This window comes from Bufo gargarizans, chromosome 6, assembly GCF_014858855.1.
Source record: "Bufo gargarizans isolate SCDJY-AF-19 chromosome 6, ASM1485885v1, whole genome shotgun sequence".
In the NCBI taxonomy this organism is placed as follows: domain Eukaryota; kingdom Metazoa; phylum Chordata; class Amphibia; order Anura; family Bufonidae; genus Bufo; species Bufo gargarizans.
In genome coordinates this window covers 140,811,056-140,883,144 of record NC_058085.1, presented here as the reverse complement: position 1 = coordinate 140,883,144, position 72,089 = coordinate 140,811,056, and the positions used below count along the sequence as shown (strand labels likewise).

The 72,089-nt window shown below is 45.8% G+C and overlaps 2 protein-coding genes across 2 annotated transcripts in view; both read right to left on the bottom strand.

Annotated features, from left to right (window-relative positions):
• Positions 1–14,087: 14,087 nt before the first annotated feature.
• RDM1 (RAD52 motif containing 1) lies at positions 14,088–47,784 on the bottom strand. Its single transcript, XM_044297573.1, has 7 exons — positions 47,644–47,784; positions 38,156–38,335; positions 20,284–20,406; positions 17,027–17,189; positions 15,795–15,893; positions 14,546–14,634; positions 14,088–14,410 (listed from the first exon to the last, which is right to left on the bottom strand). The coding sequence occupies exons 1-7, from the start codon at positions 47,740–47,742 to the stop codon at positions 14,312–14,314; spliced, it is 852 nt and encodes a 283-aa protein (XP_044153508.1). The 5' UTR covers positions 47,743–47,784; the 3' UTR covers positions 14,088–14,311.
• Positions 47,785–65,969: 18,185 nt separating this feature from the next.
• Positions 65,970–72,089, bottom strand: part of LOC122939909 (ADP-ribosylation factor 1-like) — a 25,283-nt gene continuing 19,163 nt past the window's right edge. Inside the window, exons 2-5 of the mRNA XM_044296118.1 lie at positions 71,160–71,336; positions 70,391–70,501; positions 69,387–69,511; positions 65,970–68,125 (exon numbers count right to left, since the gene is read on the bottom strand). Coding sequence (XP_044152053.1) covers positions 67,964–68,125; positions 69,387–69,511; positions 70,391–70,501; positions 71,160–71,307 — 546 coding nt within the window. The 5' untranslated portion in view covers positions 71,308–71,336 and the 3' untranslated portion in view covers positions 65,970–67,963. The remainder of the gene's footprint in view (positions 68,126–69,386; positions 69,512–70,390; positions 70,502–71,159; positions 71,337–72,089) is intronic.

Sequence of the window (72,089 nt, the reverse complement as noted above, 5' to 3'; positions counted from 1 at the left end):
TCATGACTAGATCCTATAGGCCGATATGTGTGCTTACAGTGCACTTGTTATTTTTCTTTTGTTTTAATAGCTGTATATATTCCTCCACCATACTATAGTGAGGTACTAAAGGAGGCAATGGCTTTTACAGAGGTGTACTCCCCATGTCCAATTCTTTAAACATGTGACTTTAACACATGCCCCTCATCGCGGTTGGATAGGTTGGGGTTGACAGACTGAACAGGGGCGAACAGTGACAGTATTTGCTAAGCTTTTAAGGGAATTGGATCTGTCTGATATCTAGCGGGTGAGAAACCCAGAGGCACATCAATTCTCCTGCTTCTCTAATTCATATCACTCTCTCTGCAGGATTGACTTGGCTATAGGGTCATCAAACCTTTTGTCCTTTGTGGTGGACGCTAATTATCTGCCCAGTAGCTTGTCCAATCATAACCCTATACAGGTGGTTCACAAATTGCGTGTCAGGAACCCCTTTGATGTCGGAACATGGAAGCTCAACCCCTTTTGGCTGCAGCTGGTGGACAGTGGGGAGGAAATCACTGTTGAATTACAGGAATTATTTGCTACCAATGTGGGATCGGCACCTAAGGAGGATGTATGGGATGCCTGTAAGGCATTCAAAAGGGGGCTGTATATCCAGCAAAGTCTAGAAATGCCTTAAAGCTGTTTCAAAAATCAGTTGTGGAGATGGAAATGCGGTTTGTTGAGTCCTCTACCCGTGAAAATGAGACTTTATGGTTGGCGGTGCCAGTAGCTTTAAAGGAACATTTTTACTGCATACTGCTGACAATAAATGCTTCTTTCTAAGAAAATAAGTACTTTGAGGCTCGGGAGGGTTCGGGTAGGTTGCTAGCTAGAATAGTACGGGCGCAAGATGGACCATCCAGAGTGTTGGCTATCCAGAATGCTTAAGGTTCACTGGTTACTGCTGATAATGATATACTGTCAGTATTTCACGCTTACTACAAACATCTATATAAGTCCAAATTGTCAAGGGGCCCAGAAGACGTAGTGCACTACCTTGCTGGCATTTCTATCCCCAAGCTCTCGAGGGAGAATGCAATCTGTATGGACCATCGTTTCCGAATGAAAAGGCCCCTGGTGTAGACTGCTTACTAGCGGAACTCTTTAAAAAAAATATAGCACTGTCCTACTACCTCAGCTTTTGGAAGTATTTATAGAGGCCTTTCAGAGGGGAGACTGCCTGATTCAATGAGGGAGGCAATAGTCGTGGTTCAGCCAAAACCAGGAAAAGACCTGTCTCGTCCTGATTCATACAGACCTATTTCCTTACTGACCTCTGACGTTAAAATTCTAGCAAAGGTCCTGGCGAACAGGTTGCAAACTGTAATTACTACTATTATTCATGAGGACCAAGGTGGTTTTATGCCGGATAAATCAACAACAATTAATCTTAGGTGGCTGTTTCTTAATATTCAGAGGGAGGTCGGAGGAGGTCGGGTGTTGGGCAATACTATCTCTAGACGCGGCTAAGGCCTTCGATAGCATTGAATGGCTATATCTATCGGGAGTGTTGATGGCTATGGGCTTTTATTTCTTGGGTCCAGTTGCTATATCAAAGCCCAGTGGCGCGCATTAGGGCCAATGGTACTACCTTGGAGCTCTTTGAATTGGAAAGGTTGTCCCCTCTCTCCCCTTCTCTTGGCTATAGCAATTGAACCGCTAGCATGTCTACTGAGGTCATCCAGACGGATTGTAGGATTTCCAGCGAGCATTAGTGAAGAACGTGTCTCACTATATTGTTGTGCCTTTTCATAGGTATATAACATTTATATCAAAATATCCTAATTATAGTGGATTTGATATATAATAGGCCATGTGTGTTATATTCACCATTATGTATGTATTTTAAAGTAGGCCGAAAGAGGTTCATGGAAAGGACACAGTTCATGTAGTTTTTTCTCTGTAGATGTACCAGTCTGAGAAGAGTCATTCTTACGCCTTGTGGATTTATGACTGAGATAAGGATATTTTCTAGACGCATCTGGTGCTAATTATCCCTATGGTTTACTGTCTGTTGATGAAGCAGAAAATCTGTGATTTATATGTATAATGAACATTAAGTTTTTAGTATAAGATAATCAATAGGACATATGTATCATTTATATTTTTGAATATTATGAAGGACGTCAATGCATCTATTAGCTTATATATTTCTCACTAGGAATGCATACACTCCTAAAGCATGATGAAAATAATTTAATGTGTAGACTGTGTTAATAAGTCCTCGGTCAGGGAAGATGGTGTTATTTTAATTAACAATCAATCAACCGTTGGAGTAACCGATGAGGCACACATGTCTGTGAGAGTACAAGGTCCAATATATTCTTATCGGTACATAAATTTGAGAGTATGGGAAAAGTCTAAATGGTTCCACAAAGTCTATGCCCTAATTGGTTTTCATGTCAAAATTATTCCCTTAGCTCTGATTTAGGATTACATATATTATGTGTATAGAATACAAAAGGTAAAAAGTTCTGTAGGCAGCGCTCACCTGGTCAGTCTTGCGATGGAAGCACGGACTGTGCTTGGAAAAGGCACCAGTTTAGAACTATATAAAGATAAGACGGGATGTCCAGCTTCCAAAAAAGACATACTTCTTTATTACAAAATAACACAAAATAAAAAAATCCAACACGGCAAGCAAGACTTGCTTGCAGTGTTGGATTTTTTTATTCTGTGTTATTTTGGAATAAAGAAAAACTTATTTTTTGGAAGCTGGACATCCCGTCTAAGGCCCCTTTCACACTTGCGTTGTCCGGATCCGGCATAGAGTTCCGTCGTCGGGGCTCTATGCCGGAAGAATCCTGATCAGGATTATCCTAATGCATTCTGAATGGAGAGAAATCCGTTCAGGATGCATCAGGATGTCTTCTGTTCCGGAAAATACCGCAGCATGCTGTACTATTTGCTCCGGCCAAAAACCCTGAACACTTGCCGCAAGGCCTGATCCGGAATTAATGCCCATTGAAAGGCATTGATCTGGATCCGGCCTTAAGCTAAACGTCGTTTCGGCGCATTGCCGGATACGACGTTTAGCTTTTTCTCAATGGTTACCATGGCTGCCGGGACGCTAAAGTCCTGGCAGCCATGGTAAAGTGTAGCGGGGAGCAGCATACTTACCGTCCGTGCGGCTCCCGGGGCGCTCTAGAGTGACGTCAGGGCGCCCCAGGCGAATGGATGACGTGATCGCATGTACACGTCATCCATGCGCCTGGGGCGCTCTGACGTCACTCTGGAGCGCCCCGGGAGCCGCACGGACTGTAAGTATGCCGCTCCCCCGCTCCTACTATGGCAACCAGGACTTTAATAGCGTCCTGGCTGCCATAGTAACACTGAAAGCATTTTGAAGACGGAACCTTCAAATGCTTTCCGTACACTTGCGTTTTTCCGGATCCGGCGTGTACCTCCGGCAAGTGGAGTACACGCCGGATCCGGACAACGCAAGTGTGAAAGGGCCCTTATCTTTATATGTGTATAGAATGTAAGAGAAATCAGACCTGGACAGTTAACCCTTAATGGTGATGATGCTAGTAGCCTATGCAATAGTGCCACCTAGGTATGAATGGGTAACATTGCACCAACAGCTGAAATACATTCTGGGTGATACAGTGACATCACAGTCATTATCATATGTACACGCCTAACCTACAATGATTGGAAAACTCCAAGTTAGGAAGGTGTGTCTAACTGATAAGTTTGTGATCATAAACCACACACACGAAGGAAAGAAGAACAGGGAGCAACAGAAGACACAAACACACAATCAGAACGGACCTTAGAGCTGACTTCCCTTAGACTCTGCATATCAACTGCATATCTATTGATTGAATTAATTGGCTTGATATTTAGGAAAATCTCTGCTTTATTGCAAATGTGTAATGTTAGATGTACTACATCAATATTATCACTATTCAGTAAAGATGCATATTACTGAATAAAAGATCAATAGTGATAATCGCAAAAACTCTCCGATTGACATATTCAATTCCATAGCCGATATCTGGCCTGATAATTTATAACTTATGTAGCAATACTACCTGATATCCGAGATTGGTCACAGTTTCAGCAGAGCAAGGGTTCATATCTGTCCTTATCATTATTGTGTATATCCCATAATTGTCGTTGAGACGCTTGCATTACATTTTTATGTTTGAGAGGTGATATGGAACGCTGGTAGTCGTGTTAGGTACTGCATATCACTGTGTGTTATTGCATATTACTAACTATTCTATTGATAAAGCCTTGATTGTATTCTGAGTTATTGTATAATTATTTAGATTTTTGCATAGATGCTTGTACCATGGTTTACTGATTTCACAATATAATTAAATTAACGACGATCTCTTTTTGAGGTGTTTTATATGTCCACCTCTAGGATCAATTCCCTTTGAATTTTTTTCATTGATCATTTCTCTTATAGAATTTGCTTTATATCCCCAACAATATGAGGACAATATGCTAATCTATGTTGGGGATTTAAAGGAATCGCTCGATCTCATAATGTTCCTTATACATGATTTCAGTGACAGATCGGGTCTCCGTATAGACTGGGATAAATCCATTCTGTTTCCATTGTACCCGATTCCCCCTGGTTTCTCCCTTCTGTCCACCCGGCTGCAAGTTACTAAGAGCTTTAAATATCTAGGTATTAAAGTCTCCTCTGATATCAGTCACTATGTAAAAGACAACATTGAACTGCTGCTAAAAAGTATGAAAGATAAAATTACTGCATGGTGTAAGCTGCCACTAACTATGACTGGTAGAAGTAATCTCCTTAAAATGATATTGGTGTCGAAGCTCATGTATTTTCTGCACAATTCCCCGGTATGGATCCTGCTAAGGATATTTTTAAAAATACAGGGAGTGACATTCTTATATCAGATGCAGAAAGATGGGGAATTCAAGTAATTTGATCAGTTTAGAGGAGTTTTCTCAGCCTCGTACTGCCTTCTATCAATTTCTGCAGCTGAGACACGCGTTCCAGTCGCAGGCTAAATTTATCCCAGTGACCTGTGTGTTGGTTCCACTCCTACAACAGATCCTTACTAGGTCCTCTACAAAGGGGCTGAACCTTTTTGTAAAGTCCATACGAGAGGGATGATTATTGATAAGCCCTACCACGTACATGGGAGGGATATGTCCGTTGGGCCGTATGATAAGGTGCGATATGGTTATTACAAACGTCTCTTCGCTAGGGGGTGGGGGGAATTGGAAGGCTTCTTTTTCTTTTTGTGTGGGTTTAAATAATGGCTTGAAGAGTGTCCAGGACTATCATCACACTGGCTGTTTGATGCTCTGGAGGCCAGTTTCACAAGGATGTCATCCAGGTATAGTTTTGCAATGATTCCTCTTACGTGAAGCAGAGCCATGAGTAAGACTTTGGTGTAAGTCCACAGTGCCACTGCTAAATCAAATGGCAGAGCCACATATCGGAGGTGGAGGGGACCCAGTGCACATCTTATGTACTGCTGGCGTGGGACACTGAAATGTGGGAGTAAGCGTTTTGGATGTCTATGGAAGCTTTTACCAAGCACAGAGATTCCATGTGACAATACTGTGCTTTGACAAACCTGTTCAGGAACTTGAGATCCAGTACTGTAAAAATAGAACCCTCTTTCTTGGGAACTATAAACAGGTTTGAATAAAAACCGATGGGGAACCGGTGTGATTACTCCCTGAACAAGTAGAAGAGACTGCTTGGAACAGCACCAGGGTGGATGTTCTGAAGAGGCAAGAGAGGTGCGGAAGAGAATTAGATCTTAATCAAATTTCTTTTTATTGTAAGAAAAGCACAAAGTCATGTGGAAAGTCATACATCGTATGTACCAGACGCAGCTGGAGACTTGCTTAATCAGCAGGCACGGCATATCAAAAAAGCTACACAACTTAAAGATAACAATCACAGTTGCATACAAATGAACAGGTAACGGGGGAACAAGACACGGGTGAGAGGAGGGGGGGGGGAACAAGATGTCAGACGCATAAGTTAAATACGGCTAGAATCCGCGATATATTGCTTCCAGGGGGACCATATCTTGACAAACAGCGCTCTGGAGTGCGTTTCCCAATGAGCAAGCTCTTCAAACCTATATAGTTGATCGGCTTTCTCGATCCACATCAATAAGGATGGGGGTGAATCATTCCTCCACAGTAGAGGTATCAGCAAACGGGCTGCCGTAATAAGCATGGTCGGAAGATTTGATTTTGAGGGAGCGAGCGTACCATTGGGGCATCAAAGTAGCAGAAGCTTTGCGTCTAGCGTAATACGGGTGTTACAGGCCTTGTTTATGGCTGCTACTACAGCTACCCAGAAAGGCTTAATTTTCTCACAACTCCACCAGATATGGGAGAGAGAGCCAGGACCTCCTCCGCACCTTCAGCAACTGTCTTGGATATCAGGGTTAAGCTTATGGAGGAATTCCGTTTTTTTGTACCATCTTGTAAGTAATTTGTATGAGTTAGCTTGTATCTTTATACACCGATTGAATCCGTGAGAATGGGCAAGGATAAAAGCCTTCTCGGGTTCGGACAAGGTAGTGGATAGCTCCTTTTCCCAGGCAGCTAGAAACCACAGGTCTGGAGGGGCGGAGGAGAGCAGCTCCTTATAGAAAGTGGAGAGAGGTTTTTGTGGGCGTTGAACACTGGAAATTTTTCCTTCTAACCAGGAGGGATCTTCTGAGGGTCTGGGAACATTACTGAGGAGCGCTAGATCTTTTTTAAAGGCCATAAGTGCCAGGAAGGAGGCCACCTGAACTCTCGGGAGTGCGAAAATTTTGCTCCAATCTAAGGCCCCTGAAACAGACACAATGTCCTGAAGCTTAAAGCTGGACAACATGGCCCAGATCCCTGTTGCCTCAGAAGTGTTAGGATGAATATAGGACTGGAGCAGGTGTAAAGGGAGTCTCTTGCTCGGGAACTGGAGGGTCGAGTCCCGGTATAATTTGGACCATTCCAATAGCAGGCCCTTCCATAGAGGTGAGGTGTACTTGTTATTAGCAGTGCATTTGCGCAAGCCCCAAAGAGCTAGCTGATCCTTATAAGGGAGCATATCACTCTCTAGTTGGGAGACAAGGTTGAGAGGGCGCCAGGAGAGGAGGCTCAAGGCTCTATTAAGCATAGATGCCTTATAATAAAGGTACATGTCAGGTAGGCCAAAGCCTCCCAATCTTCTCTCCCGAGTAAGGGTGGCATATGCTATTCTAGGGGACCCACCAGACCAAACAAAAGCTGAAAAGATCCTGCGGACCTCCAGAAAGAAGGAATGGGGTAGCCAAATGGGAAGTGTTTGGATGAGGTAAAGTAGTCTGGGGACAATAAAAGCTTTGATGTAATTCTTCCTTCCAATCCACGATATGAATGGGAGTTTTAGGGAGTGCAAATGTGATCTAATAGATCTAAGTAGGGGGCTATGGTTAAGCTCAAAGAGTTCTTCTGGCTTCGCAGAGATGTGAGTGCCCAGGAATCGGATTGATTTGGGGGCCCATGAAAAGGCGGTGGTGTTTTTGAGCATATCGATGGTAGAAGATGGACAAGAGATATTAAGGGCTTGTGACTTGGTGTAATTTATCTTAAAGTTAGATACCAGTCCATATTCTTCAAAAAAAGGGCTTGGAGTCTGGGAAATGAGGTCAGGGGGTTGGACGTGATGACCAGGAGGTCGTCTGCAAAAGCAGCTGTCAAATGAGTATGGGACCCTAGAGTAATCCCCCTAATGTCCGGATCTTGTCTAATTTTGGCCAGCAGGGTCTCCATGACAATAACAAAAAGGGCAGGTGATAAGGGAAAGGCTGGAGAAAGCATACCATTGATCCGGATCCTGGCAGAGGGGAGCGAATACAGTGAGAAGATGGATTGGATGAACTGGTCCGGAAGGCCAAATTTTGACAGAGCCCGAGACATAAATTGCCAGCTAATCCTGTCAAAGGCCTTCTCTGCATCTGTGCTGAGAAGGGCCAGTGGAATAGAATTCTGCCGGGCATGTGAGATTAGGTGTATGACACGGACCGTGTTTTCACTCCCCTGTCTGCCAGTGACGAACTCCACCTGCTCCTTATTGATAATGCCAGGGAGAACCGACTGGATCCGTTGAGCCAGGATCTTGGCCCACCACTTCACATCTGTGTTTAAATGCGAAATAGGGCGGTAGCTCCTGCAGTTTAGGGGATCCTTATTTTCTTTGTGAATTACCGTGATATGGGCCGAGAGCGATTGTGGAGGGAGAGAGCCCCCTTGGAGTAAGTAATTGCAGAGGACGTTAAATTGTGGGATCAGAATGTGCTTAAAGGTCTTGTAATAGGAGACAGTAAAGCCGTCAGGGCCAGGCTTTTCCCTGAGGGGATGGATGCGAGGACCTTACTAATTTCAGGGTCTGTAATAGGGGATAGGAGCTGAGCCGACTGCAATGGGGTGATGGTGGGTAACTGAAGGGAGGAAAGGAATTTCCCCTAATTGAGCAGGCGATAGTTGGTTAGGGGGTGCCAAGTTATATAGGTCCCTGTAAAATGCACAGAAGGAAGTCGCAATGTCTGAAGTGCATTTGTACAACGTGCCTTTGGCATATTTTACTGCTGCTATAAAGGAATCAGTTCTCTGCTTTTTGACTAGGGCAGCCATTAGCCTATTCCCCTTATCTCCATGGGCATAAGATCGGAATTTGGCTCGTAAAAGCAATTTAGCCGACGTGACATTCAGCAGGTTCTTAAGTTTTGTGCGAGCCTCAGAGTTCTGGGGCACATCCAAGGGCCTGTGAGTGTTTGTGCGTCGTTTCCAGTGCTTGTATCTGGGAGAGGAGTAATGCCACTGCCTGGTTCCTCTGTTTTTTAATATGAGCTCCTAAGGCTATCAGCTCACCTCTCAGTACTGCCTTGTGTGTCTCCCAAGTGATGGAAGGGGACGGTTCATCCGGGCCTAAGCTATTAAGCTTAAAAAATTCTGATATGATAGAGGACAACTTAGCAACATGGGAGGGATCGGAGATAATGGTCTCATTAATACGCCAAGTCTGTTCCCTCTTTGGGAGGTCCTGCAGGGAAACGCTCAGAAATACAGGGGCATGGTCTGAAAAGGTGATGTTCCCTATGAAGGATTTAGCGACCCTATTAACGTGGGTCTTAGACAAATGCGCCAAATATCTAGTAAACCCAGCCTATGTAAAGCGAGTTTGAGGTGTCGTAACTTCCTATGTGTGACCGCTGATTTACCACTAGAGGAATCTATGGAAGGTTCTAGTGTTACATTAAAGTCACCTCCCAAAATTACCATTCCCTCCTTAAAGGAGGACAACAAGCCAAGGGTCTGAACGAGCCAAGCAACCTTCCCTTTGTTGGGAGCGTAAATGTTCGCTAGGGTAACAGGTGTGTCAGCAATAGCGCCTTTAACAAACATATAACGACCCTCAGGGTCTGAGGAGACAGCAGAATGCTTGAAGGGCAATTGCTTGTGGACCGCTATGCTGACACCCCTGCTAGCCGAACTATAAGTGCTGTGGAACCATTGGGAAAACCGTTTGGGGGGTAGTTTGGGGATCTTACCCTCTCGGAAATGCGTCTCCTGAAAAAATGCTATAGACACTTTATCTCTCTGAAGGAGAGCAAGGACTTGGGACCGCTTGCATGGCTCGTTCATTCCCCGGGCATTCAAGGAGGATATCACAATAGATGACATACTGTAAATGAAAGAAGATAGTCAGCGACTAACTACATGCTATGCAACATCTGTTGGGAGAGGGGTGGATGAGACACAAGAGGGAAGGAGGGAAGACAAACAGGTGGGGAACATAACAGTGCAAAGAAGGCTTGCAATGAAAGCTCTACGGCATCACGGCTATCAGCCGGGGTCTGTCAGGTCGGGGGTCCCGCAGAGCTAGAGATGGCCAGTGGGCAGCCATCGAGAGGGGAAAAGGGTAACCTTCGGGTATAACCGGGTTAACCCCTGCAAAATAGGATGAAGGCAGGGAGTGGAAAAGGTCAATATCTCAGAGAGGCTCTTATAAGCCTGGAAACAAGAGGGGGACCAGACTAAACAGTAAACAACTACTGTAAGACTGACGGGAGGGAGCAGCCTAGAGTCAGACATAGAACCCGGGGGGTATACCAGGCTTCAGGCCTTCCCGCCAAAAGGGTACTCAGTCCCGCACAAACCGCTTAAAGCAGGAACATAATGTAGAAAACCTTACAAACGGTCTTATACTCAGGTTGAAGCAAATGTAGATTTTTCAGCCCTGGTTCTGGGCCCTTTTCGCACAGAAACGGAGCGCCAGTCGGCCGCTTGAGGAGGCGGTACAGGTGGATCTTCTAGATCCGCTGGCATCCATGAAGGGATCTCAATAGGGGACCTCCCCAATGGGACCCAACTTGCTTGAAGGTCTGCTAGCGAACGGATAGTGATCTGGCGACCATTCTTCAAGATCGCTATGCCAAACGGATAGAGCCAGCGGAATGGAGTGCCTGACTCTTTAAGGGCATCCAGGAGCGGCCGGAGAATGCGCCTTTTAGCCAAGGTGGACGGCGCCAGGTCCTGAAAGAACAGAACAGGCGCACCCTCATGCTGGAGATTTTCAGCTTCTCTACTTGCTCTCATAATCGCGGCCGTATCGACAAAGCTGAGAAGGCCGCAGACCACGTCACGAGGTGGGTCTGTGGCTTTAGGCTTTGGCCTTAGTGCGCGATGTATGCGCTCAATTACGATATGTTCCGATCTGTCAGGCCCAAGGAGACCCGCGAATATCTCATGCGCCACCTTATTAAGTGCTTCATTCGCAATCGATTCCGGCAGACCTCGAATTCTAAGGTTCTTCCTGCGGCTTCTGTTCTCTTGGTCTTCTATGCGAAGAAGCGCGTCATTCAATAAATCGCAATGGGAGCGAATCGCATTATACGACTTTTCTTCTCTTTTAATGGCCGCCTCATGCGAACTTTCTAGGTCCGACACCCGATGCCCGATACTGCGGAGGTCCTCCTTTATATCGGGGAGGTCCTTTTTTATAGGAGCAAGTGCTGAATTAAGCACTTCCAGGAGCGCAGCTTTAGTAAAGGTTCTCCCTTGATTGCGGGACTTACATGTCGAGGTGTCAGAAGCGCTGCCAGCATCCGAATCTTCCTCTGCATCAGATAGCTGAGCTGGAGCCGCCGCCATCTTAGGAGTTTCAGCGGCTCTAAGCTTCGTCTGCTTTCTGAGGTACTGGTCCATCTCAGGCTGTCTGGACCGAGCAGGAGTGTGGTCAGCTGGTTCCTTGGATCTTTCCTTTCCCACTTTGCCCATCTGTGCAACTTTTTAAGCTGATTTTAGGGGCTAAATCACCGGCAAGGCAGAGGAGCTCAGCAACACGCAGCCATTCAGCTACACAGCCAGGCTCCGCCCCCCGAGAATTAGATCTTGTACCCATACAATATGAGCTGTCATTCCCAGACATCCGAAACACGGGTAAGCCAGAATTCCCAAAAGAGATGTAGCCGTCCCCCCCACCCGAGCAGACTCGGATGGGGCCGTAATTCATGCAGATGTGGACTTGAACGTAAGGGGGTTGCCAAGAGGGCGCCATTAGGGGCAGGGTTTAAAGGATGGTTTTCTTTTGTGGTCTTAAGGCATCTTAGAGCCCGACACTTGCAGGCTCAGAAAGCACAGAAAGTAGTGAAAATAAGGCATGGTCTATTTGCAGCAATTAGCACAGGCTGCCCTTGCAGCAGGTGCGTACTTTTGCCCCCTGTGGTATCCAAGATAATATCATCCAGTTTCTTACCAAACAGACAGGATCCAGAAAAGGGGAGGGCAGTAAGTGCTTATTTGGAAGCATTATCTGTTGCCCAACAAGCAAGCCACCATGTCCTATGGACAGCTACCAGCAGAGCTGTGGAATGTGTCATCAGTCGGGCTGCATCAAGGGAGGCTTTGCAGATGTAGAAGCTTGCCTGGAAAATTTGAAGGGCAATATCCACCAGCTTGTCTCTCGAAAGGATACCTGTGCAGAGCTAGGAGGCCCATTCTGCCAAAGCTTTGCTGACCCACATGAAAAAAAAGACCAGGCAAAGAGCTGACCTGATGGCTTCAAAGGATGATTTGGAAAAGGACTCTAGCTTTCTATCCTTTCGTTGGAGAAGGAAGCTGCTTCCCACATGGGCAGGATGGTATGTTTAGCCAGTCAGGAAACCAGAGGGTCCACAAATAGGGAGTGAGGACCACTTTTTTAACAAGGTCTTCAGGAAACAGGTAGAGAAGGTTCAGGCATTTGGGCATAAAGTGCTGATCTGGAAAGTCCAACTCCTTGGCAAGAGAGGAATAGAAGTCTGTGTGATTCAGGATTCAGTGTACTGTCCCTTAGAGAAGGTAGTTACACTGGGGATCCGTTTAGGGATTCTAATGCATTCTGAATGGAAAAGCATCCGCTCAAAATGCGTCAGTTCAGTCTCCATTCTGCTTTGGAGACAGACACCAAAACGCAGCGTTTTGGTGTCCGTCTGATGAAACTGAGCCAAACGGATACGTCCTGGCACACAATGGGGACGGATCCGTTTTTACTGACACAACAGAAAAAGGATCCGTCATCCATTGACTTTCAATGGTGTTCAAGACAGATCCGTCTTGGCTATGTTAAAGATAATACAAACGGATCTGTTCTGAACGGATGCAGACGGTCGTATTATCTGAACGGATCCGCCGCTAATACAGTTGTAGAAATATTAATAGTTGTAATCTGCTCTCATCAGACTTTGTGTAAGGAAAGACAAGTCTCTCAACCGCAGTCAGCCAAAGGTGTTCTCATGTTAAGTTCTGCTGAGCATCTGCCCCGCCCTGCTCTGTTCTCTTTTATTTACTTACAAAAGGTGTAAAAGGGGCTGGCCCATAACAAACATACGGGAAGTGATGACATAGGAAGACAAGAATACCCTAGCCAACAAACATATGTATGCAATAATCTACCATTACCACTGGAGCTAATTTTATCCAGCCTTGCTCAGTGATCAATGCCAGATAAAGTTACTATGATCCTCATGCAGGTTTATTTACAGGACAACGTCATTATCTCCAGCGGCTGATCAGGCGCACTAGAGACAACAAACGCACGTTCCTTTCATATATTGTTCTCCTAAGAAATGCATCTACGCCAAGCCAATAAATCCGCGTCTTGCGCGGGGGGCCCTAGCCAGCGTCCATACATCAGCCAACAAAACACTGCTCTGTTGAACAAATCAGTCTCCCCCGGCCCACAGCCCAGTGCTTAGCACATGGACCATTCGCCGACGGAGACCTCTGCGCCCAGCAGCTGTGACAGGACATACACGGGAAGATATCCACTCCAATGGTTTACCCTGACACTGAGAGACATGATGACAATACACAATATATTAGAAACACGTCCTAATAAAATTTCCACAACAAAATGTTGCGGCCTGGTCAGTTACAGCAGTGCAGCATTATCTCTCTCCCTACAAGCAAGCTTAGCTCCTGAGCTGTCAGCAGAGGCTCCAGTATGCTTCCCTTACCGAGGAGTAGTCACAGTAAACATGTAAATTTGGGGTGCACTCGCTTTTCAAAAGAGTTTTCATAGGTTGTTTTTTTTTTTTTTGTTTGTTTTTTTTCAGCTTAAAACCAGATTTTTGTCCTTTCCAGCTCCAGTGGTTTTCTGATGATATGTAAATGTAAACCTAAGTGGTATCCATTACAAACATTTATTTTTAGGAGGTGTGGTGCATATAACTTTTTGTTTTGGTCACTTTTATGTATGAATATCAACTTTCATGCAATTTGTATGAAAATGTACACATACAAAATTACATGAAGGTGTCTGTGTGTATAAGGGTATGACCACACTGTGCGGTTGTGACAGGTGCAGCACAGCCATACAGGCCCTGAACCTAGACCGATGAGGACCAGACTGTTTAGTCAGTCTGCAGGCAGTATTGCAGGTGCCGCACAGCAATGCAGACTGCGGTACTGTAGTTTAATTAGGGCCTACTGTGGCCTGTATGGTTGCACAGTACCTGACAGCAGTGCCGCTGTGTTGCAACCGCAATACGTACTCTAAAGTGCCAAGTGGCATTTTAACAATGTAACAGGTGTGGGACTTCTTCAGAAAATATGGATTTTTTTTATTTTGTAATTTAGGTTTTATTTGCACAGGTCAAAATTGTACTGGCAGCCAGAAGTGTAAAATGTCCAAAAACCCCTGACAGTAAAAGGGTTTATGGAAAAGGCACAAAAAGAAACTCAAAATAATACATTTCACAATATAGCATTATACATTTAATGTCAACAAAGTACAAATATAAATTACAAGTATAAAAAGCTACTCTTATAAATCTACCAAAGTATTTTCATGGAATGAGAGTTCTGCCCAGTCCTCTTCATCTTCTCCTCCTGGATCCAGTGGAGTCCAAGTAAAGTCATTTACCTGCAACACAGAAAATACATCACAGAGAGACACCTGTGTTTTTACATGGGACTGCAGATAAAAACATTAGTTTTTATTGATAGCTGGAAAGCACTGAATGACTAATACAATACACAGTGGGGAGTTTGTTCACACCTGAATAAGCCCTTGCAGTTCTTCTTCTGTTAGGCAATCCAAGGTATCATCTTCACCAGGAACATATTCCACAGCAACTTTACCGCTGTCTGCATTGGTAGGAAGACACATAAAACTTGTGTACATAATTCTTACCAGGGTCAATATATTGACTGCACAGACCTAATTTCTGTACCTGATATTCACATAAAACTGTTGGCTAGTGGGGCCTTGCTGTAGTATATTATGCACACCAGTATAGGGCACCTCTCAAAGACTGTCCTAGCTACTTTGATATCCTAATAGGAAGGACTTCTGACTCATCAGAGGTGCCAAGAAAACTAGTTTGAGTCCCTTCCATATTATATGTGGCCTGGAAACACAGGAAAGTGGTGTGCCTTCTCGGTACTTCTAACTGACCAACATTCCCTGAGGGGCAACCCACATTGTTATAATACTGCCCACTCAAATGCACCATGGGGTACTTTGGAAGCTAAAGGGTTGTCCAGAATCAAGATATTGATGACCTATTCCTTGGATAGGTCATCAATAACAGATTGGTGGGGGTCCAACACCTGGCACCCCCACAATCAGCTGTTCTCAGAAGTCGCTAGAAATAACAAAGTGAATGGAACTAGGAGCAGACGGCTCAGTGCTGGATTACTGCAGCTCAGTCGCAATCACTCCATTCAAAGTGTTGCACTTAATGGTATACTGTATTTTTCGCTTTACAAGATGCTCTTTTTCCCCAAAAGTGTGGGGAAAATGGCAGTGTGTATTATAAAGTGAATACTAATGAGCGCTTCCATTATGGAAGGGAGAAGGAGACAAGGGAAGGATGAGTTGGTATTACTCACCGCTCCCTGGTCTTCTCCATGCGCAGCACTGTGCTGTGTCCTGAGGGTGTACAGCACCAGGACATAGTGCGTACTATGACCTGTCACTGTGCAACGTCAGGCCACAGTACAGTGCAGCCAAAAGAGCATGCTGAATTTCCAGAGTGGAGGTGCCGTCAGGAGCAGGAGAGGTAAGTAACTTTATTTTTTGTCTGATCTGAGGTCTGAAGAATATTGGAGGTCTGATAAGGACAGGGGTCTGATCTGAGGTCTGATGAAATGTTTTTTTAATTTTCTTCCTCTAAAATCTTGGTGCGTCCTATAGAGCGAAAAATATAGTAATTTATTGATATGCCCTCTAGTCCGACAACCCTTTTAATATTACATATTAATGCACACAAAAAACACCTAAATCACAATGCAATGACTATTACCGAAAACCACCAACAGGATCTTCTGGAAAGCGTTAGATAAAGCCCTTTGCTCAGAATACTTTTGTACCTTCCCAGACTTTGATATAAATTCCACTGGATCTGGGAAAAACACACAACAAATTTTTATTTTTTTTATATACAATACAAACACATATACTGGAATATCATCCACAAAGTCAACTCGCCAAATCTATAGCTCATTTTGCTTACACTAGCAGGAACATTTATCAACCGCTGTACACCAGAAGACAAGCATCAAAAAGTCAAAAAAGTGTTTTGCAACTTTATGGGTTTTGTGCCTTTTTTGAATAGTGGTGAGCAGTGCTGGGAGTGGGGGCTGCCAGGCATAGCCAGCCTGGCACATTTATTATAATCTATGCCAGGAAACTGTCCTAGATTATACCTGAAACCTATATTTGCTCTACTGTTGGCATAGATTTCAGTTTTGGTGCACAGAACTGCACTTAATAATTGTGGAGCAACTGACTCCAGCGGGGGAGAGATGAAGACCAGAATGTAAAATGCCAGTCTTAATAAATCTCCCATATACATATAACTAGGACTGACATAATGGTCAACAGTAGAACTGAGCAAACCTGAAAATTTGGATTTCCAACAAATTAATTTCTTTGGTATTGAACAAAAGATAATCAGGGATAACCAAGATTTTTCACTCAAAGGGATAACCTGAAACGAGACCTGTCGGGAGAGTTTGAGTTCTGCTCTTGAGAAACACAAGTTTATATCATGGCACCACCCCTTTAACGTGTATGGTATGTAACTACTGCTGAAACGGTCAGGTCGTAGTTTGCAGCCGTTACAGCGTGTAATGTGACTGAGCCTTAGAGCCCACTTAAACAGTTTTTGGCCACGATTTTGTCATTTTTTCCATCCAGAATCAGCACCAAAAGCGCCTCCAAACAGCTTTCCATTTATTTCAAGCAGTGTAGCCTATCTTGGGAAGGAATCTACGCTGAATCTCCCATTGATGTGAATGGGAAGTGGAGAAAAACGCGTAGTAGGCTCCATACATATCTGCACTTTTTTTTTTTTTTTTTAACCTTTTTTGTTTCGGACCCATGGTATTAAAAAAAAAAACATCACTCTCCAAAAAATGTGCCTTCAAAAAAAAATGTTTAAACCCGCATGGATTCCATTTGGATTTTAAAAGTGTGCTTAAAGGTATGAAAAAAATAGATCAGCAATCCACAATTCCCAAAATGAATTCTCACCATTCTGCTTTGTAATACTGTCTTCTGCCACTCCGACTCCTCTGCTACGAACGCCATAGTGAGGAAGGGTCACTTCCACCACACACAGATATCTTAGTTTTGACTGTTCTTGCGGTTCCGATTCCTCCTCCTCGTCATCATCCAAACCAGAAATATTCTGTAGCTGGAGGGTATATCAGATACAAATATATTATGTCTATTCTGACTTTCTGCATTCACTCGTCATGGGGTATTCAAACCAGATGCAACGGATAAGTGACACTGTTAGATTGATGGGGAAGGGTCATGGAGCGGCAGCCGATCACTAGTTACCACACATCTCTGAGCAGCTACTAACACATGTACAGGAACACTAAATGCCAACTAATACAGTCAACATTTCATCTCCCACAGGGGTGTTATCCAGCTCTCCCAGACCCCTTAAAGGGAACCTGTCACCTCCAAAAACCATCCCAAGCTGCCAGCAGTACCTGACAATAGCCGGCAGTGTGTTTCCGACGATAATTTTCTTCCTTCTTGAAGGCCGATGTGGCTAAAGCTCAGAAAAAGTTCCTTTATCCCCTGCCGGCGCGCTTCTCTAGTCAGGCTTGAAGTCAAGGGGGCAGCAGCCTCCTTGCTTCAAGTCAAGAAAACCACGCCCCCTTCCCTGTGACTGACAGCGGGCAGTTCAGCTGGTATTGCCGAAACTCTCTGCATAAGCGCTGTCAGTCACAGCGAAGGGGGCATGGTTACTGTGACTTGAAGCAAGGAGGCCGCTGCCTCCGTGACTTGAAGCATGACTAGAGAAGCGCGCCGGCAGGGAATAAAGGAACGTTTTCTGAGCTTTAGCCGCATCGGCCTTCAAGAAGAAAATTATTCGTCGGAAACACGCTGCTGGCTACTGTCAGGTACTGCTGGCGGCTTGAGATAGTTTTTGGAGGCGACAGGTTTCCTTTAAAAGCAAATCTTTATAGTTGTGTTGTAGTACAGTTTTGGAAGGTGATTACTGCATTAAAGGGGCTCTCCGGGCTTAACCTTTTTTTGGCTATTACAAGCTAACCTGTGGAGGAAAGATTATTGCTCACATACTTACCTTCCAGAGTGCAGCCGTTCTTGAGATCTGCCTCCCGGTCACGTGTTCCCTCCAGATGGCTTTTTAGTGCTTCCGACCGAAGTCAGTCTTCTTCTCTTCCCGTCTTCTCTTCCTTTCTCCAGCAGGAGACGGATCGTCATGAGTGACGTCACTGCCTCCTGCTGGAGAAAGCGCCGGCTTGCAGTCTTCACAGCGCACTAGGCTAAATAGTTGTGCGCATGTGCAGGACCGCCAGTCGCTCTCTGTATCATACAGGCTTCTATGTGAAGCCTGCACTGACCCCTGCACAGCGCGATGCAAGCGCTGTGCAGGAGTGACAGCATAGCAATCAGCCACAGAGGCTGATCGCTATGCTGTGCATGTCACAGGGGGCACTGGATGGCACAATGAGGGAAATGGATGGCACAAGGGGGTAAATGTATTGCACATGGGGGCAATTGATGGCACAATAGGGGAACTGGATGGATCAAGGGGGTCAATTGATGGCACAAGTGGGGCACTGTATGGCACACTAGGGGAACTGGATGGCTCAAGGGGGTCAATTGATGGCACAAGTGGGGCGCTGGATGGCATGAGGAGGCAATGGATGGCACAATAGGGGAACTAGATGGAAAACAGGAGACACTGGATGGCCCAAGGGGGTAATGAATAGCACAAGGGGACAATGGTTGACACAATAGGGGGTCAATTGATGGCCCAAGGGGGCACTGGACGTCACTGCTAAAGACAGAAGATGTCCCATTCTGGTCTTCAAAATAAGGACCTTAAATCCATAGAACTCAATGGGACTGCAAAAAATGTGGATCGCAAAATGGATACGGTCGTGTGCATAAGGGTTTAGTTACACAGCTCAGCAGGCAGGATCATACAAGATAGGATTAGATACACCACTCAGCAGGCTGTATCATAGAAGATAGGATTAGATATACACTTCAGCAGACATCAGGCACACATACAGGATAGGATTAGATACAGATGTGATTGGATACGCTTGCTGATTCCAGCCTTTTATCACACTCTGGAAATAGTAAGGGAAGAACCTGTGGACAGCCAGTGAGGGGATTAGATACACAGCTCAGCAGGCTGTATCACACAGGACAGGATATAGATACTGAGTGAGAAGTAGATTCCTGTCTGGGTGTAGCCTGTGACTCATCTCTGTGCAGTGCAGCCAGGATTGTGTATCAATAAAGCTGTGAAGGTTCTCATTTATCAAGGTCATGGTACATCTGTAAAGAATAAATCAAGGCAACTGGACGTACTGTAGATTTCTTGAAAACGTTTCACTTGTTCTTCCAACAAGCTTTCTCAATTCTGAGTGACTGTACAAAAATTCTGGGAATAAATATGTAACTGAATCCACATCTGGTAATTATACCCAGCATGGGGTCAAAGGTGTTGATTCCATTATCCTAATTGGAGTCAGTAGGTGATAAAGACTTCCCAGAAAAAGGTGTCAAGACAGCATTGTATGTGGCAGACAATAGATGTCTAACCCCCCCACCTCTATTCAAGCTTGGCTTCTCCATTTTTACTTAGATGGCCTCCTTCACGCCTCGTTTGTACCAATCGGCCTCCTTATCCAAAATACGTACTTGACCGTCTTCAAAGGTGTGACCTGTTCGTGTTTGGAAAGGTGTTACCTGTTCCTGTTAGTACAGTCACTCAGAATTGAGAAGGCTCGTTGGAAGAACGAGTGAAACGTTTTCAAGAAATCTACAGTACGTCCAGTTGCCTTGATTTATTCTTTACAGATGTGTATCAATAAAGTTATGTATTCAACAAAACAAGAAGGAAAGAAAGTAAACAGATCTGCCAGGATAATGTGATGTCTTCTGGGGGGGAGCTCAGACATGAAAAACAGGTATTGGGGGCATATGTATGCATGGTGAGGGGTGTTAGGAGCACATACACATTTTTTGATTTTGGGACCGGACAACCTCTTTAACAGCTTCAGGAGCCTGGGAAAGCTGGGCGACAACCCCTGTGGAAGCAGCACTACTAGTGGCCATATTCAATGCATCTCTGTATGGATGGGATCCTCATCAGTGGCTCAATGGACACATGCCACTTAGCCATCCAGAGAAATAACTTGTAAAGACTCCCCAAATATAAATTTGCTTTCATGCCCCTGAATATAGTAGCAAGCTGTAAATAGGATGAAGTAAAGATAGCAAATACTTACAGCAACTATCCTTTTTGACCAGCCATTAAACCCCAGGTAGTAGTTAGCCAGCTCATGACATTTGTGGCTGTACAGCTCCAGAGACTTGTAGGGAAACCCCTTCTGCTTGACACATATTTGCACCTAGGTATATGAAAATCAGACTATCAGACAAAGAGACATTAACGAGGACCTGTCTCCTGACATGCCCGTTTTAATAGATTCATGCATTCCCCATGTAATAACAATTCTGGAGCATCTATTCTTATGTCTGTATGTTGTGCCATTCCTTTATTATTCCTACTAGAAGTTATGAATTAATTCCTGTCAGTCTGCAGTAAGGGTACACATGGGTGGTAACCAGTTCGGGGTGTGTCTCTGCACAGACTATCCAATCAGTGCTACCATTTTCAGACTGTGCAGGTACACATCCCAACTGGTTACCACCCCTCTGTACCCTTACTGCAGACTGCTAGCAATTCATTCAAAACTTCTAATAGGAATAATAAAGGGATGGCACAACAGAGTCATAGGAATAATTGTTCCAGAATTGTTATTACATGGGGAATGCATGTAGCTATTAAAATAGGCATGTCAGAAATGATGATCGGTCCTTTTTATAAACAGCTTGACCCTCATGCCCCTCTTGCTTCAATACGTTCCTGTAAGTAACATGTTCACCATTCTACCGATTACATAAGGATTTCTTCTACATAAGCATTTGAGTCACCTTAATGCTACATTCACACGTCAGTATTTTTCTATAATCCGAATTTCGGTCCGTTTTTTGCGGACCCGTTGTTCCTGAAAATGTTTCCGTATGTCATCCGTTTTTTGCGGATCCGCAAAAAACGGAAACATGTATACATTTCAATAATCAAATAAAGTTGTTTGGATTTCTTTGAAAAAAAAATAAAAAATAAAAATAAAAAAAATTTGCCATGTGTTTCCAGGAACGGATTCCGCAAAAAACGGAAGACATACGGAATGACATCCGAATGTCTTCAGTTTTTTGCGGAACCATTGACTTTGCATTGTACCAGGATCCGATTTTTCAGGAACATAATAGGACATGTTTTATATTTAAACGGACATGCGGAACGGAACAACGGAAACGGACAGCACACATTGTGCTGTCCGATTTTTTCCAGGACCCATTGAAAATGAATGGGTCCTGATCTGGTTCTGATCTGTTCCGCAAAAAACGGAACAGATCAGGAAAGAAAAAACGGACGTGTGAATGGACCCTAAAGGGGTTGTTCAGTTTCCAATACTGATGACCCATCCTCGGGATAGATATAGAGAAAAAATGGCACCGGCAGCATCTCACATCCTCCAAACTTTATTGCAACCCCCAGACAAGTAAAAGCAGCTTTTACTTGTCTGGGGGTTGCAATAAAGTTTGGAGGATGTGAGATGCTGCCGGTGCCATTTTTTCTCTATATGTATCTTATGGCCTGTTGGATCAAGGGCCAATGGTGAGGCTGCTGCATCCCGCTACACATCGATACAGGACCGTATAGTGCTGCTTCTAATTTACTATTGATCCATCCTCGGGATAGGTCATCCATAGGGATGAACGAATCGACTTTGGATGAAACATTTGAAGTCGATTTGCATAAAACTTTGTTCTAATACTGTATGGAGCAGAAGCTCCGTACAGCATTAGAATGTACTGGCGCCAATGAGCCGAAGTTATTACTTCGCAAAGTCTCGCGAGACTTCGTATAATAACTTTATAAATCAATTTGTACTGTAAAAAAACATTTACCGAACAAGTGGTACCTTGGAACCGAACCCGAGTAATAACTTCGGCTCATTGGCGCCAGTACATTCTAAAACTGTACGGAGCTTCTGCTCCATACAGTATTAGAACAAAGTTTTATGCGAATTGACTTCGGATGTTTCATCCGAAGTCGATTCGCTCATCCCTAGTCATCACTATCAGATTGGTAGGGGGATTTTTGTATTCTATTTTCCTGAACATGATTATGGGGGCGGCCATCTTGCCTGAGCCGTTCTTAACAGCATTTAGAAAGCATTAAGAAAATTGCTTTACAGCAGCCACATGGTCCATAGGCACAATGATCAGGAGGGGACCCTATTGACTTCTAAGGTAGAGTTTTCTAGGCATGCTCTGTGACCTGTGCAGAGGTCAATGTGCAAGGAAGGAATAGATAAGATTTGACAAGCACTTATTGTGAATGGTGGATCCTGGCTCATCTATGCACAGAGGTGATATCATTATAGGCAGGATTTAAATGACAGATAAGCAGATAACTGCAGTAAAGTGATCTGTACAGACCAAGAAGTGACTACTATTAGGCCTAGTGGCCAGTGCGAAAACTTCAAGATTTTATGTTTTTTGTTTAATATAGATATTGACATGTAAAATTAAAAATAACCATCAAAAATTCTGTGAAAATATGTTAAATATAAAAATGTGATTTAAATAATAGGTCGTTTTCTGATGACACATTCCCTTTAAGTCAATATCTGGTCACAGACAGCCTGTCTCTTAGGTAGGAGATAAAAAGTGGGTTAATGAGCTCAATCTATTCTTCACTAGGTTTGATCACACACCTGCTCTTTCTACCCCAGCATGCCATTCTATCCCGCTCCCACACTAACGGTGACCTCGCCTCCTGCTGTTAGCTCTCTAGGAACTTGGGAGGATCAAGGCAGGGAAGGCTGCAGGGCCACATGGCATCAGTGCCAGGCTATTTAAGACTGGTGATCAGCTGTGTGGTAATATTACATATATGTTTAATATAAGCCTGTAGTTGGGATAGGTACCACAACTCTGGAAATCATCTTGTGTGGTACCAGTTCCAAAGACACTTCATCCAATGGACCTCAATAGCTACAGACCGGTGGCATTAACATCCCACGTGATGAAGGTCTTGGAGAGGTTAGTTCTCACACATCTCCGCCCTCTAGTGTGCTCATCTATGGACCCCCTCCAGTTTGCTTATCGGCCTGGCATTGAGTTGGGTGATGCCATCATCCACCTTCTACACTGAGCTCTTTCTCACCTGTAGAAAACAGGGAACACTGTAAGAAGAGTGCTCTTTGATTTCTCCAGTGCTTTCAACACCATATAGCCAGGTCTACTAAAAGACAAGCTGGATCTTGTGGGAGTGGACCACCAACTCTCCAACTGGATCCTAGACTACCTGACAAACCGACCACAGTATGTGAGAGCCCTGGAGGTACAGGAGCACCTCAGGGTACAGTTCTTGCTCCTATCCTCTTGACACTGTACATCTCAGGTACAACTCATCGAGCTGCTACTTACAGAAGTTCTCTGATGACTCGGCAATAGCAGGCCTCATCACAGAGGATGACATGGAGTACAGAGATTTGACCTGGTGCCAGCTGAACCACCTTAGGATCAATACTTGGAAGACAAAGGAGAACCAGTGGACATCCAGGAGATGGACATTGAGATAGTCAAAACTTATAAGTACCTGGGTGTGCTCCTCAATAATAAGTTGAACCGGGCAGAGAACATGGACACGCTATACAGAAAGGGTCACAGCAGGCTCTACCTCCATAGGAGGCTGAGAGGTTTTGGAGTGCAGAGAGCACTTCTTAGGGCCTTTTTCAACTCTGCAATGGCATCAGCCATCTTCTTTGGAGTGGTCTGCTAGGGTAGCAGCATCACAACCAGGGAGAGAAAGACTTGGCAAACTGATAAGAAGAGCCAGCTCCTTCCTGGGGAGCCCCTAGACCCAGTGCAGTTGGTACGTGAGAGAAGGATAATATCCAAGTTGATTTCCATGATGAAGAATAACTATCATCCCCTGCATGAGACTGTGATAGCACTGGGCAATATGTAACTCCCGGAAAACCCCTTTAACCCTTTGGCTACTAGTGCTGTACATGTATGGCGCTTGAGTGATAGGCAAACATGGCACCCGCTCGCACAGGCAGCCGGTGTCATGGCCGGTAGGTCTCCGCTGTTTCAAACAGCAGAGACCTGCGGCTAATTACCGCAACCAGCAATAATGCAGATCGTGGTAATTAAAGCCTTTAGATGCCGTGATCAAGTGAGATAACGGCATCAAAAGGGTAAAAAATCCGGAAGCTTGCGCTTCTGTGCTTGGTAGTTGGTTTCAAGGCTCTTACCCTCGCTGAAGAGGCTTAGAGCATTAAAGCTGCAATTCTTATTTTGGCCATCAGGTGGCAGGCCAACATCAAAAATGAGCAATAGTCAGTAATAAATGTATTTTTAAAAATCCATGATTGTTCAAAATAAAAAAAATAAAAAATTATTTGTACGCTTATATACGAGCCTCAAAATCATTACAAAAAAGTATTTTTAACATATATATATATATATACACACATACACACACACACACACACACACACACACACACACATACATACAGTACAGACCAAAAGTTTGGACACACCTTCTCATTCAAAGAGTTTTCTTTATTTTCATGACTATGAAAATTGTAGATTCACACTTAAGGCATCAAAACTATGAATTAACACATGTGGAATTATATACATAACAAAAAAGTGTGAAACAACTGAAAATATGTCAAATTCTAGGTTCTTCAAAGTAGCCACCTTTTGTTTTGATTACTGCTTTGCACACTCTTGTCATTCTCTTGATGAGCTTCAAGAGGTAGTCACCTGAAATGGTCTTCCAACAGTCTTGAAGGAGTTCCCAGAGATGCTTAGCACTTGTTGGCCCTTTTGCCTTCACTCTGCAGTCCAGCTCACCCCAAACCATTTTAATTGGGTTCAGGTCCGGTGACTGTGGAGGCCAGGTCATCTGGCGCAGCACCCCATCACTCTCCTTCATGGTCAAATAGCCCTTACACAGCCTGGAGGTATGTTTGGGGTCATTGTCCTGTTGAAAAATAAATTATGGTCCAACTAAACGCAAACCGGATGGAATAGCATGCCGCTGCAAGATGCTGTGGTAGCCATGCTGGTTCAGTATGCCTTCAATTTTGAATAAATCCCCAACAGTGTCACCAGCAAAGCACCCCCACACCATCACACCTCCTCCTCCATGCTTCACGGTGGGAACCAGGCATGTAGAGTCCATCCGTTCACCTTTTCTGCGTCGCACAAAGACACAGTGGTTGGAATCAAAGATCTCAAATTTGGACTCATCAGATCAAAGCACAGATTTCCACTGGTCTAATGTCCATTCCTTGTGTTCTTTAGCCCAAACAAGTCTCTTCTGCTTGTTGCCTGTCCTTAGCAGTGGTTTCCTAGCAGATATTCTACCTGATTCACACAGTCTCCTCTTAACAGTTGTTCTAGAGATGTGTCTGCTGCTAGAACTCTGTGTGGCATTGACCTGGTCTCTAATCTGAGCTGCTGTTAACCTGCGATTTCTGAGGCTGGTGACTCGGATGAACTTATCCTCCGCAGCAGAGGTGACTCTTGGTCTTCCTTTCCTGGGGCGGTCCGCACGTGAGCCAGTTTCTTTGTAGCGCTTGATGGTTTTTGTGACTGCACTTGGGGACACTTTCAAAGTTTTCCCAATTTTCGGACTGACTGACCTTCATTTCTTAAAGTAATGATGGCCACTAGTTTTTCTTTACTTAGCTGCTTTTTTCTTGCCATAATACAAATTCTAACAGTCAATTCAGTAGGAATATCAGCTGTGTATCCACCTGACGTCTCCACAACGCAACTGATGGTCCCAACCCCATTTATAAGGCAAGAAATCCCACTTATTAAACCTGACAGGGCACACCTGTGAAGTGAAAACCATTTCAGGTGACTACCTCTTGAAGCTCATCAAGAGAATGCCAAGAGTGTGCAAAGCAGCAATCAAAGCAAAAGGTGGCTACTTTGAAGAACCTAGAATATGACATATTTTCAGTTGTTTCACACTTTTTTGTTATGTATATAATTCCACATGTGTTAATTCATAGTTTTGATGCCTTCAGTGTGAATCTACAATTTTCATAGTCATGAAAATAAAGAAAACTCTTTGAATGAGAAAATGTGTCCAAACTTTTGGTCTGTACTGTATGTGTTTAAATCACCCCATGGGTATCACCGCGACCAAAAACCCCCATACTATTAAAATCTAAAAATATTTTTCCAATACGGCGAATGGTGTAGTGGAAAAAAGGGTCAAAATGGCCAATTTGCCATTTTTTCATTGCTTCTCTTACCCAAAAATAATAAAATGTGATAAAAAAAAGTTACACACACTCCAAAAAGGTATCACTACAGATTTTCCCGCAAAAAATGAGTCCCCACACAGTTTAGTAGATAACTATAAAAAAAGTTATGTGGGTCAGAATATGGTGATGTAAAAAATAAATAAAAAAAGTTTAAAAGGATAACTGTCATGTTTTCATAAAAAAATAAAATAATGTAGCATATGTTACTGCTGCAGCAGCATTATGTATAAAGCAAAGTTTAATTTCTTCACATGTTTTCCTTGAGTTTTCCCCTTAGTTACGGCTGTTTTGAATCCTACAATATGAGGATATTCTCAAGATGGCTCCTCTGCCAGTTTTCTGAGGCCAAAACTGCCTTCCCTTACTTCCCATACACACTGGCTGTAGCCAGCAGCTTCCTGCCAGCCAATCAAATTGGATTACTGAGAGACACGCCTCCTCACTCTGACGACTAATGCAGCCATGCAGTGTGGAGGACCGCCCCTCTGTCTTCTGTTTATGATTAGAAGGAGACAGATGAGCCCTAGCAACGGTCTTTTAAGAGACCAGTGGAAAGGGACAGGAAACATTAATGAAAGCTGTTATTATAAGGTACCGTATTTTTCACCCTATAAGACACACCTATGTTATAGAGGAGGACAATAATAAAAAATACTGGTTTAGTTTACAGGTAAATCCTTTTCCAGGAGTCCGACATGACAGCACCCATGGAGGTTGTCCTATTGGTCTCTGTAGGGACAGGAAGCGAGAGAGATTAAAAGGCCCCCTCCCCTCCCACTCTCCAGTGTTTTTCCAAATTACTACACCAGATAGGATCCAACACCTTTATTAATACAATGTTATATTCACACTGCTTACAAGGCTGGAACCAACATAACAGGGAGGGTAGTACAGGGTGCTGTCATGTCGGACTCCTGGAAAAGGATTTACCGGTAAACTAAACCAGTATTTCCAGGACGTCCCTCCATGACAGCACCCATGGAGAACTAACAACTGAATCTCCTAGGGGGGGGGACTACTGCCTGAAGGACTTTCCGCCCAAAGGCCAAGTCCTGTCCGGCCAATACATCAAGCCTGTAATGCTTAGCAAAAGTCAGGAAGTTAGACCAGGTTGCAGCCTTGCAAATCTGGTCAATTGTAGCGTCGGCCCTTTCGGCCCAGGAAGTTGCCATCGCTCTCGTGGAATGTGCCTTCAGATTTAAGGGGCAGGTCATTTCCTGCAGTCTGTATGCTTCTCTGATGGTGTCCTTAATCCACCGTGCCAGCGTCTGTTTTGATGCTTTCAAGCCTCTATTCTTCCCACCGAACTGGATGAACAGATTACTTGATCTCCTCCAGGAACTGGTTCTGTCCAGATAGGCTAGGATTGTTCTTCTAACGTCCAGCCTCTGGAATCTTTCCTCCTGTATATTTTTGGGGAAGGAACAAAATGAAGGGAGTGTTAGCTCCTGTTCTCTATGGAAAGTAGAGACCACCTTGGGAAGAAAAGCTGGATCGGGCCTCAAGATTATGCGGTCATCCAGGATCCTTAGATAAGGTTGTTTAATTGATAAGGCCTGGATTTCCCCTATCCTGCGGGCCGTGGTTATAGCCAGAAGAAACACTGCTTTTAGAGACAGAAATTTTTCAGATATCTGCCCAATCGGCTCAAAAGGAGGATCGCATAACCCTTCTAAAACTATGTTTAGACTCCAGGGGGGGACCGACTGTCTCAAGGTGGGTCTCAACCTAGAAGCTGCTCTTAGAAAGCTTTTAATCCACCTATGATCTGAAAGGGGAGTATCGAGACAACAGCTGAGAGCCGAAATCTGTACTCTGAGTGTGCTGGGTTTCAGACCTGCATCGAACCCCTCCTGAAGGAACTCTAAAATACAACCCACCGTGGGGGATCTGGAATCTGTATGGTTCTGTGACAACCAGGATGAGAACTTCTTCCAAATTTTGTTGTATATTGCTCTTGTGACAGGTTTGCGGCAGCTCTGTAAAGTTGAAATTACCTTGTCCGAGAGCCCCTTATTTCTTAAGGTCTGCCTCTCAGGATCCAAGCTGTAAGGTTCAGTTTGTCCAGGTTGGGGTGAAATAGAGGACCTTGCGATAGAAGATCCTGTCTTTTTGGAAGGGAAATTGGATCCCTGACGGACATGGTCTTTAGAACAGAGAACCAGGCTCTCTTGGGCCAGGCTGGGGCTATCAAAATCAGCGTGGATGGGCACCCTCTCAGTTTCTTCAGGATCTGCGGTATGAGGAGAAGTGGGGGAAAGGCGTAGGCTAGGCTCATGTCCCAAGGTTGGGAAAGAGCATCCACCGCCAGTGGACCTCCTCTTGGGTCTAGAGAGAAGAAATAGTCCAGCTGAGTATTTCTGCTGGACGCGAATAAATCCACTTGAGGTCTCCCCCACTGCTGGCAAATCAACTGGAAAACCTCCTGGTTCAATTTCCATTCCCCTGGCCTGACTAACTGTCGGCTGAGAAAGTCCGCTGTGTGATTGAGAGATCCCTTCAGGTGTGTGGCCGAAATGGATAAGATCTTTTCCTCTGACCAGCTGAAGATGAGATCCGCTAGCTGCTGGAGATGAGGATTCTTCGTCCCACCTTGTCTCTTTATGTAGCAAACAGTTGTTACGTTGTCTGATAGTACTCGGACATGATGACCTATGAGGAGATGTTCTGCCGCCCTCAGGGACTCCCAGACCGCTTTCAACTCCCGGTAGTTTGAGGAGCGTAGGGCGTCTGTATTGGACCAACTGCCCTGAAAGAACTGATCCTCTACGTGAGCCCCCCAACCCTGGCTGCTTGCGTCCGTGGTTAACGTTCTGAGCGGTAACGTGTTCCAGGAAATCCCCCGGGACAGGTTTTCTGCTAACAACCACCAGGAGAGGGAGTTTACTGCCCTGTCTGAAAGAGATATCCTGGCGTTCAGAGCTCTGTGGTCCTTGTCCCAAGAAGTGAGGACCTCCGCCTGGAGAGTTCTTGAATGGAACTGGGCCCAAGGAACTGTTGTGATGCATGAGGTCATCAGACCTAGTACCTGCATGGCTTCCCGTAGAGTCCGTTTTTTCTTTAGTTTGAAGGCTCTTATTCTTTCCCTTATACTGACCTGCTTGTCCTGGGGAAGAAGGGAATATTGGGTCACGGAGTTTAGGAGGGTTCCTAGGAACTTCTTTTGTGTTGCTGGATGTAGGTCTGATTTTTCCAGGTTTATTTTCCATCCTAGACGTGTGAGTAAAGATAGAGTCCTTCCTTTGTGAAGCTCTAACTCCTCCTCTGAGTCTGCCACAAGCAGAAAATCGTCTAGGTAGGGAATTATAGTTACCTGTCTCTGTCTTAGATAGGCAACTATTTCCGCCACTACCTTTGTAAAGATGCGTGGGGCTGATGAGATCCCAAACGGGAGACATTGGAACTGGAAATGCATAATCCTGCCGTCTTTCTTGATTGCGAACCTCAAGTATTGCTGGTATTGAGGGTGAATGGGGACGTGGTAATAAGCGTCCTTTAGATCCAGGGTGCATAGGAACGCCCCTGGGCTTATCAACGGAATTGCGGATTTTATTGATTCCATCTTGAAGTGGTGATGTGTTATCCATTTGTTTAGGAATTTCAGGTTGATGATGGTTCTCTTGGAGCCATCCGGTTTGGTTATGAGGAAGAGTTTTGAATAGTGACCCTTGAATTCTTCTGAAGGAGGGACTTGTACTATTGCGCCCAAACTCAGAAGTTTTTGGATATCCGCCAGAAGTTGATTCTGCAGGGAGGTCGACTGAAAAATTGTGGCCTGAAAAAAGATGAGGAGGGGGAAGGCGAAACTCTATCTTGAACCCTTTCTGGATGGATTCCAGGATGTATTGGTTCTTGGTTATCCGGGTCCATTCTTCCCAAAAAAACTGGAGTCTGCCCCCTACTGGTCTGGCGTCATTGTTTCTCAGGCTTGGAGTTGGGATTAAAGAGGAAACCCCGACCTTTTCCCCCTTTGGGGTAGCTCCCCCTTCCCGTCTTCCCTTTACCTCTGTGAGTGCCCTGGAAGCTGCTGGTCGTCTTACGAAAGGGCAAAGGTTTCTTGCCTTTTTCCTCCGGAAAACCCTTCTTTCTGTCCGCTGTTTTCTCCAGGATCTCGTCCAGTACCGGACCAAAGAGGTGAGAACCTTTAAGGGGTAAGGCGCATAATTTATTCTTAGAGGCTATATCCCCTGACCAGGATTTTAGCCACAGGGCTCTCCTCGCCGTATTGGTTAGGGAGTCTGTTTTTGCTGCAAACCTTATGGACTCTGCCGAGGCGTCTGCTACAAAGGATGCGGCCATCTTAAAGAGAGGCAGTGATGCCAGAATTTCTTCCTTAGGGGTGTCCCGCTTAAGATGTTCCTCCAGCTGGTTCACCCATAAACACAGGGATCTGGCCACGGAGGTAGCAGCAATATTGGTGTTTATGCTGTTGGCCGAAACTTCCCATGCTCTTTTGAGCAAACCGTCGATCTTCCGATCCATTGGTTCCTTTAGCTGGGCTGAGTCTTCAAAGGGGAGAGTGGTTCTTTTTACCACCTTTGCCACTTGAATATCAACTTTAGGAACTATATCCCACAGTTTTGTGTCCTCTGAGTTGAACAATAGTCTGTTCTTAAACTCCCGTGGAATGTACAATTTTCTATCGGCATCTGCCCACTCGTCTATGACTAGGTCCTTTAAGGTCTCGTTTACCGGGAACAACTTTTTCTTCTTAGCTTTTAAGCCGCCGAACATCTCGTCCTGTATCGAGCGAGTCTGTTCTTCCTCCTCTATATCCATTGTCTGCCTTATGGCCGACAGGAGGGGATCTAGATCTTCTTGCGAGAAGAGATATCTTCTCTGGTCGTCGGCCATATAAGACGAACCCTGATCGTCATCCCCCTTTGAGGTTTCCCCTTCTGACAGATATAAGCCTTCTTCCTCAGAATCTGACTCCCTAAGAACACGGGGTCTCTTGGGGGGAGGGGAGACGGCACAGGGTTTCTGTGCTATACTAGAGCTGGCCGCTTGGATCTCCTCTTTCACAATCACTCTCAGATCAGCCAAAAGGGAGGATTGTTCGTCTCTGAGAATCTTTTCCAGGCAGTCACTACACAGGGCTTTTATATGTGCGTCCCCCAGTCTCTTTGAGCATAGAGCACATCTTCTGGGTTTCTTTCTAGGTTCTCCCAGCGATTTAACCGTGGCGTCTTTCTCTCCCTGGTATGGAAGAGAGAGAGACCATTAGTCCAGTGCAAAGAAGAGAGAGAGGGACCGGAATACAAGCCTCACTTACTTACATGACTCGGGGTAGGGATGTCTGCGCTAGTGTCCTGCATAGCTGACATCTGGACCTCCATACCACGCTTGGACAACAAACTGACACACAATTTATGTCCTACCTGGTCCACCCGTTTCCGCGCGGCTCCGCCTCCTTAAATCCAGGTGGGGGGGGGACTCATTCAAACGAAGAGTCGACCCCCCCCCTTGCGTGCATTCCGCCGGGCTCAGCGTTCCCTGGGCGCCGCCATCTTTCTTCCGCCCATGTGACCCGCACTTCCGGTCACATGGGCCGCACGTCAAACGGGAGGAGCGCCGAGCGCAGGAGCCGCAGCCGATCCCAGAGCTCCCGTACCCGGAAGAAGCGGCTTCGGCTCCCTGATACCGCGGCCACCCACAGAGCTTGATGCGGGAAAGAAACAGGTATCGGGGGAAGCTAGGGGACCCCTACCCAGAGAGGTGCTAGCCCTAGGGCCCTCCAGAGCCTGAAGAGGAGAGGGAGACCCCCCCGACCAGGCTCGGCCCAGAAATAGATTCCCAGGGTAGGGAAAGATTCTCTCTGCTCCGATCCCTGTAGGGACAGGAAGAACACTGGAGAGTGGGAGGGGAGGGGGCCTTTTAATCTCTCTCGCTTCCTGTCCCTACAGAGACCAATAGGACAACCTCCATGGGTGCTGTCATGGAGGGACGTCCTGGAAAAATTTCATTAGACCTAAGGTCAGACCAGCAATCAGACCCCCAATATTAATCAGACCTCAGCTGACAGCCCTAATCAGACCCCCGAATGTTAATAAGACCCCAATAAGACCTCAGATTAGACCCCCAATCAGATCTCAGCTCAGACCCCAAAGTGAATGCCCCCCAATCAGACCTCAGATAAAAGCCCCAAAATAAATGACCCCATGCCTCTCATCAGCCCCCTAGCCTCTCAACACAGGAGCAGGCAGTGTGAAGACTTAGAGGCGGAGCAGGCATGTGTGGCAGGAAAGCCTGCTCCGCCCCTCATCTGCTCCCGCGCTTCCACCGTTCTCACTGCAAATCTGCCGGCTGGTCCCTGTCATCCAGCACCAGACAGGGTCGGCCGGTCTCTTACCCTACACCAGCTACAGCAGATCTGACACGCTGCGGCTGGTCCCCATCAGGAAGCATGCGCTGCGACTGCCGTGCTCTCCCTCTTATGGTAACTCAGTATGTGCGGCTCATTGCTTAAGCTCAGACATCGCAGGCTGCACTGCATAGGAACAGCAGCCTGCGATGTACCGAGCATAAGCAATGCGCCGCAAATTTTATATTTCTTTGCCCTGTATTCACCCCATAAGACGCATTCCCCCATTTTAGTGCGTCTTATGGGGCGAAAAATACGGTAATTACAGATCTTTTGACAATAATTGACAGACTTAGGCTCCTTTCACACTAGCGTTCGGGTGTCCGCTCGTGAGCTCCGTTTGAAGGAGCTCACGAGCGGACCCGAACGCAGCCGTCCAGCCCTGATGCAGTCTGAATGGAGCGGATCCGCTCAGACTGCATCAGTCTGGCGGCGTTCAGCCTCCGCTCGCCTCCGCACGGACAGGCGGACAGCTGAACGCTGCTTGCAGCGTTCGGGTGTCCGCCTGGCCGTGCGGATCCGTCCAGACTTACAATGTAAGTCAATGGGGACGGATCCGTTTGAAGATGCCACAATGTGGCTCAATCTTCAAGCGGATCCGTCCCCCATTGACTTTACATTGAAAGTCTGGACGGATCCGTACGAGGCTATTTTCACACTTAGCTGTTATATGCTAAAAAAATGCAGACGGATCCGTTCTGAACGGAGCCTCCGTCTGCATTATTATGAGCGGATCCGTTCAGAACGGATCCGCCCGAACGCTAGTGTGAAAGTAGCCTTGGGTCTAGCTCTAATAAACTAGCAAATATAAAAACAATGACAGTTACCCTTTAAATTTATTTTTACTCTATTTAGACATAAAATAAAAGTAAAAGATTTATACATATGGGGTATTGTTGTAATCGTACTGACCCAGAGAATGAAGGGCATGGGTCAGTTTTGCCTCAAACGGAACTCCGTGCGAACAAACCCTGTAAAACGGTGGAGGAATTGCGTTTTTTTTTTTTCCCAATTCCACCCCATTTGGAATTTTTTTTCTTATCTCTTCCCACTACATTGTATGCCATAATTAATGGTGGCATTAGAAAGTACAACTTGTTTCGCAAAAAATAAGCCCTCATACAGCTTTTTGAATGGAAATAAAAAAAAAAGTTATGGCTCAATGAAGAAAGGGAAGAAAAACGAAAAAAAAAAACTCCGGTATCCTAAGTGTCTGTGAGGATTCTGCATTTAAAGGTAGACATACCCTTTATGTTATGCAGGAATGGAGGAGGGCGAGAGTCACATTTCTGTGGCTTTCCCGCTAAGGGCTCTTTCACACTTGCGTTCTTTTCTTCCGGCATAGAGTTCCGTCGTCGGGGCTCTATGCCGGAAGAATCCTGATCAGTTTTATCCTAATGCATTCTGAATGGAGAGAAATCCGTTCAGGATGCATCAGGATGTCTTCAGTTCAGGACCAGAACGTTTTTTGGCCGGAGAAAATACTGCAGCATGCTGCGCTTTTTGCTCCGGCCAAAAATCCTGAAGACTTGCCGCAAGGCCGGATCCGGAATTAATGCCCATTGAAAGGCATTGATCCGGATCCGGCCTTAAGCTAAACGTCGTTTCGGCGCATTGCCGGATCCGACGTTTAGCTTTTTTAGAGTGGTTATCCATGCGCAGGGGGCGCTCTGACGTCACTCTGGAGCGCCCCGGGAGCCGCGCGGACTGTAAGTATACCGCTCCCCCGCTCCTACTTTGGGAACCAGGACTTTAATAGCGTCCTGGCTGCCATAGTAACACTGAAAGCATTTTGAAGACAGATCAGTCTTCAAATGCTTTCAGTACACTTGCGTTTTTCCGGATCCGGCGTGTAATTCCGGCAAGTAGAGTACACGCCGGATCCGGACAACGCAAGTGTGAAAGAGGCCTAATCTATAAACTACAAGTTGCTGCACACGGCAACCTGTAGACAGATTGGACACCACAAGCACATACTGGGTAGTACTTGTATGGATCAGGTCAGGCTCCAGAAGACCTAAGGCTGGTTTCAAACGGGCGTTGCGGGAAAAGGTGCGGGTTCGTTGCAGGAACATGCAAGATTTTTCCGCACGAGTGCAAAACATTGTAATGCGTTTTGCACGCGTGTGAGAAAAATCTGCATGTTTGGTACCCAAACCCGCTTGGGATCGGTGTTCTGTAGATTGTATTATTTTCTCTTATAACATGGTTATAAGGGAAAATAATAGCATTCTGAGTACAGAATGCATAGTACAATAGCGCTGGATGGGTTAAAATAAATAAATAATAATTTAAGAAATTAAAGTGGGGCACTCACTAAAAGTATAGGGATCTTGAATTTATTTGAGACAATAAAAGTACAATAAACGTCATAAAATATCAATAATGCAATATAATAACAAGGTTATACTAAAATTGAATAAAGGAGATACGGTACTGTCGATGATAGGCAATAATAATAACAACAATAAAATGAATAAAAAGAGAATTAAATACACAACTGGTTAAATGAGTGAACTGATAAAGATCCCGATGGATATAATTAAAATGTTGAGTTCATGCATCAACTATAGAAGCGTTCACTAGTTGAATCCTGAAAAAAAAAGTTCCATGTATGATAATCCGCTCCGACAACCAGTCTTTGAGTAATTGTCTCAAGCAAGAGGGATCAGGGTCCCAAGCGTATGCAGCTAACTGCCTATGTTAGATATCAGTTTGGCTGCTAATACGTACAGCGGCGTCCCGCTGTAGTGATGCGATCGCTTACAAGTGGGGTGTACAAGTGCTTACCCGAGGCTTCTGGATGGTAATTCCTCGACACGGTGTGTTAGTATACTGCACCGGTCTCAAGGGTTGATATCTTGTTTCAGATTTGGCGCCAGTTAGAAAGTTTGTTACACGCGGTTTAGATTACCTGCGTGGTGCAACACCGATGGTTCCGGTGATTGCTCTGGCCCACAGATGATAGCTTCCAGGCTTCTCGGACTTGTAGACCCACTTTGTCCTGGTGGGGGGAAGGATACCAGACACGTTTCGGGGATTTATTTGCTTTTTAAAAAAATTAGGTGAAAATAAAAAATAAAAATAGCACTACATCACTAAGAGACGCACCATGAACGCATAAAAACACGTGCGATTATTGATGCGCTTTTTTTCTGTATGATGAGATTGCCAAATGAGTATTGGAACTTTATTTGATAGCTTTGTATATATGGAGATTATTTATAATCATTTTTTTTGTCCCTATATAGACACTCCATATGCTTTTGTGGAAGATTTCCTTCATGTACTCTCTATGAGGGTACTTCTATTATAAAAATTATATGTAACCATAATGTAATGTTTGGGATCCAAAATTATCGTGTTTGGTTATTGCCTTCCTCTGTAACCACATCAACAATATATGTATTTAAATAATTAATACATATTGAAAGGACTGCATTTTTTCCTTCCAATAGCCGTATAAAAAGACGCAATAGAACCGCTTGGACTCATTTGCTAGAATTATATATATTGTACTTCAGAGAAACCGCTATGGTGTGCACCTTAACAGGATATGGAGGTTTTTATAAATGGAGAGCCCGTAATTGCTTATATGTATATACGGTTTTACACTAACATTTTTACTTTTATTCCGATGTTCTTTATCTATATGATACATTAATACCACTTATCTAACTATATGAACGATATGACTGACGATATGCCGGATATAAAATAACAGACAGTCCTATTTGATCCTAATCCGAATTCCGAACCAGTTTTTCCTCGTCTCCCATGCCCTATAAAGACGGAATACGAACAGGGGGCCGTCAACCACTGAGGAAGGGGTCTGCTTTGTAAATCCCCGAAACGTGTCTGGTATCCTTCCCCCCACCAGGACAAAGTGGGTCTACAAGTCCGAGAAGCCTGGAAGCTATCATCTGTGGGCCAGAGCAATCACCGGAACCATCGGTGTTGCACCACGCAGGTAATCTAAACCGCGTGTAACAAACTTTCTAACTGGCGCCAAATCTGAAACAAGATATCAACCCTTGAGACCGGTGCAGTATACTAACACACCGTGTCGAGGAATTACCATCCAGAAGCCTCGGGTAAGCACTTGTACACCCCACTTGTAAGCGATCGCATCACTACAGCGGGATGCCGCTGTACGTATTAGCAGCCAAACTGATATCTAACATAGGCAGTTAGCTGCATACGCTTGGGACCCTGATCCTTCTTGCTTGAGACAATTACTCAAAGACTGGTTGTCGGAGCGGATTATCATACATGGAACTTTTTCTTCAGGATTCAACTAGTGAACGCTTCTATAGTTGATGCATGAACTCAACATTTTAATTATATCCATCGGGATCTTTATCAATTCATTCATTTAACCAGTTGTGTATTTAATTCTCTTTTTATTCATTTTATTGTTGTTATTATTATTGCCTATCATCGACAGTACCGTATCTCCTTTATTCAATTTTAGTATAACCTTGTTATTATATTGCATTATTGATATTTTATGACGTTTATTGTACTTTTATTGTCTCAAATAAATTCAAGATCCCTATACTTTTAGTGAGTGCCCCACTTTAATTTCTTATATTTATCCTACTTTTCAGACTGGGTGCTGTCTGTTAGTGGGTGCACCCCTTTTGGATCCCCTTCTCATCTTAGTGCGACATTTCCTTGCATTTAAATAATAATTTAACTCACCTTAATCCACTTGCTTGCGTAGCTGGCATCTCTTGACTCTTTCTTTGCTGATTGCAGTCAAAGGACCTGTGGTGCCGTCACTCCGGTCATCACATGATCCGTCACATGATCTTTTGCCATGGTGATGGATCATGTGATGACCGGAGTGACGTCACCACAGGTCCTTTGACTGCAATCATCAAAGAAAGAGACAGAAAAGATGCCGGCTACGCAAGCAAGTGGATTAAGGTGAGTTAAAAAAAATTTAACCCCTCCAGCGCTATTGTACTATGCATTCTGTAGTCAGAATGCTATTATTTTCCCTTATAACCATGTTAGAAGGGAAAATAATAAAATGATCGGGTCTCCATCCCGGTCGTCTCCTAGCAACTGTGCGTGAAAATCGCACCGCATCCGCACTTGCTTGCGGATGCTTGCGATTTTCACGCGGCCCCATTCACTTCTATGGGGCCTGCGTTGCGTGGAAAACGCAGAATATAGAACATGCTGCGATTTTCACGCAACGCACAAGTGATGGGTGAAAATCACCGCTCATGTGAACAGCCCCATAGAAGTGAATGGGTCAGGAATCAGTGCGGGTGCAATGCATTCAACTCACGCATTGCACCCGCGCGGAATACTCGCCCGTGTGAAAGGGACCTAAATCAGCACTTACCTTCACAGGGGTGTCCTGAAAGAGATGCTTCTTGTCACAGGCGGCCTGTGCCCTCTTGGCACTTTGGGAGGAGAAGTACTTTATGACGGCATAGTAACCAGGCTCTGCCACACCAGCATTTGGCAACAGCTTCAGGGAGTACAGAGGTCCAAAGTGAGAAAACACTTTTTGCATAGAGCACTACAAAAAAAAAGAGACGTGTGAGAGAATGGGTCACCCCAGAAATCACTACTGGCAAATCCACCACCAGCCCCGTTGTGACCCTCACCATAAAACAGCTAGGTGACACAATGGGTGGCATTTATTAAAGGGGTTGTCTCACTTCAGCAAATGGCATTTATCATATAGAGAAAGTTAACACAAGGCACTTACTAATGTATTGTTATTATCCATATTGCGTCCTTTGCTTGCTTGATTCGTTTTTCCATTGCATTATACACTGTTCGTTTCCATGGTTACGGCCACCTGTAATCCAGCAGCAGTGGTCGTGCTTGCACACTAAAGGAAAAGTAGTGGTTCAAACTGCGGGAACGCACATAGGCAAATTTTTCCTATAGTGTGCAAGTACGGCCACCACGGATGGATTTTTAGGGTGGTCATAACCATGGAAACAAGCAGTGTATAATGTGATGGAAAAATGAATCCAGCCAGCAAAGGAGGCAATATGGATAATAAGAATACATTAGTAAGTGCAGACCTCCCAAGTGTCCCTCTTTTTGATCTGAGGTATACAGACGTGGACAAAAAGGAGATTTTTGTATAACTTACCAGTTAAATCTCTTTCTCGCTCTTCCTTGGGGGACACAGACCTTGGGTATAGCTCAGCTCCCTAGGAGGCGTGACACTAAGTAAAACTGTTAAGCCCCTCCTCCATCAGCTATACCCTCAGCCTGGAGATAGAGGCTACCAGTTGCGTGTCCAAGTAGTGAAAGGATAACAACCAATAACGGAAACAACCAGCCAGCAACCCAACGGGGCGCCAGACCATAACCCTGTAACAAAACACAGAAGGGTGGGTGCTGTGTCCCCCAAGGAAGAGCGAGAAAGAGATTTAACTGGTAAGTTATACAAAAATCTCCTTTTCTCGCCCATTTTCCTTGGGGGACACAGACCTTGGGACGTTCAAGAGCAGTCCAAGAAGGGAGGGACCACAAACCCAAGGCGGACCACCACCGGAGCATCAGGAAACCGCTGCCTGCAAAACCAGGCGGCCCAAAGCAGCATCCGCTGATGCATGCGTATGCACTCTATAGAACCTTGTGAAAGTGTGCAGAGAGGACCAAGTGGCTGCTTTGCACAACTGTTCAGCCGAGGCCCGATGCCTCTGCGCCCAGGAAGCTCCGACTGCTCTGGTGGAATGAGCAGTGACGCTGAAAGGCGGAGCTCTACCCTTGGCTCGATAAGCCTCAGACACCGCCAGTTTAATGAAACGGGCAATAGCCACCTTGGAGACCGCCAAACCCTTGCGCGAACCCTCCGGAACCACAAACAGGGAGTCCGTGCGCCGAAAGGATCCGGTGACCTCCAGATAAATCTTCAACGCCCTGACCACATCCAGACGGTGCAGTTCCCGTTCTCTGGGGTGGGAAGGAGAGGGACAGAGCGACGGAAGGACGATGTCCTCATTGATGTGAAAGGCGGAGACCACCTTTGGCAGGAAGGACGGGACAGGCCGAAGCACAACCTTATCCTGGTGGAAGATCAGGAAAGGTTCGGAGCAAGAAAGAGCCGCTAACTCCGACACCCGTCGGAGAGATGTGATGGCCACAAGAAAAATGACCTTGCAGGACAGAAGGCGAAGGGAGACCTCCCGTAAAGGCTCGAAGGGGGCTGATTGGAGCGCCGAGAGCACCACATTCAGGTCCCAGGATGGAACTGGAGGGCGGTACGGCGGAACAGAGTGAGCCACCCCTTGTAAGAAGGTCTTAATTGGCCCCAGAGGGGCCAGGGGACGCTGGAGAAGAATAGACAGCGCCGAAATCTGTCCCTTCAGAGAACTGAGGCTCAGCCCCAGGTCCAGACCCGACTGGAGGAAGGACAGGATCGTGGGAAGAGAAAACCGGAGAGGTGGGATGCTCCGGGACTCACAGAACCCCAGATAGGACCTCCAAACCCGATAGTAGATCCTAGAGGACACGGGCTTACGAGCACGGATCATGGTGCGGACTACGTCCGCGGAGAAACCCCGTCGCGTTAAGACGGCGGTCTCAATAGCCACGCCGTCAAACGTAGCGAGCCTAAATGCTCGTGGAAGATCGGTCCCTGAGAGAGAAGGTCTTCCCTGGAGGGCAGTGGCCACGGTGCGTCTGCCAACAGCAACATTAGGTCGGCGTACCAAGACCGGCGGGGCCAATCCGGGGCGATCAGAATCGCGGGAACGCCCTCTGCCGCGATCCTCCGAAGAACCCGTGGCAGGAGGGGGAAAGGAGGAAAGACGTACAGAAGGGAGAATTCGCGCCACGGAAGGACGAGCGCGTCGGCGCCGTACGCCTTCGGGTCCCGTGCCCTGGCCAGGTATCGGGGGACCTTGTGGTTGAATTTGGAAGCCATGAGGTCCACGTCGGGGCGACCCCAGCGAAGACAAAGGGCTTCGAACACCTCTGGGTGCAGGGACCATTCTCCCGGGTCGATGGTGGACCGGCTCAGGAAATCCGCCGCCCAGTTGTCCACCCCCGGGATGTAAATTGCGGATAAGGCCGGCACATGCGCCTCCGCCCAGAGGAGAATGAGGGTCACCTCTTGCATCGCTGCAGCGCTGCGAGTGCCTCCCTGATGGTTTATGTATGCCACAGCCGTGGCATTGTCCGATTGGATCCGAACAGGGTGGCCCCTCAGTAGATGGGTCCAGTGTCTGAGGGACAGAAGAATCGCCCTCAGTTCCAGAATATTGATTGGAAGTCTGGACTCCGATAGAGACCAAACGCCCTGGACGGACCGGGGAGGGAAAACCCCCCCCCCACCCCCGTAAGCTGGCATCGGTGGTAATCACCAGCCAGTTCAGTGGGAGGAAGGACCTCCCCCGTAGAGGGATATGCAACCACCAGCTGAGGGAAGCCCGAGCCAGGGGAGGCAGAAGAAAGGTCCTGTCCAGACTCCTCGGTGATTTGTCCCAGGCCGACAGAATTGCCCTCTGAAAGGTGCGGGATCGGAATTGTGCGAACGGCACCGCTTCGAAACAGGCAACCATCTTCCCCAACAACCGCATGCTGGATCTGAGGGAAGGGCGGTGATGACGGAGGAGACCGCGAACAGACCCGCAAAGGGCCAGACGCTTGTCCGACGGAAGGCGGACCTCCGCCAACTCCGTATCCAGGAGCATCCCCAGGAAGATCAGCCGTCTGGAGGGGGTAAGAGAAGACTTGGGGTGGTTGATGATCCAACCGAACCGCGTCAGGGTCTCCAGAGTGAGTCCCACACTGCCGGATGCCTGAGAGAAGGAGGGTGCCTTGACCAAGATGTCGTCCAAGTAAGGGAGAAGAAAAACACTTCTTGAACGCAGAAGGGCCAAGACAGGGGCCAGGACCTTGGTGAATACTCGAGGAGCCGTCGCCAGACCAAAGGGAAGGGCGACGAATTGGAAGTGATCGTCCCCCACCGCGAAGCGCAGGAAGCGGTGATGACATGGAGCAACCGGAACGTGGAGGCATGCATCCTGAACGTCGATTGAGGCCATGAAATCCCCTCTTTCCAGGGAGGCCACTGCGGACCTGAGAGACTCCATCCGGAATCTCTGCAGTCGGAGAAAACGGTTCAGGCGCTTTAGGTCCAAGATCGGTCGCACTGAGCCTTCCTTCTTGGGAACCACAAAGAGGTTCGAGTAGAACCCCCTGAACCTTTCCGTCGGAGGCACGGGGGCGACGACACCCTTGTCCATTAGAGAGCGAATGGCCGTGAAGAAGGCGGCCGCTCGTACGGGATCCCGCGGAGGACGGGACCGGAAAAAACGGTCTGGCGGAATGGACGCAAATTCGATCTTGTATCCGCAAGATACAATCTCGAGCGCCCATGCGTCTGAGATGTGGGCCCGCCATACGTTCCTGAACAGTAGAAGGCGGCCCCCCACCCGGGTGGGTGGGGGCGCACCTTCAGGCAGAGGGCTGCTGGCCTGAGGGAGCCCGTGTGGGCTGGGGCTTGCGCCAGGTAGATTGCGTCCGAAAAAACGGCTTCTTGCGTCTATCCTGGGCTGGGCCAGAGGAAGAAGAACCGGCCGCGGGTCTAGACCCGGTGGGCTTGCGAAAGGACCGAAAACGGGACGAACCAGCGCGACCGCGGGGGGCGCCCCTCGGCCTGGACTGGGGGAGGTGAGTACTCTTCCCACCCGTGGCCTCAGATATAAGTTCGTCCAGACGGGTTCCGAACAAGCGGGAACCCGAGAACGGTAGGCCAGCCAAAGAGCGTTTGGAAGCGGCGTCCGCCGCCCAAACCTTCAGCCAGAGTTCCCTCCTGACAGAAACTGCCAGGGCAGAGGAACGGGCAATGAGGGCACCCGCATCAAGAGAGGCCTCACAGACAAATTTTCCGGCCTGGACAATTAGTTGGGCTAAGGAACGGAGGTCCTGTAGAGGGACGTCCGACCCTAACTCCCGTTCCAGTTGCAAACCCCATTCAGAGACCGCTTTACCAGCCCAGGCGGAGGCAAAGACCGGTCTAAGGGCCGAACCAGAGGCAGTAAATATGGCCTTGGAGAGGGATTCCGTACGACGGTCCTCAGCAGACTGGAGGGAAGATCCGTCTTGTACAGGAATAGTAGTGCTTTTGGACAGGCGAGCCACGGGAGGATCAACCTTAGGCGGGGACGTCCACGTGGTCACAGAATCCGCTGGAAAGGGATAACAAATGTCCAGCTTTTTGGGTGTAACAAAGCGGACGTTAGGCCGGGTCCAAGCCTTGGACACCACAGAAGAAAAATCTGCGTGGATGGGAAAGACCTTGGAGGCCTGTCTGGGGCGAAGAAAGGACACGCCGGCCTGTTCAGAGTTGGGGGGGTCATCGTGTATGTGAAAGGTATCACGGATGCTAGTGATAAGATGCCCCACCGCGGACGCCAATTTGGACGGAAGCTCTGAGTCCATGTCCACGTCCGAATCCGCCAGTTCTCCCTCAGAAAGCGTATCCCTTTGAGAGGATAGACTTGACTGAGCTCGCACGCATGGCGGAGAGAGCGAAGCATCTGGAGAAGATGTGCGCTCAACCCTTGAACGTTTCTGAATATGCCGGGCCCTGGAAGATTCGCTGGGAGGCAGGGAATCAGTGGGGGCGGCAGAAACGGTAGTCCCAGCGGGTGCGACAGGGATTGTGGCAGCCTGCGGGAGAGGCGGTCTATCCACGAGACGGCCCACTACGTGTGTAAGGCTTTCCACCGCCTGAGACAGAGACCTAGCCCAGTCAGGGGGTTCAGAGGCACCGGGGGGCGCAGCGGGAAGCGGGCCCTGCACCGGGGCCTGACATGCAAGGCAATGCGGCTCAGATTGCCCCCGCGGAAAAAGTTCCTTACAGGCGGTACAGGCATGGTACCAGGGTTTGGGGGCACCCGTGGGATCTGACATGCTGAAAAAGTGGTCGTACCCCAATACAGAGACCACAAGGGATATAGCAGCTATGACCAGGAGGGGTAGGAGAGGGTTAACTGTCCTACCAGTGCCTCAGAAGAACGTCAGGAGTAGAGAGGATCAGCAGCAGCTGCAGCAGCAGCAGCAGCAGGGAGCAGCAAACAGCAGAGAGCCTGCAGATAGCGCCCACAGAAGCCGAGCGATACACCAGGTGCTCAGAGTCCCCCACGTGTCCCAGCTTCCTGTCTAGGAGTGAGGAAACGCGGGAAGAATTCAGCAGAAGCGCGGGGAACAAGCTCCGCCCCCTCCAGCGCTTGAAATGTCTCCTGTGAAGGAGAACCTAACTCCGCCCCCAAAATGGCGCGCGCGCGCGTAAGCCACGCCCCCTGCTGCCGAAAAACCTCGCAGGGCTAAGAAGAAGCAGGGTGCCATGAAATAAAGGGCCCGCAGGCCCCAAGAGTGCGGCGATTATTCCCAGGTGGGTGACCTTCTGCCACCATTGTCCCCTGCCCCGCCGATGCCGATATGGTCATGTCGGGCATAAGCCCCGCCCCCCGTTCGGAACGGAGCGGGCGGCGGCGGGAGGGAGAGAGGGAGAGATCAGCCGTCTTGAAGAGTAGCCTGAAAATGGGGGAAAACGGCGTGGGGGTGCAGGATACACGGAGGAGAGCTGGGGAGGGTCTGCTGGAGCGCTCAGAATGAGCGACCACGGGTGCCCCCCTTCAAACCCAGAGGGGTACATGCTTGCCGATAGGGACAGGGTATGGGCTGGAAAAGCCATCTCACCTGTCTTCACCCTCAGTTCCTTCCAGCAGGGTCGCCCCTTCAGCTACTGGCACCGCAGTGGCAGGAAGCTGGGAGAGGGGCTTTGCGTGCGGGCGACCCCCTAGCTGGCGGGATGTAGGGGAGCCATTGCTGCCCAGATCCTCCTATTGCTTCTGTGGGGGAGGCAGCAGTGCAGATAAGTTGGCACTGGCGCAGCTCACCCCGGGAGAGCAGAGAGGCCCAATGCGTCTCTGGTATCTCTAGGAAAAAACAAAAATAAAATAAAATTACAACAAGGAGAAAACAGCCCTGCAGTAGCAGGGAGTGTCTTGCCTCCTTGGACACTAAGCTAAAACTGGTAGCCTCTATCTCCAGGCTGAGGGTATAGCTGATGGAGGAGGGGCTTAACAGTTTTACTTAGTGTCACGCCTCCTAGGGAGCTGAGCTATACCCAAGGTCTGTGTCCCCCAAGGAAAATGGGCGAGAAATTGTTGGTACCCTTTGGTCAATGAAAGAAAAAGTCACAATGGTCACAGAAATAACTTTAATCTGACAAAAGTAATAATAAATTAAAATTCTATAAATGTTAACCAATGAAAGTCAGACATTGTTTTTCAACCATGCTTCAACAGAATTATGTAAAAAAATAAACTCATGAAACAGGCATGGACAAAAATGATGGTACCCCTAGAAAACACAGAACATAATGTGACCAAAGGGACATGTTAATTCAAGGTGTGTCCACTAATTAGCATCACAGGTGTCTACAACCTTGTAATCAGCCATTGGGCCTATATATATGGCTCCAGGTAATCACTGTGTTGTTTGGTGATATGGTGTGTACCACACTCGACATGGACCAGAGGAAGCAAAGGAAAGAGCTGTCTCAAGAGATCAGAAAGAAAATTATAGACAAGCATGTTAAAGGTAAAGGCTATAAGACCATCTCCAAGCAACTAGATGTTCCTGTGAGTACAGTTGCACATATTATTCATAAGTTTAAGATCCATGGGACTGTAGCCAACCTCCCTGGACGTGGCCGCAGGAGGAAAATTGATGACAAATCTAAGAGACGGATAATCCGAATGGTAACAAAAGAGCCTAGAAAGACTTCTAAAGAGATTCAAGGTGAACTTCATGCTCAAGGAACATCAGTGTCAGATCGCACCATCCGTCGTTGTTTGAGCCAAAGTGGACTACATGGGAGACGACCAAGGAGGACACCATTGTTGAAAACGAATCATAAAAAAGCAAGACTGGAATATGCCAAACTACATGTTGACAAGCCACAAAGCTTCTGGGAGAATGTCCTGTGGACAGATGAGACAAAAATCGAAGTTTTTGCCAAGGCACATCAGCTGTATGTTCACAGACGAAAAAATGAAGCATATCAAGAAAAGAACACTGTCCCTACTGTGAAACATGGAGGAGGCTCTGTTATGTTCTGGGGCTGCTTTGCTGCGTCTGGCACAGGGTGTCTTGAATCTGTGCAGGGTACAATGAAATCTCAAGACTATCAAGGAATTCTAGAGAGAAATGTACTAGCCAGTGTCAGAAAGCTTGGTCTCAGTCGCAGGTCATGGGTCTTGCAACAGGACAATGACCCAAAACACACCGCTAAAAACACCCAAGAATGGCTAAGAGGAAAAAATTGGACTATTCTAAAGTGGCCTTCTATGAGCCCTGACCTCAATCCTATTGAGCATCTTTGGAAGGAGCTGAAACATGCAGTCTGGAAAAGGCACCCTTCAAACTGGACACAACTGGAGCAGTTTGCTCATGAGGAGTGGGCCAAAATACCTGCTGAGAGGTGCAGATGTCTCATTGACAGTTACAGGAAGCGTTTGATTGCAGTGATTGCCTCAAAAGGTTGCGCAACAAAATATTAAGTTAGGGGTACCATCATTTTTGTCCATGCCTGTTTCATGAGTTTATTTTTTTACATAATTCTGTTGAAGCATGGTTGAAAAACAATGTCTGACTTTCATTGGTTAACATTTATAGAATTTTAATTTATTATTACTTTTGTCAGATTAAAGTTATTTCTGTGACCATTGTGACTTTTTCTTTCATTGACCAAAGGGTACCAACAATTTTGTCCACGTCTGTAGATCTGCTGACCCTGGAAGTGTTTGTCTGGTGCCTATCTGTATATTGGAGCGCGTCTTGTACATTATTTCGTTATCTGATGCAAATTAAAAAAAATATATATAAAACTTCTATATTCAGATCATTTTTGCGCTATTGTGTAAAAGAAAACTATTGGTATAGAAATATGTAGGAAAAAAAGTTCAAAAAATTGGGAGGTAAGCGAAATGCATTGTTCTAAAGGGGTATTCAACCTCTATAATGACCCTCCCAATGTCCGGGCACCTCATATGGGTTATACTTACCCCGCTCCCCATGTTGCTTGTGATCCCCGCACGGTCCCTGTTGCATCTCATCGCGGGTGACGCTAGGGAGGCTTGCCCGCGACGTGGCCTGTGGCTGCCGTGTGGAGATCAGGAGGGATGAGGGTGTCGGGGAGCAGGGTAAGTATAACCCATATGAGGTGCCCGGTCATTTTAGAGGTTGGTTAATCCCTTTAATTTTGTCTACATAATAAATGCCATTTGCTGAAGTGAGACAACCCCTTTAAGAACAGCATGTAATACGCCATTCGTAATCGGACGCTGTGAGGGTATACGATGCGCCAAAATTACTAAGAGGGCATAATGTAACTGATGGAAGTTTTCTGGAAAATAACTAGAAAATCGGACAAGCTGCAAAGGCCACGCCCCTCCTCTTTTTGAATACCAGAGAGCGGCATAAACAAACGTAAAGTTGGTTGCACAAACATTTGCGCCTTTTTACACCAGAAAACTGCATTAATAATCCCCCCATTATTAAAGGAACACTCCGGACAAAACTGATACACCATTACCCCTTGTACAGGGAGAAAGGGGGCGGAGCATGACACAGGGATATATTAGTCCCGCCCTCTCTAGGTATAACGCAGCCATATGCCCGTAATAACTGTATTATCCCCAGGTCTCTGAGCCTGATACCTCTGTAATATGATTTCACCACAATACTTGCTTATAGGAAAGCACGAGATCAGACACAGACAAGGTCAGGCTGTAGATGCGCACACCATTCAGCTCTATGGTGTCAGGCGGTACAGACGAGACTCACATAAATGTCCGCCTCCGGTAGCTGCGCCGTGATGTTCCACACAAAGACGATTTTATTACTTTCTGTCGGGATCGTGAAAGTCAACACCTCAGGCTCCATGGCCTGACCTGCTGCTAATAGAAGGCTCGCGCCAAGGGGGGTAAAAACCGACCCCGCCTATTTTCACTTTTAGCGAATCGGAGAACTTTGAATTGTCACGTGATCGCATCAAGCGTTGCGTCATCAATGAATTTTGTAAACTTTAGCGGCCATTTTTGTATTGGGCATAGACTAAGTATGTGTTCTAGGTTTTCCTATGGGTTTATCTGGACTCCTGTCCCTGAAGGCCAGGATATGGATGGATTTTTGTGCGCAAATAATTCAGATGGAAGTGTTAATATTTTTTACAGTAGTAATAATGTGGTAACCGCATACCTCCCAAAGAGGGAAAGAGGAAAGTCCATTTTTCTTTAAGAATTTTCTTAGTGCACAATAGTGCAAAAATAATCTGTATATCGAAATTTCTAAAATCCAAATTGCATCAAATAATAAAATAATATAGAAGTCAGGCCCTAATATACAGAGAGGGACCAGAGAAGCACTTCCTGGATCAATATGGTAAATGTAATAATGTAAATCTATCCCTCAGAGAAAAGAGGGACATGGGTCAAAAAGAGGGGCCGTCCCTCCAAAAAAAGGACTCCTGGGAGGTCTGCATACAGAGTGATGCCTCCTTAGTATAAATTGAATACTCAAATCCCCAATTTCTCAGAATTAACAAAGAAGGGCAGTTCTGCTCCACTTTCTCGTCTGGCCTGTCTGTGGCTTAGGCTACGTTCACACTCGCGTTTTGGGCGGATCCGTCATGGATCTGCAAAAACGGATCAGTTACAATCATACAACCGCATGCATCCGTCATGAACGGATCTGTTTGTATTGTCTGTAACATAGCCAAGACGGATCCGTCATGAACTCCTTTAAAAGTCAATAAAGGACGGATCCATTTTCTATTGTGTCAGAAAAAAAACCGTTTGGCTAGGATTCGTCAAGCGGACAGCAAAACGCTGCAGGCAGCGTTTTGGTGTCCGTCTCCAGAGCGGAATGGTGACTGAACGGGGGCAAACTGATGCATTCTGAGCGGATCCTTTTCCATTCAGAATGCATTAGGGCAAAACTGATCCGTTTTGGACCGCTTGTGAGAGCTCATGACGGATCTCACAATCGGAAAGCCAAAACGCCAGTGTGAAAGTAGCCTTAGGCGCAACAGACGCCAAATGACTGGCTGCCAGAGGCGGACTGGCCATAGACCTTATAGCAGGGATCAGAAACCTCCGGCACTTAAGGTCATTCTGAAACTACAACTCCCAGAGTGCTCCATTCACTTCTATGGGAGTTACAAGAACAACTGAGCATGTTTGCATGCTGGGATTTGTAGTTTCACAGCATCTGGAGTACCAAAGGTTGCTGATCCCTGTCCTATCAGGAAATTTTCCAGTGGGTCGATGCTGCTTGAGCCCTCCTCACAGATGCTGGCTGGGCACATGATGGTCTGATGCTTTCAGTATTAATTAATGCTAGGATCATCAAGTACTTATGTACCCGACCAACGGCCACAAGTGCCCTCCTGAAGTCAACTGTATCACCGTCCTCAGGACAGTGATACAGTTGTATATTGTGAGGATGGCAGTATTTTGTGCAGCACTGTAGCATTTGCGTCTGCTGGGGCAGTATATTGTACTGCGCTGTGGTATTTTGTGCTGCCCTGTGGTATTTCAGGCCCCACCTACCTCTGTTGTCCCTACTTATGTTGCCTTCTGTCCATTTGGACCCACCTACAACATGGGGCCAATTATATATATTTTTTTTTTTCCAGGGCCACTTTAGGTTACCAGTCCAACAGCCGGCAGCAGTATGAATCATGAGGATGTTTTCTAATTCGAAATGTCTTTTAATAGTAAGGTTCCTCCTGAATTTTAGCATATCCAAAAATAACTCAAATGGATTGATTGTGTTGTGCGGGCAAAAAGAAAGCCCTTTTTGTAATAATTTGGTCACAGATGTTGTCAATATGTAGGCAGAAAGATTGAAAATCTTCACAGTAGATACAGGATCCTGTTGGGTATTTTTGGCAGCGTTGGTACCTAGGTTGATTTTCCTTCCCTACTGCCCCATGCTCTGATTTTCTTTTTCCCGGGGTGGGTTTAAAGTATTGGGTAATTTGTAGGGTGGTCTTTTGGGGGGGATTTTTGTCTCTTGGATCTGATTTCTCCAACTAAAGTAATGAGGGTTTTTGCGCATGGCCTAAAAAAGGTACCAGGTTGTGCCCGAATCGGTATTATCGATAGTGATAATATGACTTAGTATCAATAATATCCTGTGAGGATATTGGATGGATAGTTACAGTACCTTGCAAAAGTATTCACCCGCTTGATTTTTTTCGTGTTTAGGTGCCTCACAACCTGGAATTAACATGGATTGTTTGAGGATTTGCATCATGTAATTTACAGAACATGCCCACAACTTTTTTTTATTGCGAAGCAAACAACAAATTGGACAAAATAACAGAAAAATTCAATGTGCATAACTATTCACCCCCTAAAGTCAATACTTTGTAGAGCCACCTTTTGCGGCAATCACAGCTCCAAGTCGCTTTGTATAAGTCTATATGAGCTTGCCACATCTTACCACTGGGATTTTTGCCTATTCCTCCTTGCAAAACTGCTCCAGCTCCTTCAAGTTTAATGGCTTGCGCTTGTGAACAGCATCGTTTAAGTCTGACCACAGATTTTCTATTGGATTGAGATCTGGGCTTTGACTAGGCCATTCCGACACATTTACATGTTTCCCCTTAAAGGAAACCTGTCATCAACTTTACGCTGCCCATACTAATGGCAGTATAAAGGTCAGTTGATTTCAGCGGTCAGTTAAAAGTAAGTGGTTGCCGAGAACAAACATCACAATCATTGCAGACTGGGCCTGGAAAAGAGTCCCGGCCACCTGAGAAGAGTCCTGGTTATTCATGAATTCCTGCTCTCCTGCCACCTGCTGATAACTGACTGTCTTCTACCTGGTTTTCTCCCTATATCTCTAGGGAACTGCCAATCATCAGCAGATGGGTGAGAGCAGGAGATTAAGTATAACCAGGACTCTTCTCAGGTAGATGTGACTCTTTTCCAGGCCTGGGCTGCAATGATTATGATGCTGGTTCTCAGGAACCACTTACTTTTAGCTGATGAGTGACACCGCTGAGATCAGCATTTCTGTCACTATTTTATGCTGCCCTCGGTGAGCTCAGCATAACGCTGATGACGGGTTATCTTTAAACCACTCAAGTGTTGCTTTAGCAGTGTGTTTGGGGTCATTGTCCTGCTGGAAGGTGAACCTCCGTCCTAGCCTCAAATCACGCACAGAATGGTACAGGTTTTGCTCAAGAATATCCCTGTATTTAGCACCATCCATCTTTCCCTCAACTCTGACCAGTTTCCCAGTCCCGGCGGCTGAAAAACATCCCCACAGCATGATGCTGCCACCACTATGTCTCACTGTGGGGATGGTGTTCTTTGGGTGATGTGATGTGTTGGGTTTGCGCCAGACATAGTGTTTTTTTTGATGGCCAAAAAGTTTAATTTTTGTCTCATCAGACCAGAGCACCTTCCTCCATACATTTTGGGAGTCTCCCACATGTCTTTTCTCAAACTGACAACATGCCTTTTTGTTTTTAGTACTTTCACACTTGCGGTAAACTTTTCCGGTATTCAGTTACTCAATACCGGAAAAAAAAAGATCAGTTTTATTCTAATACATTCTGAATAGAGAGCAATCCGTTCAGTATGCATCCGGATGTCTTCAGTTCAGTCACTGTACGGTTTTTGGACGGAGAAAATACCGCAGCATGCTGCTGTATTTTCTCCGGCCAAAATTCCGGAACACTTGCCTGAATGCCAGCATTGCTGCCATTTAAATGTATTAATGCTGGATCCGGTATCAAGTGTTCCGGTAAAATAGATCCAGTTTCCAGGTCTGCGCATGGGTCACCTTGCCCCATAAAGTGTAATAATGAGTGATCCAAAAATTATATGTACCCAAAAATGGTACTAATAAAAACGTCAACTCTTCCTTCAAAAAAACGAGCCCCTGCACAAGACAATCAGCAGAAAAATAAATATGGCTTTCAGAAAATGGAGACACAAAAATGTTTTTTTTCCAAAAATGCTTTATTATGTAAAACTGAAACAAAGTAGACATATTTGATATCAACCTGCTCTATAAAAAATAGAACATGATCTACCCTGTCAGATGAACGTTGTAAAAAATTTAAATGGTGCCAAAACAGCAATTTTTTTGGTTACCTTGCCTCATAAAAAAACGTAAAAAAAGAGCAATTAAAAATCATATGTACCCCAAAATAGTACCAATAAAACTGGCACCTTATCCCCTAGTGTCCAAAATGGGGTCACTTTTTGGGAGTTTCTACTGTAAGGGTGTAAAATGGGACATGGCATCTAAAAACCAGTCCAGCAAAATCTGACATCCAAAAACCATATGGCGTTCCTTTTCTTCTGTGCCATGCAGTGCGCCCTTACATCAGTTTACGACCACATGTAGGGTGTTTCTGTAAGCCGCAGAATCAGGGTAATAAATATAGAGTTTTGTTTGGCTGTTAACCCTCAATGGTTAAAGAAAAAAAATTGATTAAAATTGAAAATCTGCCAAAAAAGTGAAATTTTGAAATTTCATCTCTATTTTACTTTAATTCTTGTGGAACACCTAAAGGGTTAAAAGAGTTTGTAAAATCCGTTTTAAGTAACTTCAGGGGTGTAGTTTCTACAATAGGGTCATTTATGGAGGTATCCACTATGTAAGCCCCACAAAGGGACTTCAGACCTGAACTGGTCCTTAAAAAGTGGGTTTGGGAAATTTTCTTAATTTTAAGAATTGCTTCTGAAATTCTAAGCCTTCTAATGTCCTAAAAAAATAAAATGACATTTACAAAATGATGCCAACATAAAGTAAACATATGGGGACTGTTAAGTAATAAATATTTGATGAGGTATCACTTTCTGTTTTAAAAGCAGAGAAATAAAATTTTAAAAAAATTGCGAGTTTTTCATAATTTTTGGTAAATTTGTCATTTTTTCTTAAACAAAGGCAAAATATATTGACTCAAATTTATGGCTGTACAATGTGTCATCAGAAAACAATATTCAGAATGGCTTGGATAAGTAAAAGCATTCCAAAGTTATTACCACATATAGTGAATGACATGTCAGATTTGCAAAAAAATGGCCTGGGCAGAAAGGTGAAAACTGGCCCGGGGTAGAAAGGGTTAAAGCCAGTTGTTTAGCTAAAATCCCCATTGTTTACATCAGTAAAAAGGTGTATTAGTGGTCACTAAGGGGTTACATTTCTCCAAAAACTCCTCAGTAGAGGAGCTGTCTGTATTGTCAGAGCGTGTGTTTAGTGTACGGTTATTAGAAGGCGTGGGGGGAATATCCTTATGTAGCTCCATTTCTTTCTCTATATTAGAGGGGGCAGGGGGAATCCCCCTATGTAACTTATTTTCTTTCTCTATATTACACATGGGAAGATTATCCTTGGAATTAGTTTTTATTTTTTGGTCTGGCTAATAATGTTTTCTGAACCAATAGCAGTGTCTGTGCTGTTTGGGATTGGGTCAGTATTGGTCACGTGATTATTAATATTCCCTATGTTTAGATTTTTTGTGGGTTCATTAGTCTTATTAGGTTTTTGATTATTGTTTTTTTATACTGATGGTTAGTAAATGAGTGTGCGCTATTCTTTCCATAGTAAGGTGGTATCTTACTATGTTTCTTGGTCCTCTATAAGGTATATCTCCTATGTTTCTTGGTCCTCTAGTTTTAGGTAATCGATATGTGCCCTGATCTTTGTCGGCTCTATCTCTTTGTAGCTTATTGGATTTATTTTCCATGATGTCTTGTTCAGTTTGATAAATCCTAATGGTAAGATTGTGATTAATGACAGAGAAATCAGGATGGAGTGAAAATTGGCAAAGGTGCTCCGTATTTTTTTCAATTTCATTAGTATAAAAATCTGTAAGGTTCTTTCTTTTATTATTCAGCACACTGATCCAGATAATCTTTCCACTAATAAGTGAAAACTGGATCATCTGGAAAAGTGGGGGCGGTCGCTATTCTCAAACCCCTTGGAGCTCTATTTTCTTGGAGGTATATTTTTTTAAACATTATGTCCAATGAGTGTAACAGTTCACTTTTTAGATTGTCTTCAAGTGTTTTAAATAGTTCAAGTATCCTGTTAGTGTCATTGGTACTATAACTTGCCGTATCGCCGTTCTCAGCTCCAAAATGTGTGGTATTTCCCTTACGCCCATGACAGGCCTGTCCCCTTGAGAGACCGCCTCTATCCAGGACAGGAAACAGGAACTTTCGTGGAGAGCTCTTGAGGAGCATGGCCCCTAGACCACCAGTTCCTGTCCTAGGGATAGGACGGTCTTGTGGAGAGCAAAGGATTTTAGGCTGCAGGGCCCCTGTATTGTGGTGGAGAGGGGTTACCTGGTCCGGCGTAAGCATCCTCTAGGAGCTGCTGGAGTAAGTCTGGTGCTGGCTTCTGGGGTCCTGGAATTTGTCGCGCTGGTGCTCTGTTGCAGTCCCGGTCGCACTGTGAGGTGCGACTGGCACGCCGACGCTTCCTGGAAGTGTTCAGGGGGGCCGGGGCCTCCCTCTTCTTCATCCTAAGCGGAGGCGTCCGAGAGGGCCGAGATCTTGCGCGACACGTGAGAACCGGATGTGCCCAATGTAACTTCCGGTGTTTGGAACGCACGCAGAATGTGTTCCGGAAGTAGGAAGTGAATTTCCTACTAAATGGCCGCAACAAGCACCAGCAGGGACCTGACTGAGGGATTCCATACTCCCTGAAGCGCGCGGTCAGAAGCAGGCCAGCCAGCCTACAGGGGACCCGGATTCCCCTCTGGACAACGCTCTATCCTGTATCTGCTATGGAGGATGAGAGTGGCCAGCGCACTGAGCTGCAGGAGGGTCATGAAGTCAGACCGGTACTCCTGGTGGGGTAAGTGGGATCGTTCCCCAGCCTTTTTTTATTTTTCTCTGTTATGCTAAGGCATTCTTTTTCTCTTGTCTTGATTTTTAGACAATAAAAGAGGGGCCTAGAAAGGCTGTCTCAAATACCAGAGGGAAAGAATGCGCTATGTGTAAAAAGAAGCTCGCCCCCTCTTGGCCAAAGATGTTATGTCAACATTGTGTCAACAAAGTAGTGGAAGTGGAGTCCCCATCCCTACTTCAGAATATTAGAGATATGGTGAAATCGGAAGTACCGTATTTTTCGCCCCATAAGACGCACTTTTCCCACCCCCAAAAAATGGCTGATCCATGGATGGCACAGTTAAGGGGTGGGGGGGTGGGGGGTCTGTGGATGGCGCTGTTATGGGCTGGGGGGTCTGTGGATGGCACGGTTATGGGGTGGGGGGTCTGTGGATGGCACATATATAACAGTGCCATCCACAGATCCCCCCTGTAACAGTGCCATCCACAGATCCCCCCCCTGTAACAGTGCCATCCACAGATCCCCCCCTGTAACAGTGCCATCCACAGATCCCCCCTGTAACAGTGCCATCCACAGATCCCCCCCTGTAACAGTGCCATCCACAGATCCCCCCCTGTAACAGTGCCATCCACAGATCCCCCCGTAACAGTGTCCGTCATCCACAGATCCCCCTTAACAGTGTCCGTCATCCACAGATCCCCCCTTAACAGTGTCCGTCATCCACAGATCCCCCCATAACAGTGTCCGTCATCCACAGATCCCCCCATAACAGTGTCCGTCATCCACAGATCCCCCCATAACAGTGTCCGTCATCCACAGATCCCCCCATAACAGTGTCCGTCATCCACAGATCCCCCCCATAACAGTGTCCGTCATCCACAGATCCCCCAATAACAGTGTCCGTCATCCACAGATCCCCCAATAACAGTGTCCGTCATCCACAGATCCCCCCATAACAGTGTCCGTCATCCACAGAGCCCCCCATAACAGTGTCCGTCATCCACAGATCCCCCCCATAACAGTGTCCGTCATCCACAGATCCCCCCATAACAGTGTCCGTCATCCACAGATCCCCCCATAACAGTGTCCGTCATCCACAGATCCCCCCATAACAGTGTCCGTCATCCACAGACCACCATTAGTTCCAAACCCACCAAAAGCACACCTTTTGGTTAAAAATATTTTTTTTCTTATTTTCCTCCCCAAAAACCTAGGTGCATCTTATGGGCCGGTTCGTCTTATAGGGCGAAAAATACGGTATCTGATTTCTTGAAAGTATTTAAAAAGAGCCTCCCTTCCGTAATCTCGGGCATACAAGGCACGGCTACTAAAACGTCAGATTTGGATTCGTCAGAAGAAAGTGAGCTAGGGGAAATCTTAGATAGTTCGGACTCGTCGCAGGATGAAGAAACTACTGGCAGGCCACTTTTTTCTCCAAATGATACGGAAGCTTTACTAAATGCAATCCGTGCTACGGTGAAAGTTGATCAATTCAGAGATCCGAAATCCGTTCAGGATATTATGCTCGGTGATCTAGGACAGAGAAAATGCAGAGTTTTTCCCGTAAATGAAAACATAAAATTCCTGATCCAAAAAGAGTGGAAAAAACCTGATAAAAATTTTTTTGTTCCTAAAAACGTAAAAAGGAAATATCTTTTTGATGAGGCGGACTCTGTTATTGGGACAGGCCTCCTAAACTGGATGCACCAGTTGCTAAAATCTCGAAAAAGTCGGCCTTACCATTTGAGGACCTTGGCACTCTTAAGGATCCTATGGATAGACAAGCTGATGTTTACCTCAAAAAAGTTTGGGAGACTTCAGCTCAGGCCTTCAAGCCAAATATTGCCGCCACATCCACCGCTAGATCTTTAAAATGATGGTTACAAGAATTGGAATCTCACATCCAAAATAAAACCCCAAGAGATCAATTGCTAGCTGTTTTCCCACTATCCTTAAAGTGGTTGATTTAATTTCAGACGCCTCAGCAGATGCGTTGAAATTGAATGCTAGATCAGCCACACTCTCTAACTCAGCAAGGAGAGCTATTTGGCTCAAAGGGTGGTCTGGAGACACAGGATCTAAAAATAAACTTGGCGCCATACCTTGTCAGGGCGATTATCTTTTTGGGTCTGTTTTAGATGACTTTGGATAAGGCACCCGACAATAAAAAAGGATTCCCTGTCTCCAGACCCCCAAAAAACGGTGTGTGTTTTTCGAAAGACGAAAAAGGAATTTTATAAGGGGCAAAGAAAGGATTTCAGAGCAGGAAATAAAAATACGAAAGACAAGTGTTTCCTGTTCAATTCCCAATCTTCCTCAGGTTTCAGACCCACTCAACAATGACGGTTTCTCTCCTGTGGGCGGCAGACTCTCTCGTTTCCTTCACGCTTGGGAGGAAATCTCCTCAAGCCTCTAGGATTTTGAGCATTATAAGGGAAGGTTTTCGTCTGGAGTTTGTCTCTCGCCCACCGGACAGATTCAAAGTCACAAACATCCTAAGAGATTCAGTAAATAAAACTAGCTTTGCAACAGGAGAGTCTCTCTCTTTTAGAGAAAAATGTCCTGGTTCCAGTACCAGAGTCAGAGAAAGGAAAAGGTTTCTATTCTTTCCTTTTTCTGGTTCCCAAACCAAATGGCACATTCAGAACTATTATAAACTTAAAAGATCTAAATCAGTTTCTGTCTTACAAGAAGTTCAGAATGGAGTCAATTCAGTCAGTTTTAAAACATCTATTCGAGTGCTGTTTCATGGCCACAATAGATAAGAGATGCATATTACCACATCCCAATTCACGCAGACTATCAAAAATATATTGCATTTTCAATAGAGGATCAGATTCATCACCTACAATATATAGCTATTCCGTTCTGAATTTCTCAGGCTCCCAGACTCTTCACAAAAGCAATGGCAGAAGTCATGGCCCACATAAGAGAAAGAGACATTCTAGTAATTCCATATCTAGACGATCTTTTAGTGGTAGCAGAGTCAAAGAACCGTCTGGACTTGCATATCAAAGAGGTGGTGTGGATCCTAGAAAAACTCGGTTGGCAGATAAACTGGGGGAAATCGCATCTAATAGCCTCCCAAAAATGTGTCTTTCTAGGAATGATCCTGGAGAAATCATGCTGTATCCTTCGACAGAACAAGATACAAATATTAACAGAAGGAGTTCAGTCCCTGATAGTGGCAAAGAACCATACTATCAGGCAGGCAATGGCGGTGTTGGGCAGAATGACTTCCACTATTCCGGCGGTCAATTGGAGCCAGCTTCACTCCAGACCCCTCCAATGGCAAATCCTGAAAGAATGGCAGGGCGCCCTTTTTACGCTGGATGCACCACTCACCCCTCAGGTAATTCAATCTTTATGCTGGTGGCTGAATCCTTTAAATCTGTCCCAAGGTCTCCCTTGGAATCAACAGAATTTCGTAACCCTTACCACCGATGCAAGTCCTTTCAGCTGGGGGGCCTATCGTCAGGAAAACTTACGACAAGGCGTATGTAAAAAGGAGGAGAGTCAAGACTCTCAAAACATGAGAGAACTGAGAGCAGTTCTTCTTGCCTTAAAATAATTTCTTCCTTTACTTCAGGGGAAAGCTATAAAGATTTTCTCGGACAACGCCACAGTCGTTTCCTATTTGAACAGACAAGGAGAAACCAAATCAGAAAGCCCTTTGCAGTTGGCCGCAGACATTTTTTCTCTTGTAATAACCTTGCGTTCCGTCTATCAGGGCGGTACATCTAAAGAGAACGGAAAACAAGGTAGCAGATTTTTTAAGCAGAAACACACTAGACCAGGGGGAATGGTCGGGGAAATTTCAGCCTTTTCAACATCCCCACCTTATACTAACATCTTGACAGGGTACTTATTAAGCCAGACCCTTCCTTTCTGCCGAAGGTAGTTTCTTTCATGCACACTTGGTCAGCTTTTCTTGAAAACACCTATAAATATAAAGATCATGTAGATTGTGGGCTCCCTCTCCTTCTGTACTGGTTTGTAACTCGTCTTGTTCATGCTTAGTGCAATTGTCTGTATTATGTATGTATACCTCTTTTCATATGTACAGCGCTATGGAATGAATGGCGCTTTAATAATAAATATGAATGGCATATGCTGAGAAATGTACTACCCCATAATGACCATGCAGAGCAGTGCTACACTACTCTCCTGTCACTGCATCATTCCTGCCCGCACCAAACCACCGGGGCCAGATACAGTTGAAGTTGGGACGCAGGATGCTATTTGGGACCGTCTTGCTGGATCTGGGACTCTTGGGAGGCACAGGTAACAGATTTAGTGACATTTACTTTATAGTACTGAGATTTTCTTAAGAGTTAAATCATATCATCAAAGGGGTTTTTCTGGGACCCAGTGGGCCCTGCAAACTTACCTTAAAGAGAACCCATTGCCGTCGCCATGAATTAAATGTGCAGGCAGCGCGTTAGAGCAGGAGAAGCGGAGCAGATTGATATATAGATTCAGTAAAACTTTAATTTATTCATTTAAAGCAGGCATGTCCAAACTGCGGCCCTCTAGCTGTTGCAAAACTACAACTCCCAGCATGCCCTAATAGCTGTAAGCTATCCAGGCATGCTGGGAGTTGTAGTTTTGGAACAGCTGGAGGGCCGCAGTTTGGACATGCCTGATTTAAAGGGATTCTGTCATGACATTTTAGCCCTATAACCTAAACATATGGCCAGGGGACGCAGGGAAGTAAAGCTCTCCTGCCATCTCCGCTTAATTCGCTATTCTTACTAGAATACCTGCTTGTTCGAGATCCCTGATGGGTCGCAAAACTGCCAAGGGGCAACAGGAGCCTGCACACCAGCCGTAGGGGTCCGGAATACAGAAGTTTTTCGGATCACAGTCGAGCGGTGCAGGGTCGGCAGAGACGCCCAAGATGGCGACCGGGAGGAATGCACCCGCGGCTGTCGGAAGCACGAGCCCGCCGCCTACTGATAGCCAAGAAGTCCGGCATCCAGTGTGGCAGACGGAGACTGGGATATCCGCACTAATTTGCAAGCACTACCTACCAAAGACGACCTGGCACAATCGGAACAGAGGTTGGAGCAGACGTACCGATCTGAGATGGAGACCTTCAAGGGGTAAATTAAACACCTGGGCTCCAGAGTGGAGGCCGCGGAGAAGGTGCAGGAGGCCTTCCATGACCAGCATAAGGTACTGTCGGCGCATTCACAGCAGATCAATCACCTGCTATACCATGTAGACGACCTTGAAAACCGTCACCGCAGGAATAATCTGCGGATCCGGGGGGTAGCAGAATCGGTCCCTACGTCTGAGTTAGAGGCAACGATTCAGACTTTCTTCGGTTTGCTACTAGGGGAATCTGCAGAGTTACCGGTGGAATTAGACCGCCTGCACAGGGCCTTAGATCCTAAATCTAATGACGCCTCCAGACCGAGGGACATTGTGTACCGGGTGCATGTCTTTAAAGCGAAGGAAGATATATTAAGAGCGGCCAGGCAAGCGGACACTCAGTCCAGATTCTACCGGACCTTTCCAGGCGCACTCTTCAACTCAGAAGGGCGGTAAGGCCCCTACTTACCTTTCTAAAAGAGAAGGAGATCCCATACAGGTGGGGTTTTTCCGTTTCAGCTGCACGCCAGGAAAGATGGCAGGTCGGCGGTGTTAAAGGATCCGGAGGACCTTCCCAAGTTTCTGGAGACTTTTGCGCTCCCGCGAGTCTCATTGCCGGAGTGGCCGACTGTTCCGGAGCCTGCGCCATTGCCCCAGAGGGAAAGGTGGTCTGAGGTTTCCCCGAGGGCCTCCAAACAAAGAAGATCGCCATGAAGTTGGACTCTCTAATCTAGGGGTCACTTAATTTTTCACAGAGGCCGATCAGTAGGCTGCTTATGTGGGTTTTAGTTATGTCCCATATTAATGCGATTGCAGCCGGCTGGCTGTCTTGTTTGCTCATATTGAGTTCCTAATGTTCAGGATTTAATGGGGAATGAATGTTATATTTCTATGGGATACACTGCTGCATTTCGAGTTCTAGACAGGAAGATAGTATGGCCACAAGGGTCAATAATGTACACTTGATGCAGGATGTATTTTTATATATCCAGGATGCTTATCCCTTTTTGTTTTTTTCTCTTGAATAGCTTTTTCTTGAATATCAGTTGATTATATCACATGGAGATGGTGAGGAGGGGCCTGCTTTGTCATCTAGGGCTTCCTCTTCTCCCTTAGTTGTGTGGGTAGTGGATGGTTGCTTTGTTCCACTGCCTAATGTTACTTACAAAGAATATCACTGCCTTGTATTACGAGGGTTTATTTGTTATATGTGTCTTTTGTGCGTCTCCCCTGGTGTGTCTTGTCCTCCCCTGGGTAATGGTTTTGCCCTTATATGTTTGGTATCCATCTGTTTATACGATTATAACTACTAAATGCTATGTCATCCATTAAGGTTTGCTCTTATAATGTGAATGGGCTAAATGAACCGGTCAAGAGGAGTCAGATATTGTATAACCTCCATAAGCAGAAAGTGGGTATAGCCTTTTTGCAGGAGACCCACTTTAAAAGGGGACATGTCCCCACATGCAAAAATAGGCACTTTACCACTTGGGCTCATAGTACTTATGCGGAGTCTAAATCTAGGGGAGTTGCTATAGCCATCCACAAGGATGTGCCCTGCTCTATTCTGGATACTTGTCAGGATGTTCAGGGCCGTTACTTGTTCCTGAAAGTTAATATTGCCTCTAGATTATTGATTCTTGCTAACTTGTACTGTCCCAACACAGGTCAGAGTGGTTTTGCAGATGGGGCCTTTGCAGCATTGGAGGACTTTGAAGACGGTGTGCCGATTATCCTGGGTGGAGACATTAATCTCCCTCTGGATGCTAAACTGGACACGTCATCAGTTGAGTCCTCAATTTCTCCTGGGGTGGCCCGGGGCTTCCAGAGACACCTACATTCACTTTGTCTAGTGGATGTATGGCGGATTCTACACCCGTCAGTGAAAGACTAAGTTTTTCTCCATTGCACATAATTCATATCACCGTCTAGACTATGTGTTCATCTCACATGATCTATTAGATCTGCGCCCAACTGCGGCGATAGAGCCTATCCTTTTTTCTGACCACTCGCTGACGTGGGTTGCTCTGGACCTGGGAGACCCCACTCGCTCAAAGGGCACTTGGAAGCTAAACGATAATGAACTGAAAGACAGTGTGTGTGTGGCTGACATTAAGAAGGTTATTGAGGAGTTTGTGGAGGTTCATGTAGGGGATCCCTCTAGATCCACTATTAAGTGGGAGGCTTTCAAGTGTGTGATTAGGGGTCGCTTGATTTCCCATGCGTCCCGATTGAAGAAAATGCGATCCGTCTGGATTGTTGAACTATTCCAATAAAATAGCAGAATTAGAAGGGTGCCATAAGAACAGCCTGGACCCGAAGGTGTATCAAGAGCTATGTGATGTTAGGAATGCCTTGCGGAAACTCATTGACCAGAAATACTTACGGGCCAGGGACAGACTTAAAAGTTTGTTCTATGGCTTGGGTGACAAAAGTGGCAGACTCCTGGCGAGGGCGTTGCGACCGCGGACAGCCTCAAGTTACATTCCCTCTCTCAATTGTAGAAAGGGGGGGGAGGGTCCATGCTACTGGGGACATTTTGAAGGAGTTTCAAGATTATTATGAGAAGCTATATAGTCTGAACGGTAAATACGCAGATTTGGCACCTGAACTTAAGGTTCAAAAAATAAGACAGTACTTGTCAGGGTTAAAGGGACCTAAACTATCGAGTGTCGATAGTACAGATTTAGAGGGGGAAGTGACCGAACAGGAGATCAAGGGGGTCGTGAAAACACTGGAAGTAGGTAAATGCCCAGGACCAGATGGGTTTACACCCCGTTTTTACAAAAAATTGTTAGCCGAGGTGACAGGGCCCTTGAAGGATATGTGCAATTCTATAGATCAAGGCGATATGTTTCCGGCGCAGGTGGTCATGGCACACATCTGTGTTATCCCTAAACCAGGAAAGGACCCTTTGGCCTGTTGTAATTACTGACAAATTTTTTTAATCAACATTGATGTTAAAAGCTATGCTAAAATTTTGGCGAACAGGCTGAAGGTTCATATTCCTTCCCTGGTTTATGCGGATCAAGTGGGGTTTGTACCCGGCAGAGAGGCGAGGGACAATACTATTAGATCCCTGGCTCATATTGCAAGGGCTAAGGCCAATAAGTTACCTCTTTGCCTTCTCTCAGTTGACACGGAGAAGGCATTTGACTGCGTTGACTGGGATTTCCTTAGGGAGACCTTGCTGGCGTTTGGATTGGGCCCTATTATGTTACTTAGGATAATGGCTCTTTACAATAAACCAAGAGCTCAGGTGAGAGTGAATGGCGCGTTATCTTCCCCGTTTGAGATCCGCAACGGGACCCGCCAGGGGTGCCAGTTGTCACCATTACTGTATATTCTGGTCATGGAGTTTCTGGCAAGGGCACTTAGAGCTAATGCGTCCATAAGAGGCCTTTATTTTGGGACATTGAATCTAAAATTGCCATCTACGCAGATGATCTATTGATATATTGTTCCGACCCGGTGGTTAGTTTACCGAATATTACGAAGGAATTCTCTATGTTTGGGGAATTAAGCAAATTCAAAATGAACTTCCACAAATCCGAGATATTGAATGTCACGGTTCCACACACCACCGTGCAAGCCTTGAAACAGGCTTTTCCATTCCAATGGAAGACGGACCACATTTCTTATCTGGGGGTGTCCATCCCGGCCCGTTTAGAGAACCTATATCAATAGGTTATATCAATAATTTTTCTGCAATATTGGCAGAGATTAAGAAGGATCTCGCCGTCTGGAGGCATCTGCCATTGTCGTGGTTTGGAAGAATACATGCTTTGAAAATGAATGTACTCCCTAGGATTTTATATCTTCTTAGGACCATCCCGCTACCGGGTGTGTTCTTCAAAACCATGAGATCTAGGTTTCTAGATTTTATCTGGGCTGGGAGGCTCACCTAGGCTGGGGATTAGGTTCCTCTTCAGGGCTAAGGACAGAGGTGGAGTGGGTGTCCCTGATATTAAGTTATATCATAGAGTGGCAATCCTTGCGTACATATTAGATTGGTTTCATAATGGTTCCAATAAGAGGTGGGTTGGGTTTGAGAGAAGTGAGATGGTAGTCCCCCCTCAAAATCTTCTTTGGGTACCTAAAACTTCACGTAGTGGTGGACTCCCGCTTATCACGGCTGGTGTTCAAGTTTGGGATAGATGTGCTGCTGCATTGGGCTGTTCGTCCTTCCAGAGTCCTATGACGCCAATTTTTTACAACCCTGTTTTCCCGGTGGGTATGGGGAGGAGGGAATTACTGTGTTTTAGCAAAAAGGAGGATGTTCGGGTAAGTCAATTGGTCGCGGGGACCTCAATCTGATCATTAGACGACCTGCCAGGCTGTGGAGGTAGAGGGGCATGGATTCTGTATAGTGGGTTGAGGAATTTTATACTATCCTTGGGTCCGTTAGAAGCTATTATTAGGAATTTAACTCCCTTTGAGGCAGTGTGCTTACAATCTTCTCCACCTATGCATTTAGTGTCTCTGGTGTACGGGCTGCTCCAGGAGAATGCTGGACCCCCCCCTTCCTTGCCTCCCTCTACTGACCAATGGGCGACATCATTTACGTTGTCTCACAAGTCCTCCATATGCTGTGGGATGCAAGAAAAAAAAATAAGGTCCTTTCTAGGTGGTATAGGACCCCCGCTGTCTTACATTCCTTTTACCCGGAGTGCTCTGACCTGTGTTGGAGATGTTTGGAGGAGGTGGGTACAATGTCCCATATACGGTGGCAGTGCCAGAAATTTGTTCCCTTTTGGTCTGCACTAAACAAGTTGTACTATCGTGTGACGGGCGCGACAGCCGAATGGACTCAGGAGGAAGCTCTATCGATGTTTGCCGGTTCCATTCAGGTAGCTAAGAAGGGCCTCCTGAGATTTTTGGACAGGCAGCTCGTTTGGTGGTGCCGAGGCGCTGGAAGTCTCAGGATGTCTCAAAGGCGGGGGAATGGCTAGAGACGTTCGAGAATATAAGCAGAATGGAGGAAATGATTGCTGAAGATGTAGGAATGGATCAGAAATATCTGAATAGAAGCCATGGCGTCCACAATTTCAAGGGGCCTCAGGAGTTCTCCGATTGGCTGGAGCGGGCTAGTACCTCTCCGGTTACTTCAGGATGACTGTGTCCGATTTCACGGGGGATACCTTGTTGTTTGTCTTTACCCTTATGTGTCGCGTGTGTGCCGTATGAGTTTGTCTAACCCGTCTGTCTTGTTTACATGTCTTTGCACAGGTTTTTGGGAAATATTCTGTGCCGGGGGCTTAGTAATTTGTGCTGGTATCTTTAGTCAGGGTGTGTGGCCCTAATATTGTTAAGTGTGGTAGGATTTCCACAATGTACTTGCACATGTTACATTTTCAACCTTAATAAAATGATTGAACAAATAATATGAATCCGAAACGGTCCTTATTAAATCTGCCTGTGGCTCTATTAGCACATAAAAACAGGTTTTTATAACCGGTCAATCGCCTACCCAAGATTCCCAAGGGGGACGTCAGTTAATACAGGGTGCACTGCCGTCTGGTGCCCAGCGCCTCCTTCCCAGTCAATCGCCGCCTTTCTCACCTCAGCGCCGCCTCCGCCAGATCCGGCCGGCCCTCTGCTAGATCCGGCTACTTTCACACTCACGTTTGGTGCGGATAAGTCATGGATCTGCACAAACGTTTCTGTTCAGATAATACAACCACATGCATCTGTTCAGAACGGATTCGTTTGTATTATCTGTAACATAGCCAAAACAGATCTGTCTTGAACACCATTGAAAGTCAATGGGGGACGGTCAGTTTTCTATTGTGCCAGTGAAAATGGATCCATCTCCATTGAATTACATTGTGTGTCAGGACAGATCTGTTTGCCTCAGTATAGTCAGGCGGACAGCGTTTTTGTGTCCCTTTACAGAGCAGAATGGAGACTGAACTGATGAATTCTGAACGTATCCTTATCCATTCAGAATACATTAGGGCAAAACTGATCCGTTTTGGACCTCGTGAGAGCTCTGAACGGATCTCACAAACGGAAACAAAAATGCCAGTGTGAAAGTAGCCTAAATCTCCATTCAACCTACCCCTGGATATAGAACCGACTCATTGGGAAGGGGGGGTGGGGCGGGGGAAATCAGACATTTAGGACAAATCCATAACACAACTAACCAGACTGTTCCCATACAGATCGCCGAAAAGAACAATACCACAATATCATTTAATACAGAACTCTTTTAATATAGAGTAATTCAGACAAATTACAACATGGTTAGAAAATAAACAAAAAGAAAAAAAAAAGAAACTCAATTTCGGTCCAATTGTACATCACATAGTTCACGCTTTTGTATCGGTTTTATACAGGAAAAGAAAATAGTTGCTTTAAAGCTCCGATGCCATTTATGCACGATATGAAAACGGTCTCATTTACAGACTGAAGTATATAGCGCTATTTAAAATTGTTAAGAGCTACACCCCATTCCCCACAAAATAAACAGAAACCCAAAAGATTTAGACGCAGATTAAAATAGGATGCAATCCCGCCGTGTGCTGCCAAGTCCTTCACACGTGCAATACAGTTAACTAGCTCCCAGCAAGTGGCCAGAAGGTGGCGCTGCAGGAGACAAGGAAATTCTAATTTGGGAGTCACATTGCTGGTGAGTATCCTCCATATGGGTACGGAAAGATAGGATACAAAGTACAGGATCATCTCTTATTTCCTTTGATCGAGTCATATTTATTTAATACTACTCTGTGTACTTATTACATTTTATAGTCATATAATTTAAAGGTCTCCTCCTACATTCAGAATACATCCGGGTGAGGCAACTCTCACTGTCCTTGTGGTCTATTCTGTATGGCTGGGTCCATGACCGCAACAGGCGGACCCAGAGAACGATTTTTGCCAGTTTAAAAGCCTAGTCACTTGCAGTGTTTGCAAGAAATGTTCCCTTTCGTGTCTATAGCCCTCACCTCCCTCTGCACCTTGGTTCTTACACAACCAAACGCTGGTCTAGCAGACAATTAGACAAGGGGCCAGGGATTAGGAGAAGGATGAGAGTGGATGAGTAAGTGACGTTAGGAAATAAGAATAAAATTATTACTGTACAGACTTCCTTCAAGGTACGGAATATCGCACTTGATACCCCAAAATAATAAGGAAAAAAAAAATATATAAAAATTCTAGGAGTGGGAGCAGACATCTCAGGAGCCTCAGCGAGCCAGGCTGGTGATGTTACATGCATGTCAGTACAAGGGGAGGGGGACTCAAATTACAAACTGGCCATTGCATGAAATGGCTGTGGGAATGGGTTGAGGTATTTAGAATAGATATGATTCACAGGTCACCCAGAAATGCCAGCCCTGTGCCAATATATGCATTCTCCTCTGCCCTGTAACATCTCTCCAGTGTGGTCATTTAATGGATGCGTATGTGTCCAGTCTCCATAAATTAACCGAATGTCAGGAGGGAGAGAGAAAAAAAAAGAAGAGAAAAAGGATAATCACGTCACCAATGAGTGGACTATTCGCTGTTCTATTAAGATTACAACCCTCACCATAATCCTATAATACACACTACAATCTATCCTTTAGCTCAGGAACGTCAGAGCTCGCAATCTCCTCAGAAACTAAAGGCTCCAACATAAGATGATGTCTTCTAATTGAATCCTCAGATCTGATTGAGTGTATACTATATAACCCAATACTAAAGGAGACAGGACATGGATCAGCCATAGTCACACTCCAAGTACCTCTCCTTACAGAATATATATATATATATATATATATATATATATATATATATATATATATATATATATATATATATATATATATATATATAAATGTATGGCCACCCAATAGCATTACAGTTTAGACAAGGGATAGTCTATCTACCTGCTGCCGATCATAAAGCCTGTCGGTGTCACAAACAAGGGGGTGGAAAGAGATGCGCAGGCTGATTATGTGGAGGGTAGTGTTTTATTCAGAGGGGGATTAATACTGCTAAGCATGTATAAGGCACAGTGTGAGATTGCTGCTCCCACTCGCACAGGCGTGCAGACAGACACACGACACAGATGTGCGCGGAGATGACATGCCCGCCTGGGAGGCAGCAGAGGCATTGGCCAAGCCCTGCCAAGATGCTGAACAGGATGGGAGTTAGGCGGAAGAGGGGGCGGAGGGAGGGATGGTGTTCACTCAGGGTGGGATCACTTCTGGTTCTTCAGCTGATTGGACAGCCAGTCCAAGCCTTCATACAGACCATCCCCACTGGTTGCACAGGTTGCTTGAATGTACCAATTCCTCTGACGTAGGGAGTGGAGGCCCAATTTGTCTGTGATTTCTGCTGCATTCATTGCATTTGGGAGGTCCTACAAATACAAGAATTCGGTTAAGCTAGTCACACTAGTCACTTCACTGCGGTTCCGTGTATAGCGAATTGCTTCAACAGCAATTTAGCAAAAATACTTCTGGGGTTGTGAGTGAGCTCACCTTAATGGAATAGTGAAAGGGAACCTGACATCTCGTTTAGGTGTTCAAAACTGCCCGCAGGACCTTTATCTGGCTATGGTGGTCCAGAAGGGACTCTAGATTCCTTTGAGTAACTTGTAAATCCGCATAAAATGCACTTATTTTTCTTGTTGTTTGTAAATTCACTTCTTTAAGTTGAGGAGGCTGGCACAAACCTCCTGGAAGTCAGGCTTTCCCTGCTGTAGCTTGATTGACTTTCGCCAGGCCAGGGAACATCCATTCTGCGCAGAGTCTGTTCACCTTCAGTGCATGTGCAGTGAAGAGCTGAAACCAGGGGGCATGTGCCGAAAGTAAATGGAGTCTGTGCAGAATCTCATGAGAGTAGTGGATGACATGCCCTGGTCTGGAGAACATCAAATTAAACTGCAGTGGAAGATGTGTGGGTGGGGAAACCCTGACTTAGGAGATTTGTGCCAGCTTCCTTGACATCTACAAGCTAATTTACATAGAGCAAGAACAAGAATAAAAATGCATTGTGTGTGGATTTACAAGTCACTCAAAGTAAGCAAGAGTAATTTCTGGACCACCATAACAAGATGATGGTACGGTGGGCAGTTTCAAACACAAACGAGATGTCATGTTCCCTTTAAAGGAGTTATCGGGGGTTAAAGAAGGACTCAGACAAACCCTGTAAATGGTGTAAAATAACTAAAGAATCAATACTTATTTATTTACTCCCAGCAATGCGCTACACTCCTCCCCACTGCTATCTTCATGGCTGCAGTGGTCATGTTCTACGCATGCATGGTCTCAGCAGTACATGGGACATCACTGCTGAGGCCAGTGACTAGCTGCAGCGGTGACCTGTGTGCGTGGAACGTCACCGATGCACCCAGGAAAATAAAACAGCAGCAGGAAGGACTGGAGTGCAGTGCAGAAAGAAGCAGAGGAGAATGGGGGTAGGTACTTATTGTTTTGTTATTTTAGATCAATTACAGGGGCTGCTTGAGTTTTTAATTTAACTCCGACAACCCCTTTAACAAAGTAGAAATCGCATAAGATAACTTCCTCCACTAATCATCATGTTTCCCGAGATCCTAATCTGCATCAAATTACTAGTAGAGCTTAGAAATATACAGTATGTATTTGTATGTAGATTACCTGTTTGTTAGCAAATACTAGTAGCACTGCATCCCGCAGCTCGTCCTCTGCCAGCATCCTTGTCAATTCCTCCCTTGCTTCATTGACTCGCTCTCGGTCATTACTGTCAACCACAAAGATGAGTCCTGTGTACAAAAGAAGAGTCTAAATTACTAACAATTTAAGTGGAAGACTTTTAATCAAATTTATAGTGCCAACTAGGGATGGGCAATATGCAATATAAATTTGTGCCACGATATGGATTTTGTGCATATCGCCGGACCGCGATATGACCACGGAGCGGTAGTGAATGATCGCGCTCTCGGCGCGCACCATGTTCTCCTGAGCAGACACAGTGGAGAAGGAGGGAGTCCCTCCCTCCCCACTGTGCGCAGCTGCCGCTGGCCACTAATAAGAACAGGACTGTGGCCACTGCGCCACCAATAAATGCCTGAATACCAACGTAGCGTTCATGTGCAGGCCATATCCCGGCCCCTATGACTGCACGCTGCGATCCGCCGCAATTAACCCCTCAGTTGAGGGGCTGCGGCTGATCAGAGGCTGGCTGCCATGGTCAGCTCCCTGCTGTGTGTACAAAGCACAGGGCAGCAGGGAGAGTGTAAAGTCCTATTCACCCTAATAGAGCTCTATTAGGGTGAATATGACAAGGGTTCTAGCCCTTAAGGAGGCTAATAGTTATTAAAAAAGTAAAAAATAAATAAAAAATAAAGTTTGATCCACCAACAAGCATGAGCAGCTCCCACAGATTCATTAGCCACCATACACACACAGGTGGCAACTTCATTACACATCCCTGTCCGGACCATTTCCAGGCGCTTAGCAGAAGGAAGTTTGGTGTCATGACGGCCATTACGTATCCTGCCGTCTGCTTAATTTGCAGCAGCGTCATAAACGGGAAACTTGGACTACTATGGACTGAAACCAAACACAGGAAGGCTGCACCACACATGCTCAACCTACCACAACCTACCTGTGGACAGGTCTGGTGCCGAAAAAATACATACCCTGAGTGTTCTGGAAGTAATGGCGCCACAATGGTCTGATTTTGTCCTGGCCACCAACATCCCAAACAGTGAAGCTGATGTTCTTGTATTCTACAGTCTCCACATTAAAACCTGAAAAGAGATAGAAGTGTTAGGAGTGAGCCTCTTACATCTACATCTTCACACTAGTGCTTTTGTATCCGGCAGGGGACAGCCTGCCTTACCTCTCTGTATTTCCAGAAGCTACCGTGTTGCCGTTCGGCCCTGTTAACTATAATGGCGATTGGTGCTGGATCTTGGCCGGTCCCCATTAAAGTTAATGGGGCAAATGGGTATCAGGTAGTGCCTGGCAATGTCAGATCCAGACACCTTCGGCCAGGTGCTCCCTACTGGAACAGCCTGCCAGAGATGTCTAATGCTAGTGTGAAACTAGACGAATTTTTTTTTTCCCAAGGACTTTTTTCCTTTAAGTCAGCCACAAAAGGATTAAAAATTAACCACACTCATCAACCCCCTGCTGCCATTCTAACACTGGTCCAGTCTCTGCTGCTCTTCCTGTCCGGCTGGACACACTGGAAATACCAGTTAAAGCCCACTCAGCTAATCAATAGCAGAAGTGGCTCACTGTTCCTCCAGTGAACGGCCGAGCAAGCCTTAGAGCAGCGGAGAGTGGACCAACATCCGAACAGCAGAGCAGGGGATAGGCAAGGTTGATTATGGTCTGAAAAACACATTGTGTCTTTTTTACATTCATTTCCCCCATAATGCTGAAGAGAAGACATGTGTGTACCTATTGTAGGAATAGTAGTCACAATCTCTCCCAGCTTCAGCTTATAAAGGATTGTAGTTTTTCCGGCAGCATCTAGGCCCACCATAAGAATTCTCATCTCTTTCTTGCCAAATAGGCCTTTAAAAAGGTTTGCAAACATGTTCCCCATTGTAGTGTTTGTGTGTTTGTCCTCTTCACCTGGTAAAGATAAGATTTGAGAATTAGAGCATGAATTAGCAAAAATAAGAAAACTTTACATAGAACTGTTGAGTGGAGGGGATTTAAAGGGAACCTGTCACCAGGATTTTGTGTATAGAGCAGAGGACATGGGTTGCTAGATGGCCGCTAGCACATCCGCAATATCCAGTCCTCATAGCTCTGTGTGCTTTTATTGTGTAAAGAAAACGATTTGATACATATGCAAATTAACCTGTCCTGTACGTGAGAAGTCAGGGACAGGACTCATCTCAGGTTAAGGCCTCATGATGCACACGGCCGTTGTTTTGCGGACAGCCCTCCGTGTGCTGCCCGCATCAGTGGCTCCGTTCCGCAGCCCCGCAAAAAAAAAAAAAAATATAACATGTCCTATTCTTGTCCGCGATTTGCAGACAAGAATAGGCATTTATATTGCCGGCACCCGTTCCGCAAATTGCGGAAGGCAACACGGGCGCCTTCCGTTTTTTGCGGACCGCAAAAAGCAGCACGGTCGTGTGCATGAGGCCTAATTTGCATATGTATCAAATCCGTTTGTTTTTTTTTACACAATAAAAGCACACAGAGCTATGGGGACTGGGTATTGTGGATGTGCTATCGGCCATCTAGCAACCCATGTCCTCAGCTCTATACACAAAATCCCAGTGACAGGTTCCCTTTAAAACCCAATGTGTGCCCATTTTTTTATGGCAGTGTGCCATTTCACTTTAAAAGGGAACCTGTCATCAGCTTTGTGCT

Excerpts from the sequence above, each read along its gene's own strand:
- RDM1 (XM_044297573.1), bottom strand. The coding sequence starts at position 47,742 with ATGGAGCCTGAGGTGTTGACTTTCACGATCCCGACAGAAAGTAATAAA. Across the intron at positions 14,635-15,794 it reads GATCCTGTTGGTGGTTTTCG|ACAGCGGTAAAGTTGCTGTG; the intron begins GTAATAGTCATT and ends CTACCAATGCAG. Across the intron at positions 14,411-14,545 it reads AACTGCAAGGGCTTATTCAG|GTAAATGACTTTACTTGGAC; the intron begins GTGTGAACAAAC and ends TCTGTGTTGCAG.